Here is a 72,089-nt window from a genome sequence, read left to right on the forward strand (position 1 = left end):
ACACCACGTTATGAAGCAATCAGCCTGATTCCGCCAACTCGTAAGCATACCTTCGCCCTTGAAGTCGACCCGGCCGGGTTAATTGATGATGAAGCTCAATTTGAAGCCTTGAGTGGCATTGACTGGAAATCATCAACCTTCCAGGACATGGAAACAGCCGAAGGAGCGGAAAGGGATGAACCGGAAGCTTCAGCACAACAACACCTTTGAGCTCTCAGGCGGCTCATGGTTATGTCTTAAAAAACAATGCCTCGCCTTTTGGACTCGGGGAGTCATGTAATAGAGTAGGACAAATACTTAATTTTGTCGTGTCATTGCGCACGTGTGTAGCGCTCAACACTGTTTAAGCTGCCCTTTTATATGCTTCCGGGTTATGCTTGATCATCTGCTTTCCTTATGTTTAAAGAGCTGTCTTTAATTTTCCTGCATAGAAAACAAATCACAAGTCCCTTGGCGGCCTACCGCATGGAGAATCATATATTTTACATATAACCCGAAATATGAATCAAAATCATAATAAACCGGTTCTCGATTATATCTTCGAGATAACCATAACAGCATACCTGTGATCCTTCAAGTACACTCCCGGTTTATTTAACCCGAATAATGAGGTTGAGAACTCAACTCCGGTTCACCAGCACATACAATGTTTATTATGTGCTATCAACGTTTATTGATCAAAGTTAAACCGGTGGAATAAAAACCACCCTTGAATACTTTTGATGTGATCAAAAGAACTTGTTTGCAACAAAGAGACTTCAAAAATTTGGAGGCTTCTGATTCGAATACGACCAGAGAACCGTCCCAAAGGGGTTAAGCTAAGATTCAAATATGATCATATAGCCCCTAGTGGCTTTGGCGTTGCCGATCAAGAGGGTACCGACAGCTATGTTCTCTTTTGTTCGAATACGACCTATGTTTGAACAGGAAGCCCCCAAATGACCTTGAAAGTTGTTTAACGACACTGATTCGAATACGATCCACGTCGATTCCCAAAGGGGGTTGAGCTATGATTCAAATATGATCAAGAAACTCCCCAGTGAGCTCGGCAATATGCCAATCAAGTGGTATCGACAGCTATGTTCTCTTTGGTTCGAATACGACCTATGTTTGAACAGGAAGCCCCCAAGTGATATTGTGATATCATAGTGAAAATAACAATGACACTTTTACCTTTGGAGGGGAAAAAAGGACAGAGGTCCTGCTTTATTATTCATCATAATATATACATGGCTATAGAAATATGTACATTATGAGAGCCGTTGGCTCAAGTGTAATACGGACGAAGATGAGCAATATTCCACGGCCGGCGGGTCTCCTCCTCCGACTTACGTGAATATTTGTGCTCTCAAACATCGATGAGGTAGTATGACCCATTGTGCAAGTTCTTGCTGACCAAAAAGGGCCCTTCCCAAGGTGGGGATAGCTTGTGTGCATCTGTTTGATCCTGGATGAGCCGGAGCACCAAATCACCTTCCTGAAAGGTCCTGGACTTAACCCGGCGGCTGTGATAGCGGCACAGGTCTTGTTGGTAAATCGCCGAGCGAGCTGCTGCTACATCACGTTGTTCGTCCAACAAGTCAAGAGCATCTTGACGCGCTTGCTCATTGTCCGCCTCGACATAAGCCGCCACTCGAGGCGAGTCATGACGGATGTCGCTAGGGAGAACCGCCTCAGCTCCGTAGACTATGAAGAAAGGCGTGTAACCCGTAGACCTGTTAGGAGTAGTATTGATGCTCCATAACACAGAGGGTAACTCCTCCACCCAACAACCCGACGTCCGTTGCAAAGGGACCAAAAGCTAGGGCTTCATGCCTTTCAAGATTTCCTGATTGGCTCTCTCAGCTTGACCATTGGATTGGGGGTGAGCTACTGATGAAACATCAAGCTGAATATGCTCTCGTTGGCAAAATTCTTCCATGGCGCCTTTAGACAGATTGGTACCATTGTCAGTTATAATGCTGTGTGGAAAACCAAAGCAAAATATCACCTTTTTCATGAACTGAACCGCTGTGGCTGCGTCACACTTACTAACTGGCTCTGCCTCAACCCACTTTGTGAACTTGTCAACCGCCACCAAGAGGTGGGTCTTCTTATCCTTGGACCTTTTGAAAGGCCCAACCATATCAAGCCCCCAGACTGCAAACGGCCAAGTGATTGGAATCATCCTCAACTCTTGAGCCGGCACGTGAGCACGTCTTCAGAACTTCTGACAACCGTCACATTTACTGACTAAGTCCTCTGCGTCAGCGTGAGCCGTCAGCCAATAAAAACCATGACGAAAAGCTTTCGCCACAAGGGATTTTGAGTCGGCATGATGGCCACAATCCCCCTCGTGAACCTCTCGTAAAATTTCTTGACCCTCCTCAGGGGAAACACAACGCTGAAAAGCCCCAGTAACACTGCGATGATGCAGCTCGCCATTGATAATTATCATTGACTTAGACCGCCGGGTTATTTGTGTGGCCAAAGTTTCATCCTCAGGAAATTCTCCCCGGGTCATGTAAGACAAGTATGGCACTGTCCAATCTGGGATGACGTGAAGTGCCGCCACCAACTGTGCTTCGGGGTCAGGAATAGCCAAATCTTCCTCTGTAGGTAACTTGACAGAAGGGTTATGCAGAATATCTATGAAAATATTGGGCGGCACCGGCTTACGCTGAGAGCCCAGCCGGCTTAAGGCATCAGCCGCCTCGTTCTTTCTGCGGTCAATGTGCTCCACTTGATAACCCTGAAAATGCCCGGCGATGGCATCAACTTCTCGGCGATAAGCCGCCATGAGGGGGTCCTTGGAATCCCACTTGCCTGATACCTGTTGAGCCACCAAATCTGAGTCGCCAAAGCACCTCGCCCGGCTTAAGCTCATCTCCTTAGCCATCCGAAGACCATGGAGCAAGGCCTCGTACTCAGCTGCATTATTAGTACAGGGAAACATCAACCGTAGTACATAACAAAATTTGTCACCTCGAGGGGAAGCTAACAGGACTCCAGCCCCCGGGCCCTCCAATTGCCTGGATCCGTCGAAGTGAATAGTCCAGTATGTGTTATCCGGTTTCTCTTTAGGCATCTAGAGCTCTGTCCAATCGTTGATGAAATCTACCAATGCTTGTGATTTGATAGCTGTGCGTGGCACATACTTTAGATCATGAGGCCCAAGTTCAATGGCCCACTTAGCGACTCTTCCTGTGGCTTCTCTGTTTTGGATGATATCTCCTAAAGGAGTAGAACTAACCACAGTGATAGGGTGGCCCTGGAAATATTGCTTAAGCTTCCGGCTTGCCATGAACACCCCATAAATAAGCTTCTGCCAATGTGGATACCGTTGCTTGGACTCAGTGGGTACTTCGCTGCCGTTGTAAACCGGCCGCTGAACCGGATGTTCCTTACCCGCCTCCTTGCGCTCCACCACGACGGCCACACTGACGGCTCGTGTGTTAGTGGCTACATACAACAATAAGGGCTCCTTATCGACAGGAGCAGCAAGGACTGGCGGCTCAGCTAACTGTCTTTTCAAATCCTCAAAAGCAGCATTAGCAGCATCACTCCAGACAAAGTCATCTGTTTTCTTCATCATCTGATACAGTGGTATGGCCTTTTCGCCCAACCGGCTTATAAATCGACTCAAAGCAGCGATGCGACCCGCCAGACGCTGGACCTCATTTATGCACGCCGGCTTAGCCAGAGAGGTGATTTCCTTGATCTTCTCTGGGTTAGCTTCAATGCCTCTGTGAGAAACCAGAAAACCCAAGAGCTTGCCTGCAGGAACACCAAAAACACACTTGGCCAGGTTAAGCATCATCTTGTAAACCCGGAGATTATCAAAGGTCTCTCTTAGATCATCTATCAAGGTCTCCTTCTCTCTGGACTTGACCACAATATCATCCACATAGGCATGAACGTTGCACCCAATCTGATTATGAAGACTATTCTGCACGCAATGCTGGTAAGTCGCCTGTGCACTCTTGAGCCCAAAAGGCATAGACACATAACAGAAGGCTCCAAAGGGAGTAATGAACGCCGTCTTCTCTTGGTCCTTAACAGCCATTTCGATCGAATGGTAACCAGAGTACGCATCCAAAAAACTCAAACGCTCACAACCCGCCGTAGCATCAATAATTTGATCAATACGAGGGAGAGCAAAAGGATCAGCCGGACAAGCCTTGTTTAAATCCGTATAATCCACACACATACGCCAGGTGCCGTTCTTCTTGAGTACGAGCACCGGGTTAGCAAACCATTCTGGATGAAAGACTTCCACAATGAACCCGGCCGCCAAGAGCCGAGCTACTTCCTCACCAATGGCCTTCCGCCTCTCCTCATTAAACCACCGGAGGAATTGCCTGACTGGCTTAAATTTTGGATCAATATTAAGAGTGTGCTCAGCGAGTTCTCTCAGTACACCCGGCATGTCAGAAGGTTTCCATGCAAAGATGTCCCGGTTCTCACGGATGAACTCGATGAGCGCGCCTTCCTATTTAGGATCCACATTGGCGCTGATGCTGAACTGCTTAGATGAGTCACCTGGAACGAAGTCAACAAGCTTAGTCTCATCGGCCGACTTAAATTTCATTACCGGCTCATGCTCCGTGGTTGGCTTTTTCAGAGACGTCATATCTGCCGGGTCAACATTATCCTTATAAAACTTCAACTCCTCTATTGCACAAACAGATTCAGCGTAAGCAGCGTCACCTTCCTCGCACTCCAAAGCTACTTTTCGGCTGCCATGAACCGTAATGGTCCCGTTGTGACCCGGCATCTTGAGCTGCAAATATACGTAACACGGCCGTGCCATGAACTTGGCGTAAGCCGGCCGCCCAAATAAAGCATGGTACGGGCTTCTTATTTTGACCACCTCAAAAGTCAGTTTTTCCTCACTCTAGTTGTACTCATCTCCAAAGGCTACTTCCAGCTCGATCTTACCAACTGGATATGCCGACTTACTGGGCACCACCCCATGGAAAACAGTGTTGGACTGGTTGAGGTTTTTATCAGTTAATCCCATACGACGAAAGGTCTCATAATAGAGGATGTTGATGCTACTGCCTCCGTCCATGAGCACCTTAGTGAATTTGTACCCACCAACTTGAGGAGCCACCACCAAGGCCAGGTGACCTGGATTATCAACCCGGGGAGGGTGATCTTCCCTACTCCATAAAATCGGCTGCTCAGACCATCGCAAGTAACGTGGAACTGCCGGCTCAACAGCGTTCACAGCCCTCTTATGAAGCTTCTGGTCTCGCTTGCACAAACTGGTAGTAAATACATGATACTGTCCACTGTTAGCTGCTTTGGATGGGTCTGGTAACCCCCCTGCTGCTGCTGATTACCCTGGCCAGATTGCTGGTTAAAACCACCTTGATTACCTTGAGAATTCTGAAAATTGGAATTTGAACCGCCGCCCGGGCCATGAAAGCCGCCGCCACCTGAGCCGCCACCCTGCCCATTGTTACCATTGAACATGTTGGAATTCTTGAAAGCTTTCATGATCACATATCTTTCCATAGATGAGTGGCCGCCTTCTCCCTGGAGCCATGCCTTGGGCCGGGCTCATTTAACAATTGCTCAAGCGTCGGGCCTGACCCGCCAGACCGGGGAGGCTGTCTCCCCATACGTCGGTGATTGTTATCCTGCGTGTTGGTGTTGGCCACAAACTCCATACCATCATCGGCCTTACGCTTGTTACCTCCCTGACTCGCCGGGTTATGCTGAGGGCCCTTGCCGTTGCCATTCTTCTTTCCCTTCCCTGTCTTTTCCTCATCAGACGCGGGATCCTTGGTACTATCAGAGTCGGCGTACTTGACCAGAGCCGCCATCAGCGTACCCATATCGTTGCAATCGCGTTTGAGCCCCCCAAGCTTCATCTTCAGGGGCGCAAAATGACAATTTTTCTCCAACATCAAGACCGCAGAGCCGGCATCCATCTTATCAGACGAATGTATTATCTCTTTGACCCGGCGTACCCAATGGGTTGTAGACTCGCCTTCTTGCTGCTTGCAGTTAGTCAAATCCACAATTGACATAGATTGCCTACATGTATCTTTGAAGTTTTGGATGAACCGGGCTTTTAGCTCTGCCCATGACCCGATGGAATTGGGTGGCAGTCCCTTCAACCAAGTGCGGGCAGTCCCATCCAACATCATGGTGAAGTATTTGGCCATTGCCGCTTCGCTGACCTCCAGCAAACTCCATAGCCATCTCGTAGCTCTCAATCCATGCTCCGGGCTGTAAATCAGCCGTGTAATTAGGTACCTTCGTAGGTCCTTTGAAATCCTTGGGCAGACGTTCGTTACGGAGAGCCGGCACCAGACAAGGGACACCTCCGGTCCTCGTAGCTATGCCCGCCTCGATAGACGCTGTCGGATAAACCGGGAGGGGTTGCTAAGCTGTCAGCTGAGCCGCCTGTTCTGCCTCTTGACGTGCTCTGTCTTGGTCTACCGCGTTAAAGGCTCCATTATGCGCCGGGCCGTGGCCAGCTGGCAAGTCACGGCGCCGGACGTTGCTTGAGCCGGTCGCTGAAACCATGTGTCTGCTATAACTTGGGCTCTAGTTTGGATGAGGAGTTGAATGAATCCTGTCCCAGCTATATGAATATGCCTCCTATTGTGCCAGAGTCGTCTGAAGAAGTTCTCTGACCCTGCGGGTTTCGACCGCCGTTGGAGAGTCACCCTCGACTGGGAGAGCCGCCAGTCGCGCCGCTGCAGCGATCATGTTTTCCAACGGATTAGGATAATGACCCGGTGGTATTGGCACGTATTGAGGTAGGGCAGTATTCACACGGAGAGGCCCCATCACTTGCGGCTGAACCGGCGTTCCAGCCCCGGGGGCTGTGATTTCTGGCGGGTTACTGGGCCCTGCACCGGGCGTGTTGAAGATGTTTCAAGGATCATAAACCGGAGGGAGCCGAGATTGAGCCTTCTGATGCCTCCTTCTCATGATCTCATTGGATGCGTTCTGATCCATCGTGAGCCGGAAAGACTGCGCCTTAATCAGTTGAGTCTTGGCGTCCAGAGCCGCCCGTTCTGCAGCCATCCTGATTCCTTCCGCTGCCAGATCTTCCTTGGCTCGTGCTATATCCAGCTTTAACTGTGCCACCTCCGCATCATGTTGAGCCTGCTCCGCTGGGACGACCGTGGCGGTTACCAGGGCAGTCATCTTATCCGTGAGATCCATCAGCACCTGAGCCGGTGAGTGCGCAGGGCCTCCTGCCCCAGCGGCAGAGTTTTGAACAGGTTGCGTGCTGGCCATGAAGATTCCAACCCGGCTTGGCAGCTCAAAAGGGGCCGGAATACTGTTGCCATCGGAACAACCCCCGAGCCTGCCATCTTGAAGTTGATACAATGAGTCCGTCTCACCTGTGGATGATTCATCATCAGAGCAGATGGCCGTCTCGTCGCTAGATCTAGATCCTTCAGAGAGTCCTCCGTGGATGCATCCCACGAAAGCACGTTTCAAGGCGGGCAGAGTCCGGGCGGGTCTCGCACGCTGAGCTGTCTCGATGAGGTCGCTGCCGATGTCCGGCTCAGGGCCCGGCTCGCCGATCTTGCCAATGAAAACGTGGATTCCACCGAAGGGGACCCGGTACCCGTACTCGATTGAGCTGGCGTCGGGGCCCCAGCCTGCGTCGTTGATGTAGAGCTTGCCGCGACGACTCTTGGTCATCTGGCCCACAGCGTATCCCTTGAGCCCTTCGAAGCTGCCCTTCAAGAACTCAAATCCACCGTGCGCTGGCCCCACGGTGGGTGCCAACTGTCGTGGAATAGTCACGGCAGATGTGCTCGTGCAAGGACTTAGTCGTGGAGCCATCGCAACTAGGAAGCTTAAAGGGGTTAAACGGGACAAAGGACACGAGGATTATACTGGTCCGGCCCCTTACAGTGAAGGTAAAAGCCTACTCCAGTTGAGGTGGAATTACTTTGGGTTTCGATGACCAGGGAGCTAAACCGCTATGCCTGGCTATCGATCTGATCTTCCTTTTCCTGAACCGCCGCTGGGTCGTCCCTTTATATAGAGAGGTTAACGCCCAGCGGCTCTCAGAGTCCCGGCCGGCTTATAAACAGTGTCCGGCTCGGACTCTTAACTATTCTTGCCTTACACTACAAGTCATGCCTTAACGACGGTTTATCACTACGGGTCTTAAGCCGCCTCTAGGCCTTAGGCCCTTTACTGAACCGCCATCCTCAAGCTTGATATTGGGCTTCATGTGATGATCGTCATGACATAACCCGACCCCTCCTGGGCGGGTGACTCCAGTAGTTATATCCCCAACAGGGACCGAAGGTTGACTTTCCCCCCTCTGATTTCTGCTGTCCCGTAATCCTCACAATATGTTGCCCTGTTCATCACATCATATCTCCTTGCATACTGCTCCATTTTTCGTGCATGATATATAGAAATGTTAATCTCGAGATGCTTTTCATTTTGTTCCATTGTGCCATGCTCGTTTGAGTTCATCTTGGTGCCCAAATCTCTGGTGCAAGAGTGCTATATGATGTTTACTGCTGTTACTTAATAGAACTTGGTGAGTTGTTATTTTGGTTGCAATTGATGTGTGCATCTTATGGGCATGAGCTCTATAGGTGTTTTGATCTATGCCATGCCATCTTACAGAGGTGTATTCCATGTATTTTTGTGATCCATGTGGTGACTAGCACAAGCATGCAAACTAGGCTTCGTGATATTTGTGTTTTCAGGGACTTGGGATTTTTGCTGTCTGTTACTGCTGTTATTTTGTTGCCATGTATACATGTGTCTACAGAGAGATCCATACTTTTTTGGGCATGTTCAGTAAGTATGTTTTGTAGATATAGTTGTGCTCTATCCATCCATGCCCCTGTTTGCAATTATGGTGTGCCCTAGCATGTCTTAATCTCTACGTTTGCTATAAAATATTCCTGGCAGATTGTTAACATGATATTCAATTTTGGAAAGGTTGTTGTAGTTTATCCATAGATGCTATGAACTTGATCTTGCCATGGCTAGCTTCACAAACATGCTATCTTGCTGTAGGTATGCTAGTTCTGTCATGCATTTCTTTGTGATGAGTGAATCGAGCTCACAAAGATGCCTTCATAATGCTGTTAATGCCATGCTCTGTTTTCTGCAAAGTCTGAAACTTGTTAACGAAACTTGCTATGTTTACATGGGTGCCATCATATCTTCTGATCCTTTTTAGCTCATGGTTAGTAAGGGACTTTTTTTCTATGTATTTAGTAGATTCCTGCCATGTCTTGTTTTGGTATGTTAAGTTCTAATAGCATGTTGATTGCTTGCTCTGAACATTGCTACCTGATGCTGTTTCAGCCATGTCCAGTATTTTCTCCAAGTCTGTGAAGCTGATATCTTTTGCATTTTTGCCATGCTTGTTTGAACCTGTTATATTGTGATCTAGCCGTAGCTCAGTGTTCATATTTTGTCAAGCATCTCCTGTAAATTACTGTCATAGGCTTTTTTGCTATGTTGGGGTGTTCTAGCATAGTTACTTGATATATTCTATGTGCTATCATGCTGTTAATCGCAGAATCGTGTCATTCTTGTTTTGCTTGCCATTTGCAAACCGTGCATCCGTTTCCGGTGATCTTTATATCGATTTCGACCGAAATCATCTCATCTTTCCAGTGGCATACTTGGTTTGCCAAGTTACTGCCTTGTTCATCGTTTTTCTTATGGAGCACGCATATGCATTGCTTATCATGTCTCGCTTATCATGCATGTAGTGCATCATGTTGCTTGTGCGTTTGCACGTGATTGATTGTGGTTCCATTGCTTGTGTTCTTGCTATGGGTAGAGCTGGGAGATGAGTTCGTGAACGAGGAACCTCTTGAGTACGCTTACGGGGATCAAGCTTTCGACAACTCTGAGAACCTTGCAGGCAAGATGACCATACCCTCGAAATCACTTCTATCTTTGCTTTGCTAGTTGTTCGTTCTACTGCCATGCTGCGCTACCTACCACTTGTTATATCATGCCTCCCATATTGCCATGTCAAGCCTCTAACCATCCGTTCCTAGCAAACCGTTGTTTGGCTAAGTTACCGCTTTTGCTCAGCCCTTCTTATAGCGTTGCTAGTTGCAGGGGAAGTTGAAGTTGGTTCCATGTTGGAACATGGATATTTTGGAATATCACAATATCTCTTATTTAATTAATGCATATATATATATGGTAAAGGGTGGAAGGCTCGGCCTTATGCCTGGTGTTTTGTTCCACTCTTGCCGCCCTAGTTTCCGTCATACCGGGATTATGTTCCTTGAGTTTGCGTTCCTTACGCGGTTGGGTGATTTATGGGACCCCCTTGACAGTTCAACTTGAATAAAGCTCCTCCAGCAAGGCCCAACCTTGGTTTTACATTTGCCTACCTAAGCCTTTTTCCCTTGGGTTTTCGCGAGCCCGAGGGTCATCTTAATTTAAACCCCCGGACCAGTGCTCCTTCGAGTCCTGGCCCAAACTGGGCGATGTCCGGCGCCCCCTGGGCAACCAGGGTCTATGCCAACCCGACGTCTTGCCTATCCGGTGTGCCCTGAGAACGAGCTATGTGCAGCTCTTATCGGGATTTGTCGGCACATTCGGGTGGCTTTGCTGGTCTTGTTTTACCATTGTCGAAATGTCTTGTAAACCGGGATTCCGACACTGATCGGGTCTTCCGGGGAGAAGGTTTATCCTTCGTTGACCGTGAGAGCTTATAATGGGCTAAGTTGGGACACCCCTGCAGGGTATTATCTTTCGAAAGTCGTGCCCGCGGTTATGAGGCAGATGGAAATTTGTTAATGTCCGGTTGTAGAGAAGTTGTCACTTGACTTAATTAAAATACATCAACCGTGTGTGTAGTCGTGATGGTCTCTTCTCGGCGGAGTCCGGGAAGTGAACATGGTTTGAGTTATGCATGAACGTAAGTAGTTTTCAGGATCACTTCTTGATCATTTCTAGCTTCGCGACCGTTGCGTTGCTTCTCTTCTCGCTCTCTTTTGCATATGTTAGCCACCATATATGCTTAGTGCCTGCTGCAGCTCCACCTCATTACACCATCCTTTCCTATAAGCTTAAATAGTCTTGATCTCGCGGGTGTGAGATTGCTGAGTCCTCGTGACTCACAGATTCTACCAAAACAGTTGCAGGTGCCGACGATGCCAATGCAGATGACGCAACTGAGCTCAAGTGGGAGTTCGACGAGGAACGTGATCATTACTATGTTTCTTTTCCTGATGATCAGTAGTGGAGCCCAGTTGGGACGATCGCGGATCTAGCATTTGGGGTTATATTATTTTCATTTTGTTTTGACCGTAGTCGGTCTATGTGTGCATTTTGGATGATGTATGAATTAATTTATGTATTGTGTGAAGTGGCGATTGTAAGCCAACTCTCGTTATCCCATTCTTGTTCATTACATGGGATTGTGTGAAGATAACCCTTCTTGCGACAATACCACAATGTGGTTATGCCTCTAAGTCGTGCCTCGACACGTGGGAGATATAGCCGCATTGTGGGCGTTACAGCCAACCGGCTGGGTTGGAACGGAATGCGTGGTCGTGTTCATCAGGAGGGCTTGGACGGAACAGGCGATGGAAACGAGGCCTGGCATACCGCACAACGGAGGAAACGGACCTCCTACATTCGGAACGGGGTCCTCTTGATCGGGTGGGGTCTGGCGTACCGCAAAACGGAGGAAACGGACCTCCTAAGGTCGAAATGGGGGTCCTGTTGATCGGGAGGGGTGTGGCATACCGCAAAACGGAGGAAACGGACCTCCTACGGTCGAAACGGGGGTCCTGTTGATTGGGAGGGGTGTGGCGTACCGCAAAACGGACGAAACGGACTTGTGTTGGAGCGCTACGGTCGAAACAAGGGTCCTGTTCATCGGGAGGGGTGTGGCGTACCGCAAAACAGAACTCCACGGGATATTGTTCATCTCCACCGTCGACCTCCTCCAGCCTCCACGAGCTCCTGTTCATCCAGCCTCCACCGCGCGCTACTCCACCGGCTACTGTTCAACCACCTCTCCACGGGCACCCCTCCACCGTCTACTGTTCATCCAGCCATCGACACCACGGGGGTCCTGTTCAACCACCCCTCCACAGGCACCCCTCCACCATCTACTGTTCTTCCAGCCCTCCACACCACGGGGTCCTATTCATCCAGAGGCAATGCCACCGCTCACTGTTCATCCAACCCCCCCCCCCACCACAACGCTCACTGTTCATCCAATCGACCGGCTTCAGTTAGCAGCAGTAGCGAAGAAATCGCTCGATCGGGTTCAGTTAACAGCCATCGATCGATCGCTCGGGTTTAGTAACGCGTAGCCTGCAGTGCAATCGCTAGGGATCAGCTAGAGCCCAACGCCTCGCTCGGGTTCAGTTAGAGCCAACGCCTCGCACACACGCACGTACGTGTATGAGAGAAACGCGCATCGCTCGGCCCCCGACCTCCCGCCGTAACCGGGAACTCCCCGAAATTTTCCTCCCCCTTGCTTCTACCATGGTTTTTTCCGTCATGGACGGCCCAAAGAATGTCATGCAGCTGCGTCTCCGGCCCGCCCAGGACGAAAAGCCCATTTTCTGTCATGATTTTTTGTCATACAAGTAGGAGCTCACCACATCTATGATGATACCGGGTTTTGTCACAATTATCGTCATAGAAGTGTCATATGTATGACAGAAAAAAATTCGTTCGGCCCAAAATGTCACGGATGTGTCTTTTTTTGTAGTGTAAGTCACTGAAGCAGCGTCCGCATTCACGCCCGACGAACCTACTCCGGCGCCAGCCGTCCATCCGTATGTCGCGGCTCATTGCCATTCGCCCGCTATATTAACTTGAGCCCCAGCTCCCAGCCATAGCCAAAGACCCACACTTATTCTCCTCCGGTTCCTTCCTTCTGTCGGCACCATTCCAACCATGGCCTCCTGATGCTCCGAAGCTCTCTTGGACGTACTGTCGCAGGAGCAGACGAGGGACATCAGCGGCTCCGCTCTGGGCACGCTCCAAAGCTCTCTTCGACGTATTGTCACAGGAGCAAACAAAGGAGATCGCCGGCACCCCCCTGGCCGCCCTCCGTCTCCACGACCACGAAGCCGGCGCGCGTGCACGGGCGCAGCCGGCAGCGAGGAACAGTAGTACACGGTAGGTCGCCGCCACTCTGGTCCCAGGAAGGCCACCGCTACTCCACTCAGTCGACGCCAATCTTGGTGGGGTAAACATCGGCGGCCAATTAGCCGCTTGACGGTGACGTGGAGGCGGAAATCTTCAGAACCTTGTGCTCCGGAGGAGGAGGTTATCGAGGCGGATGAGGAGGAGGCAAAGGCAATGGCCGGCTTTCTCGGGTTCATGGCCGGACATGGTGGTCGGGCGCTGGCGATTGTTTAGATTCGGTTTACAATAGGTTTTAGTACGGTTCGTGCGAAATATGTAATGAATTTCGTCCAGTTTGTAGGAAAAGTTTTCGAAATGTAATGAATTTCATCTGGTTAATTTGAAATTTGCTTTGTTTGCATGAATTTTGTCCGGTTAGTTCATATAGTTGTCGAAAGGTATGCGGGCAGCATCGGATGGCATCCATCAGTGTCCTCGGACAGATGCCGGTGTAAATTTGTGGGCCAGTGCTGGAGATGCCCTAACTATCATGCTATAATCGCTAACAGTGCTCCATTATTTGGCAGGGAACAGTTATCCCTCGATCAAAATCAGATCCATGGTGTTTCGCACTCCACCCGCGTAAGAGTGTAAACTCTTGCTTACATAAAAATGGAGCAAGTGGACGGCACTGTAGCACATCATATCACTCAAACTAGCCCGCCTAACGAGCGGGAAAGCACCTCCCTCGTCATTTTGTTCTGGATTTCTATCGATCGATCGCGCAAAAATGTTACGCTTCACAAGTTCTAAAGGAAAAGGCGGCACAGTTACGACTCATACGCGTCGCACCCCCGACAGTCCGGCTCGCACGCCGCTCACCAGAGGGGACACGTTGTCTTGCAATTTCACTGACATGTGGGACTGTAATTGAATAAACCGTCGATAGCCGAAATCTAATCGCTCGGCTGAGAAGAGAGAAACGGGGGAGGGAGAAGAGATCGCCCGCCGGCCGCGCACGGACTCCAAGAAATATATGGTGATAATGTGAGGTGGGCCATGCTGGAGTCCGGACCGCTTCCGGATCCCGCTCTGACCGCCCTGACCCCTCAAGACGCTCGCTGCCCGCCGCATGCATGCATTGCAAGTAGTACCAGTAAAACACTAGGCTATAAGCCCGCTTATGTGGAGGAGAGAGAGGCATTGACAAAGTCAAGGAGTGGGATCTGCAAGAGCCCATCTCTACACGTGCTCCTAGATATAAAAAAATTCTTAAAAAGGCATAAAAAACAATTGTGTCTAAAAAAATAAAGGTAAAAAACATTTGAGAGGAAATAGATAGAGAGAAAGTGAGAAAAAGTTATAACCTTATAGCCAACCTTATAGTCAACAGTATGGTAGCATTACATGAGGAAGGAGGGAGTGGTGCACACGCCAAGTTCACTGGGCTGCCGTTTTTCACACTCCTCCATCGTAACAGTGTAGACAATAGCTTTCATCAAAAATAAACAATGAATACTCATTGCTCGTCCTCTATATCGGAAAGAATACTTTCATTCGCCGACATGTGGGACGTCGACCATCCTGGTCCACCTACCATGCAAAAAATTATCCTGGTCTACCCCGGTCGTATCGCAGGCCCAACCTTTCCCACTGTAAGTTGTTCGGGCGAAGGAACCATCATGACTTTGTTGAATTCCGCTTCTTCAAGAAAACTTACTGTACCCGCAATACTACTACCACACGCGAAGACTGGACAGCACTGTACCACGTCATATCACTGAAACCCACTAGGCCAAACTAGCCCGCCTAGGTCATCTATTTTGGAACGGAGGGAGTACGTCTCTACACTGCTAGGATTTTGTGTTGTACGTCTCTGTACTTTTGCTACGATTTTCCTACCCTATGAACCAAATGAGGCTTGAATGTATCCGTGTCGACTATTGTCTGATCGATAGCTAAGCCTACAATTTTAGGAGCTAGGGCTATTGGTCGATCGACGACGGATATGTATAAGCGTACCACGAGCTCATCAGCCCCAACGTTTCTCTTCGGTGAGTGTTTTGCAAGTATTATAGCTCGCACAGTAGCTAGCCTACTAACATCAAGAATCATCAAACAAGCCCAACTGATATGATAAACTGTTCAAACTTACATCTAAGCATGCCATATTACATCAAAAGCTGGTGAGGATACATCTGTTTCCATAACTCGGAGAGGGTTCGCATGATTCACTATCAAACAAATGTAGCAAGTACCGCCCACACAAGACAGTGCACTAGCCCTAAGATGGTTTGATAACACGCATCGTTCTGGTAATTAAACACAAGGCAATGCAAACTACCCTGAAGGATTAGCGCAACCAACTATTTCTTGTCATCGATCTCTCAGGCAGTGACCACAGCACAGACAGCGGCATGGGAATTGATCTCTAGGGCGATGTCCACAGGACTAACTGCGACATCGGAATCAATCTCTGGGGCGATGTCCACAGGATGGACAGCGGCATCGGAATCGATCTCCGGGGCGATGCCAACAGGATGGACCGCGACATAGAAAACGATCTCTGGGGCGCTGTCCACAGGACGGGCCGCGACATCGGAATCGTCAAGGACGTCCACCGGCACCTGCACAACCCTAACATATTAGCAAGCACATTGCAAATAATTAAAAACCACAACTATGGTAATAATCCATTATTTTTTACCTTGTGCAGCTCACCGAGGGATCTCATCCCTCCGGGGGCCATCTCCTTGTCCTCAATGGGGGCCATCACCTTGCCAGGGGAATACTGCTTCTCAACGGCGACTATCTCCTCAAACTCGGCCTTGGGCCTCGCATAGGTGGCCATCAGAGTTTCTGGGGTAGGCACGGTGGGGCCCTTGCTGTTCTTCCAACTTTCTTTGAGGAGTTCGTCTGCCAACGTCGTCAACTCTTTGGCCAGTGCTTGTTTCTTGGAGTTCTTCGTCCCCATGGGTTGGCCCGCCAACATGGCCAACTCGTTGGTCGGTGCTCGCTTCCTGGAGATCGCTGTCTCCAGTGGGTTGTCCGCCGGAAACTCTTTGCCTAGTGCTCCAGGATCCATCAATGAACTGACAAACAAAAAGCAATCGAAAGGAAAACACAATCGCAATGAAAACGGGAAAAGAATAGGCTGTGAGAATCGGTCGGTGCTTCGCAAAAAGAAGATTCTTGGAATGAAAATATAGCAGCATAAATGATTCGCCCACCTTTCCTTCGTCGGTACAGAAGAAAAATGGCAGAAGTGAGTAGCCAGGAGTGAGGTTTTGTTCAAGAAAGGGAAGAAAGGGCTTCAACGAGCGTTCCAGTGAAATGATGGTTGCTTCTTCCAGTCCAACTTGGAGGCCACTTTACCACTGCTGGTAAAGGTGTGGGTTTTGTGATATGACGGGTCATGACGGCCACACCGGGGTGACAGGTGAGTCTCAACTGTAGCACCTCGCTGTGATTTGGTGGATGGCACGCGGGCCCGGATGCTTTGATGTCCCGCATGTAGATAGAGCGGCTAGTCATATAGGAATGCTCAATATTGTGCATCGCGACCAAGGCGGAGAGGAAAACGAGAGAACTACGTATTTAATGCATGAGTTTAATTAGGGTAGTTTTGTAAAGTAAAAGATACATTCCTCCAATCGCAAAATGCCTTGGTTCATGAGATTTGAGCCCTATAAACCGGAAGGGAGGGAGTACTGCACGCGGTGTAGTCTAGTCACTTGTTGAAATCTCTAGAAAGGCAAATACTCCTTTCTGTTTAAAGGGCTATACTAGTCCCTTCGTCTAGGTGTGTAAGTCATCTTACGAAAACCAAATAATCCCAAAACACTTAGGCGCGGTGCATTAATTTCTACCTTGTTTATTGTTTCTTGACATATCAACCAATAAGAGATGAGAGGTGTGCATGCTTTTAATGACTTGAGACTACCAAACACGACATGCAGTGGCTAGTTCACTGCATGCAATGCTATTAATTAGCAAATAAACATTGGTGACCCCAGGAGGAAATGGTGCTAAGCGCGTGGACCTATGCAGAATGATTATCAACCAATGGATGATGGAGTTTAATTGTTAAACAATTCAATGAGGGAAGATTAGCTACAAATTCAATGACCTACTCACCAAGATGGAGGGAGTAAGTACTAGTACTACTACAATAGTGGGCTCAAATAGCAATTTTGTCTCATGCAAGAGCCTGGCTAGTATATGCGTGCTCCAAGGCACCGCACCACGCGAGCGTTCGCAACTGCCACATTTGGGTTGCGCTTGGCTCTTCGCCTCTTTGAGAAGAGGAACAATGATGTTACTCCTACTTCTACAGTATCGAATCCACTGCTGCATATCCGTCCACCTCGTGCGGGAGGGATAGCGTGTAGCGAAAGCTTCTACTAGTCCTGCCAGACACCACGCTCATGTGCGAGGGAGGGACGCAGCTTCATTGACTTACTGCTCCTGCCTTTGTGTCTATGACAGGTGGGCCCAACAGGTGGTTGGCCCACCTGTCATGCAGCCAAAGGCAGGTGCAGTTAAGGCACCGGAGCTTAGTCCGCGAGGGAGAGGGCGTTGAAGTAATCAAACTTCTCGGTCTTGTACGAGTTGACGCGACACATGAAAGCACTTCACTCGATATAAGTCTTTTTACACATTTCAAATGGACTACAACATACGGATGTATGTAGACATATTCTACTTCGTATGTAGTCACTTGTTGCAATCTCTAAAAGACTTATATTTGGAAATGGAGGGAGTACAATGCATGCATGCATGTCGTGACTTTCCTTCTGATACTTGCATGTGTTGATTTGATGCACCTTGCCAAATTTTGACTATAAATTTAACTAACCAAATTTTCATGCATGTCACAAAAAATTACGGGGCTGTTTGGATTGTGACTATGTTTGTCTTATGTTGGCACATTATTTTTCCCACACTTGCCACACTTGCCTAACTTGAATTGCTCAAATTGTTAGACACACTTTGGCTTGCCTAAGGGAATCTTGCCACAATTTTTGTGTCTATGACATGTGGGGTTCACTGCTAATAAAAAAATTCTTCTCTTAGGTGTGGCTAATAAAAAAGACTTATATTTAGGAACGGAGGGAGTACAAAATATAAATAATAATGCATGTTGGGGCAACCCACGTTTCCGCTAATTTTAGTCGTGGGCTTGTTCACAATTTTTACGAGGGGTGGTTGTTCATTTAATGGAGGGACTTGTACCAGACTTGAACGATACAAAGTGCGACCTGGCACACCGTAACACCACTTGGAACAAGCGGGTAACTATCTCAAAAAACAATCAACAACTAAAAAACCCGCGACCTGGCATGTAGTACACAATTTTAAACGATTGTTTTGATGGAGTGAAAAAGGAAAACTACCCCACTATGTATATATAGGCCGGAGCATCCGCGCATGCTTGCTAGGGTTGCTCTATTCACACACTCTCATCCTCTCCAGATCTAAACAAGATAGGGGTGGTAACACTGTCTTTCTCCCTTCAAAAAACATTGTCTTTCTATCCTCACCGCTGGTTACAGATCCGGACGTATCCCCCTCCGCCGGTGAAGGGGAGGAGGGGCAGCGTTTAGGCCGTCATCGACAGCGAGGGCGGAGACCCACTGCCGGCTGCACCGTTATCTCTGGCCGAGCGCCGGCGCGGGAGGTCCTCCGATCCCTTCGTCGTTACCTGTAGGCGGATCCGGCCTCCCGCCGCCCACCTATCCACATCCCAACGACCTTCAGGTATATCTTCGTTCGAAACCGCCTTAGCTCTACTTCCCCAGCTCGCTACGTCGCTGCATGTGCATCATTTTCTACCACTCAACCCCTCTCAATCAGATGGTCCAACGTCACCTATTTTTTTTCTTTTGTTAGAGGTAAAGCTACTTCATGGAGTCGAATCTTGTACTCCCTCCGTCTGGAAATACTTGTCATTGAAATGGATGTATCTAGATGTATTTTAGTTCTAGACACATCCATTTTGATGACAAGTAATTCCGGATAGAGGGAGTACTTCGTTCAAACAAGAAATAAAGTGGGGGTGGGGGAATTTGGTATGTGCATCGGACTTGGTACAAACAAGAAGGGAAGGGGTGAAAGTAGTACAGACTGGTCATCCAACCGGTCTCTTGGTCGAAAAGGGAAATATAGGGGTAACGCTGTACACAGTGGTATGACCAGGACTAGATTTGCTATCCACACATAGGAGTAGGTGGCTAGAGTGAACAAAAATGGGACCAACCCAGATATGTTTCTTGGATGTTTGTTTCTCGGGGCAACAAACTATGAATCACAACTTTATGCCCATGTTTATGTACATGGTGCTGGACTGCTGGTGCACCCACTGTCCCATGCCCTTATACCAAATATTTAGCTGTTCTTAATCTAATGTCCCTAGTAAAAATGAAGCCATGCCACTGTTATAAGCCATGACAAGTTTAGCCAAATGTTTTTGCCTGTAGTTGTTTGAGACTCTGACTGTTTCCTCTGTAGATTTTTGTGCAAACAGGGATATCCAATTCACCTGGTTGCTGTTGTGACCTTTTGGTGCACTACACAAAACTCTTCTTAAAAGAAATGACTTTTGTGCTGTTTAACTAGAATGTTAGAATGGAACAGTTGGTTCATTTCGGTGGAACTGCACAAAGGGAGATCTGTGTTCCAATCCTCATCATCCATATTGGGGCCATAACCTTCCTTTAGGTAAGAATGGTATTTAATGCATGTGTTCATCTCTATTTTCCAACTACCATGAGAAAATAATGCTATTTTTTACTAGTACACTTGTACTCCCTCACTTACAAAACCAATTCTGAAATAGAAGGCCAATCATGTACTTGGTTTCACCAACTGGTGAGGAGAAAGAGAAACAGAGCATGAAGAGGAAGAAGAAGAAGAATAAACAGTGCCAAGGCGATCTTGCTGAAGCCAGAGGCCTCAGTCGAGGCCATTCAAGGGCTCTGGCAACGACTACCTTACATGTGAGACGATCCTCCCGGGAGCCCTTACACTTCTGCTGTCTCACTTAATTAATTAGGAGTACTTAAGTACCACTAATTTATTGCTGCCTAATTTTCCTGTCGGAGTTAAACAAATCTTTAGTAGGACCCTATGTTGAATCATGTACGTGTGTATGTTTGTCTATGGAGGTGAATCATGTGGTGGAGCAGGGAGGGAATATTATTAGTGTCATGACATAATAGTGCTATTTTTTTGCATGTCAATTTATTGTCATTGGTTCAATGAGGCAATGTTTTGTGTATTGTCCATCATGAACTTGATGCTACTGTTAGAGTAATATGCTAATGTCTTCCTATCCTTTCTCACTAAGCTAATGAAGGTTTCACCTTGTTCCTACTTGTGCAAAAAGGGATCATGTTGTGCCAATCATACATTTTCGTGGAACTACACAAGACAATACAATGAACTGTATCCCAGCCAATGCTTTAACTATGCTGGAAGTTCTTGATAATCTTTCGATATAATCTCAGCACTGGTAAACAAGAGTGATTTCAACCATACATTTGAAGTGCACAAAAATATATACTATTGGGTGATTCCAGTGAGTGCTTTATCATCTCTTATGGGACTACATGAATAAGCTTTTTTTCTCAGGTTGATATAGGCCTAAGGCCTTCATCCTTATTAGTTTGCTGTCATCTCTATTTGTATCGTGCTACTGTCATGAGAAACTCCTTTATCTTTGCATGTTAAGTTTTGGAACCTATGATAAATGGCAATGCTTTGAGTGTTGATCTAATTGGCACTGATTAAATAAACTAATACCTTTCTTTAAGCAAGACTACTATGTTGCTAACTTTACCCGTTAAGATAATGAGGGTGCTTCTATTTGTTAGTGTATGTTTCATCAACTAGTCCCACTATTACAGTAATCTCACTCTCTCAATATATGTGCCAACAGGGATGCTCAATTTTGGTGGAACTGCACAAAAACTTTGGGTGCTTCATTGCCTCGACAGCTTCCGTCCTTTCCTGTCAGTCGCTAATCGGCTTGCTTTCTTCCTTTGCTGTTAGTCGCTTCGCTTATCTCGGCTTCCAGTCAATGGAAATAGTAATTGATATGCTACCTCACAGAGGTTGGTACTGGTCTTTATCCTGATTATTGTGCTTGTCATGTATTGGTAATTTGGTATTGTGCTACTGTTTGCCAATTTTATAAAGGAGTAACTTGGAGCCTAAACTCGCAGGCAAATCATTGCATTAGGTGATTTCAGTAGAACTGCACAAAATGATCAGATGGACAGATACTTATGTTGCTGCTATGTACTCCAAAGTTCACTCAGACAAGCATCGATGTTGACAAGAAGTGCCTATATTCATTCGAGTATCAACCGGCGTCAACCAGTTGTCAAACTCCAAGTATTAGGAGAGTGAACGCCAAAAATATTGCTTGGCGCATAGCCCAGAAGAACACAGTCCAGTCTTTGGTCCCAACTTGTGCCTTTTGGTTATCGGCAGATATGGTAGCGAACTGTATGGCATGGAGTCCAAAGATTCCAGACAAGTTGGTTGACGCGTATATTCATCTGGCTCTTAATCAGTCTGCACGCTAGGGATGCTCCATTTCAGTTGAACTGCACAAAAAATTTGGGTGGTTCATTTTCTCAACTGCCTCCTTTCTCGTCTGCAATGTAGAATTTTGGCGAGCTACAGGACCAAGATGAGCCAGTAAACTAGATGGATGAAAGTAGTGGCCAAGTTGCTCAAACCTCGCTCGGCACGAGGCCAGTATTTGAGGATAAACCTACAAGCAAAGTTCAGATTGTCTGTGCTGCCTCTTATGTACTCGAAAGTTTACTCGTACAAGAATTAATTTTAGCAAGAACTACCTTCGACTGAACACCATTTACCAGTTTGTACCCTAGGTAATTAAAGTTCGTCCATGGATCATATTAGTTGTGATCTCAATCATTTGGATGCATAAACATACTGAACATGTGTATATCTGAATCTTTTTGTGAATTATGTATGAATATTGTCGTGTGATCTATCAATCATTTGGATGCATAGATATGCTGAACTTGTGTATATATGAATATTTTGAGTTGTTGATAGTGAATGTTGGCTATGAATATGAACGTGTCCTGTGAACCTGAGTTTGATACGAATGTTTACCTTTTCTGTTGTATTTGTGTGTGAACTTGTTAGTATGCCTACTGTGGGGTATGTGACGTGTGGGTGTCAACGGCACACCTTCTTCCCGAGAAGAATTGCACCTGCTTTGTTAGGGTCGCAACGGCGCATCAGCTCTTTTTAATCTTTTTATTACTCTGTCTTCCCCTCTCCCCCGCTCAACCCCTACCGTAATGTTTTCAGCCTCAAAACAAACATAGTACCGTGTTGTTTTGGGGGCTTGATGAAAAATCGAGTGCTGGTTTCTTTAGGTTGGCCCGCCCAGCAAATGGGCTGCTGGTCCACCACGACGGACCGGGAGGCTAAAAATACAAGTTGTATGGTGCAGAGGCAAGTAAAAAAATGCTATCGAGAGCCATCCACTGAAGAAAAAAAATCGCTCCTGATGTGCTTCTTCAGTCGTGCCGCTGGCCCCCTCTTTAGTCCAGTTCGCTCGGGGATCTGGTATCATTTTTTTCCAGAGGGCGAACAAGTATCAACTAGGCCTATAACATGCGTAGCCCACGACATACGGAGACAGTGGTTTCAACTTATTTTTTGAGGTCCATACCGGCCTATGGACTTTTTCTTAAAGATCGGCAGCCCAATGTATTTTTTTAATAAAACGCAGGTCTCTATTCTATTTATCTATATATAAGAATAATAATGCCATGTCCAATTTATGTTTTCCCTTCTAAACACATTATATATATTTATATTATTACTATTATCGTATATTTTATAGAGACTTATATATACATTATAAAAACATCCCACGTGTTATTAACTTATAAAAGTAAATGTTTAACAGAAGTTGGCAAGGAAAATACTGGTTGTTTTTGACTCACAGCCAAGGAAAATCCTGGTGATTGCGTACAAAAGCTTGCAAAGATTTTAAGGACCAATTTAATAATAACACGCTCATTTTTATTTTGAGCAATAACTCGCCAATTTGTTAATTATATATATACATAATGTGCCTCTCTGGTTTATTTTTTGATATTAATTGCTCCTTCTAACATAACATTATATATATAATGAGCCCAGCTAATTCATGTATTTCAAGGAAGTGCAAATGGGCTGGGATTTCTTAGAAAATATAAATGGGCCTGATTGATGCGGAATTATTTGTTCACCCAGCCCAACAAATGGACTGTACATTCTAGAAAACATGGGTTAAATATATGCCACATTTTTGCAGGCTGACATGTGGGCCAATAGGTCGAAGCCTACGTAGGGCGTTGTCAACTTGGTCATTGGATTTATATCCAACGGCCGGCATGCACCTTCAATCTCTCGTCTTCTTCCTCCAGCGTCGCCGGGACCGCCTGGTCCGGCCTCCGGCGGCTAGCGGCTCTGCTTAGCATGCATCACTGCGAAGCGCTACCCCACCGCCGGCCAGGCTATCCCTCCACCCCTCCACACCTCCTGTTATTCTCCATCGACTGCAGCCCCACGTCGCACCAGAACCAAGTATAACCCTTCTCCTCCTCTCAATCTGCGACTCCACTGCCGCGTCTTCCCATCTCCGAGTCGTTCCCGTCCGGGGCCTCGCCGTTTTCCACCGCCTCGCTGCACTTGGTGCGGCGTGGTCAACAAAAGAGAGTCATCGGAAGAGGACTGTACGTGGAGAGCTTGACGGCTGGGACCCACGAGGTCCATGGTCGCACACACGGAAAGTTCCTCCTTATTAAGCTGACAAAAATGTTTCCTCCACCTGACAGGTGGGACCCACCGGCTGTATCTTCGCACGGAAGGAAGTGCCTCCTTGTTATGCGAAAAAAATTATTCCTCCCGTTGACAGCTGGGACCCGTCAGATTTGGTGGCTGACTTGTGGGCCTACTAAGCGGACGTGTACGCAGGGCTTTATCAACTTAATCAACAAATGATTCTAGCAGCTGGACCGTTGGATGTTAATCCAATAGCCGTGCTCCTTCTTCAACCTCTATTCTTGCTCCTATCTCCCGTGGGCGGCACCTCGGCAGTGCTGCCGCGCACCCGAACCAATCAAGCTTCCCACTCCTCTCCATCTGCGACTCCAATGCTCCGTCTTCCCCATCTCTGGGTCGTTCCAGTCTGGGGCCTCGCTGTCGTCCACCGGCTTTGGTGCGCTCGGCACGGTGTGGTCAACATGGTCAACAACCGAGAGTCATCGGAAGATGACTGTATGTGAGAGACTGACAGTGGGGACGCACCACGCCCATGGACGCATGCATCCAACGGAACGCGACGTGGTCAACGTGGTCAAGGAACGACTTCCATCGGAAGTGTACTGTACGTGGAGAGGCAGACAGATAGGTCCATGGCCGCAGCAAGGAAGTGCCTCCTTATTACGCGGAAAATAAGGATTCCTCCACATGACAGCAGGGACCCACTAGACGGGCCACCGTATTTTGCGAAAAAACGTTTCCCCCTGACTGCTGGGACCCACCTGACGGGCCACCGTATTTCGCGAAAAAAACGTTCCCCCCGCTGTCAGCTCGGACCCACCGGAAGTGCCTCCTTATTACACAGAAAAAAATGAATACTCCCCCTGCTAGCTGGGACCCACCTTGGTGGGAGGCTGACTTGTGGGACTACTAAGTTCACGGGGACGGAGGGCTTTGTCAACTTAGTCAATATGAACGATTCTAGCTCCAGTGAACGTACGATGTCCATCCAACGGTCGTAGTGCTTCTTCAACCTCTGGTCTTCTTGCTTCAGCCGCCCAAAGTAGCGCCAATCGTGCCGCGTGCTCCTGCCTCCCATGGCCGGCTGTGATGCCGCGGCGGCCTCACCGCCTAGTGCTACTACCGCTGCTGGCCAGGCCATCCCTCTACTCACCCACACCCCCTGTTATTCTGCGGCGATGGCAGCCTCACACCGCAGCCGAACGAGTGAACCCTCATACTCCTCTACGCGTGGGCATCCACTGCCGCATCTTCCCCGGCTCCGCGTCGTCCCCTTCCTAGGCCTCGCCGTCGTCCACCGCCCTGGTGCTCTCCGCGCGGCGTGGTCAACATGGTAAAGGAACGACTTCCATCGAAAGAGTATTGTACATGGAGAGGCTAACAGCTGGGTCCACGGTGGCCGCATGGAAGTGCCTCCTTATTACGCGCAAAATAATTATTCCTCCACCTGACAGCAGGGACCCATCGGACGGGCCACCTTATTTCGCGAAAAAAATGTTTCCCCCCTGACTGCTGGGACCCACCAGCTACATCTTCGCATGCAAGGAAGTGGGTCCGGGGAAAAAACGATTCGCCCCCCTGACTGCTGGGACCAACTAGCTACATCTTCGCACGCAAGGAAGTGCGTCCGGGCAAAAAAAACGATTCGCCCCCCTGACTGCTGGGATCCACCATCTACATCTTCGCACGCAAGGAAGTGCCTGACAGTCGAGACCCACATGGTCGAAGCGTACATAGCGTTGTCAGTCTGGTCGCGAACGTGTACGTACATACTGGTCGATGTAGAGGCGCGCACGTGTCGTAGTAGAGGCGCGCACATAGCATGTACACGTACGTACATACGGGCGGGGTCTCGAACGCCTACTCGCGCATACGTACGGCTAGGGCTCGTGTACATGGCTGGGTCGGAACGGAGAAACAGCGTCGTCGTCGTGTTCATGGGGAGCCAACCGGCTGGGTCGGAACGGAATGCGTCGTCGTGTTCATCAGGAGGGCTTGGACGGAACAGGCAATGGAAACGAGGCCTGGCATACCGCAGAACGATGGAAACGGCCTTGTGTTCGACCGGCCACGTTCGAAACAGGATCCTGTTCATCGAGAGGGGTCTGGCGTACCGCAAAACGGAGGAAACGGACTTGTGTTGGACCTCCTACGGTCGAAACGGGGTCTTTTTGATCGGGAGGGGTGTGGCATACCGCAAAATAGAGGAAACGGACTTGTGTTGGAGCGCTATGGTCGAAACGGGGGTCCTGTTCATCGGGAGGGGTGTGGCGTACCGCAAAACGGGACTCCACGGGATATTGTTCATCTCCACCGTCGACCTCCTCCAGCCTCCACGGGCTACTATTCATCCACCGTCGACCTCCTCAGCCTCCACCCACTAGTAGAAAACAGGGCATAGGTCACAGGGCAGTTTTCACATTAGCCCCGGTTCAGTCACGAACTGGGACCCATGGGGGCATTCGTCCCGGTTCGTGAGCCCAGGGGGCCGGCCGGGGCCTCGTGGGCATTGGTCCCGGTTCGTATGGAACCATTTGTCCCGGTTCGAGCCACGAACCGGGACTAATGGTCCTCGCTCCTGGCCCACAACCATTTGTCCCGGTTCTTGGCATGAACCGGGACAGAAGGCCCGGATTTAGTATCTGTTCATGCCATGAACCGGGACCAATGAGGTGCCTATATATACCCCTCGCCCGCGAGCAGAGCACTCCAGTGCTCTGTTTTTCTCTGGCCGGCGAGGGGAGGGCTTTGCGGTGCTCTAGCTCACCTCCTATGCACATGAGGTGTTCGATGAAATGCCCAAGCCACACTAGTTAAGCTTTGTCCTCTCGAAGCTCGACCTCAAAGCTCCATTTTCCGCGAGATTTGTCTAGGTTTAGCGGCCCGTCACGTCCCATTCCCGTCTTCACCGCCGTCGACCGCCCGCGCCGATCTCGTTGCCGGCACTACCGTGGTGAGCCTCTTGTTCTTATCTTCTTTTTGAAAGAAAAAAATTCTTACTTTAGACAGATACTTGTCTAATTTTCTTACTATTTTATTCCTTCTTATTACATACTGCGATGGTTTTGGTATCCGCCCCCGTCGGCACTCGTCCTGTCTATGATTCGGATGTGGTATATATTATCTTTTTATAACTATTTGATTCATTTATTGTTTATGACAAATATACCGACCAGCGTGACATAGATTTTATTTATCTAGAAGGTGGTTGAACCGGAAATTCTAACCGACCCTATTGTCGAGAGGTTAAATTTAGTTGAAGAAGAAAACAATTACTTGAAGGAAAAAATAAAAAAAATTGAGGAGGAGAAGATGATATTGGAGTTGCATGTTGCGGATGTCGTTGATGATCACAAGATCAAGATGGATGCAATGCGCTTGAAGATTAGAAAGATTAGAAAATATGCCATTCATACCGAGGCTTGGTATCATTATGCCGTTGGATCAATTGTTACCTTGGTTGCGATTATGATCGCATTTGTTTTCACATTGAAATGTTTTACATAGTTTCAATGTATGGTTTAATTAATTAGATGCTCTGGAGAGCTATATATATGTTGTTAGATGAGAACTATGTATGTACTTTGGTTCTAATGTGATGATGAACTTCTATTAATTTGGTCACTTAATTATTTATTCATGATGTTCTGTAATGGTTTTTGACACACTTAATTATATATAATGCACGCAGATGAACCGGCAATGGATGTACGGTGACAGACACACCTCGGAGTACATTAAGGGCATGCATGATTTTCTCGAAGTGGCTGAGGCAAACAAGCATAATGGTTTTATGTGTTGTCCATGCCCTACATGTGGGAATACGAAGTCTTACTCTAACCGGAAAATCCTTCACGCCCACCTGCTTTACAAGGGTTTCATGCCACACTATAATGTTTGGACGAAGCACGGAGAAATGGGGGTTATGATGGAAGACGGCGAAGAAGAAGAGGACGATGACAACTATGTACCCCCTGAATACGGTGATGCTACAACGGGGGAAGCTGCTGAAGATCAAGAGGAACCAGACGATGTGCCCAATGATGCTGCAAGGGGGGAAGCTGCTCAAGATCAAGAGGAACCAGTGCCCGATCACTACAACAGGACCCCTCCTATAGCAATGCTTTTTTCCGTATCTAAGAGTCTATATATGCGTTGCTAGTGCCTTTACCAACGGTTTTGGATGCGTAGCCAAGTGCAACACATAAAACCAACTATTACTACTCTTTTATACGTTGGTGCTGAATGTACAAGAATCCAAATCTCATTGCTTGGCAACAAAGAGTTTCCAACACTTCATGTCTTGGTACATATATAATGTGAATATTATTATGATTATATATATTGCCATCAATTAAATTAATGCTCCAAACATAGGAAAAAATAAGAAAATACTCAGGAGGGGAAGAAATCATATATTGGATAAAACTTTTGGATTACAGTAGTGGATATTACATGAGGAACATCATCCAAATATGCTGCATAATCTCAATATTTTCTTCACAGCGAAGCGAAACTTTAACTGAAAGAATCCATCAACATCCCTACAACTAAACTAAAACGTAACTGAGGAACATCATCTAGCAACATCAACAATGTCCCTAGTACTTAACAAAATCAAAAGCATCCATCATCATGAACTGGAACTTCATCATCATTGCAGTATACTTGCCACGCACCCATATAATCATCCATATATCTTTTGAATCTACAAAAAAAATAACAAATTGAATTGTTAATACACAATGCAAGTAGTGATGAGGCAAGGTATTAGACGCATACAAAGGTTGAAAGTATACAAACACTAAAAATACTAAGTCGTGTTATCTCTATGTAGCAGCAAAGTCTCTAGAGAATGCCCACTTAGATGTCTTGTTGTTTAGCCTATTAGCTTGAACAAAATAGTTTTAAAAGGAGGTTTGATAGTGGGAGATACACTTGTGTAAATGAGAAAAGTATGGCACCTCCGCCCAGATGTTGGAAGTTACGCGACATTTATCATAATTTGCAAAATAAATATGTATCTATAAACCTTTATTATTTAAACTTTCGAGTGGCTATTTTCTAAAGGTGTTGATTACATTAGTAGTATTTTCTTGAACCATCAATTGCAAATGTCACAATATTTTATCCAGGGTGTAGATTTTCTACAGTGATATATTTACCAAGAAGATATCTGCAAGAAAAACTATTATAAATCTCCAAGCACGGATATCTTAATGGCCATAACATCTTAATTAATAAATTGTTGAGCTAATCAAAGGAATGAATATTTAAATCACTTATTGTGAAATATATATTGCACTAATACGAAATCAAGCTCAAACTAAATTCTACTCCCTCCGTCCCATCATTTAAGACGTTTTTTGACACTAGAGTAGTGTCCAAAAACGTCTTACATTAATTATGGGAAGGAGGGAGTAGAATATATGTTAGCAGGAAACCTTAAAGTACCTACCGTTTCGTTGAAAGGTATCAAATTCCGTTAGTAATTATGCTGAACTGTCCACCTTCACATTATACACTACATGTAGCAATACAGAAAGGATTAGTAACTGCAGTAGTATTAGTTTACTCAAGGAAGGGCTTCTCCATTATATCGTCACAACAAACAATGAAAAACATAGGGAGGGAGCCTAGCAAGCTGATACTCAGATTCTTTTTATCTTTTGATGGAATGCCTTTTTCAATTAACGTTGCATCTATGATTTCAGGTTGATGCTGATGTGTGGAAATTTCAGGTTAGGCTCATACATTACCAACCAACATTAGAAAGGAAGGAGTCATGCATTGCATTAAATTACAGGGGGGGAAAGAAAGCAAATGACCTTAGAATGTGGTGATGCAAACCATGTTCCAGCAATACACAAAGAAATGCCGACATATGCATCTCCTCAAGCCATGGTACATCATGGCGCTTCTCTGTTTTGGAGCTCATTAGGAACCGGCCAACAGATCTACGCGCAATGTGAGGCATGAATTGAATTTCAACAGAACAATTACTTGTGTATTTGAGAAAACAAATTAGTTTCAAAGCTCAGGAAATTATTTGCAATCAAATCAGGGATATCCATCAAAAAAGTACCATAGAATTGATCAGTATATTACTTGGTAGCATTAGTTAGATCCATTCGCACCTTACTGCCACCATGCTTGTGAACATCATGTGCGTTTTATGCCTCCAGGACCGCATCCAAGCGACCAAGCCTCATAGCGCTGCATCAACCTGCACTTCTCAAATTAATTCATATATACAATTAGTTGCAGGAAGTGGAGACAGGGCAACGTGCGTCGATGCATCATGAGGATAGAGGCAGCCAAAGCGTTAGGCAATCAAAATCCACCAAAACAGACCTGTAGGCTGCACTTTCTCACTACAGCCTACATCTCAAATTGCAGGAGCACAACATAAAAATTCTCAAAACGGAAACCAACAGCCTTCTTTGTTCATTGGATACCTGCAATAAGTCTGCCCTACTTCATCGAATCTATGGTGGTAGCACTAGGGGTTTATCTTGCAGTTCAATCGAAGCATCAATTAACACCGTAGTAGCACAACAAGATCAAATTGACCACAAGCAGCAGGCACTTGGGCCCAAACAGTGGAAAATCCTAACACCACCAGAACAAAAATGGCTCCTGATGTGCCACCAAACAGAGCAGAGAGGAGTGGAACGACTCACCTGGCTCCATGTTTGCTTCATCCCGAGCAGCAGCAAGGTTGTCCACTGGCCGTTCCTCCCTCCACATCTACATGAGAAGAGAAGATGTTATAGACAGGGGTAGAGAGATGACGAAGCCAGGGGAGGGGTGCACTCACCGGACGAGAGGAGGAGGACATGGCAACCGGCGCCGTCGCCTATGCCCGAAACCCTAGCCATGGGGGGTGGGGGTCGCGGGTGGGATTTGGTGGCTTCGAGCGTCGGATCTAGCCGGATGGGAGGGCGCCGCGGTGCGAGGAGAGCTCGGGTTGTGCTTCGCGGTGGCGGGATTCGCCGAGCGTCGCCTGAATCAGCCGTCGCCGGTGGCGCAGCGAGGAGCAGCGTGAAGAGAGAGATGGGAGGCGAGAGGGATGGGCGGGTAGGAGATGCTACGGATACTGCAGCCTCCGGAGCTGCGAGGTGGGTGGAGAGGAGGGGGAGAGCCGCCGGCGAGGTGGGTCGGAGAAGGAAGAGGAGGTGGTGGGTGGCGGTGAGGTGGGAGGGATAAAGGACGAGGTGGGAGAGATAAGGGGAATCGGCAAGATCTGTTTCTCATCCCTCTGTCCTTTCTGTTTTTTTTCATATATGTACAGGGATAGGGCCGTGAGGTGCATCTCTACAACGTATTATGCTGCACCGCTTATATACGTATCTACTATAAATTTTGCAACGTATAGTCAAATTGTTGTAGAATTTGTGTTGCTTTATATAGGGTATCCTTGTAGTGGATGATGATGATCTCCGCCGGGTCATTGTAGATGCAAGGACGCCATGCGAAAGTCAAAAGGAGAAGCTGAAGTTCGATCGCATGTTAGAGGATCATAAAAAAGGGTTGTACCCCAATTGCGAAGATTGCAACACAAAGCTCGGTACCGTACTGGAATTGCTGCAGTAGAAGGCAGAGAATGCTGTGCCTGACAAAGGATTTGAGAAGCTATTGAAAATATTGAAGAAGAAGCTTCCAAAAGATAACGAATTGCCCGACAGTACATACCAAGCAAAGAAGGTCGTATGCCCTCTAGGATTGGAGGTGCGGAAGATACATGCATGCCCTAATGACTGCATCCTCTACCGCGGTGCGTACAAGGATCTGAACGCATGCCCGGTATGCTGTGCATTGTGGTATAAGATCAGACGAGATGACCTTGGTGATGTTGACGGCGAGCCCCCCAGGAAGAGGGTTCCTGCGAAGGTGATGTGGTATGCTCCTATAATACCACGGTTGAAACGTCTGTTCAGAAACGAAGAGCATGCCAAGTTGATGCGATGGCACAGTGAGGACCGTAAGAAAGACGGGAAGTTGAGAGCACCCGCTGACGGGTCGCAGTGGAGAAAAATCGAGAGAAAGTACTGGGCTGAGTTTGCAGCTGACCCAAGGAACGTATGGTTTGGTTTAAGCGCGGATGGCATTAATCCTTTCGGGGAGCAGAGCAGCAATCACAGCACCTGGCCCGTGACTCTATGTATGTATAACCTTCCTCCTTGGATGTGCATGAAGCGGAAGTTCATTATGATGCCAGTTCTCATCCAAGGCCCTAAGCAACCTGGCAACGACATTGATGTGTACCTAAGGCCATTAGTTGAAGAACTTTTACAGCTGTGGAATGGAAACGTTGTACGTCAGGAGGAATTTAACCTGCACGCGTTGCTGTTTGTAACCATCAACGATTGGCCCGCTCTTAGTAACCTTTCAGGACAGAAAAACAAGGGATACCACGCATGCACGCACTGTTTAGATGACACTGAAAGTATATTCCTGGACAAAAGCAGGAAGAATGTGTACCTGGGCCATCGTCGATTTCTTCCGACCAACCATCAATGTCGAAAGAAAGGCAAGCATTTCAAAGGCGAGGCAGATCACCGGAAGAAGCCCGCCATGCGTACCGGTGATCACATACTTGCTATGGTCAATGATTTACACGTAATCTTTGGAAAGGGTCCCGGCGGACTAGCTGTTCCGAATGACGCTGAGGGACACGCACCCATGTGGAAGAAGAAATCTATATTTTGGGACCTACCCTATTGGAAAGAGCTAGAGGTCCGCTCTTCAATCGACGTGATGCACGTGACGAAGAACCTTTGCGTGAACCTGCTAGGCTTCTTCGGCGTGTATGGGAAGACAAAAGATACACCTGAGGCACGGGAGGACCTGCAACGTTTGCACGAAAAAGACGGCATGCCTCCGAAGCAGTATGAAGGTCCTGCCAGCTACGCTCTTACGAAAGAAGAGAAAGAAATCTTCTTTGAATGCCTGCTCAGTATGAAGGTCCCGACTGGCTTCTCGTCGAATATAAAGGGAATAATAAATATGCCAGAGAAAAAGTTCCAGAACCTAAAGTCTCATGACTGCCACGTGATTATGACGCAACTGCTTCCGGTTGCATTGAAGGGGCTTCTACCGGAAAACGTCCGATTAGCCATTGTGAAGCTATGTGCATTCCTCAATGCAATCTCTCAGAAGGTGATCGATCCAGAAATCATACCAAGGCTAAGGAGTGATGTGGCGCAATGTCTTGTCAGTTTCGAGCTGGTGTTCCCACCATCCTTCTTCAATATCATGACGCACATCCTAGTTCATCTAGTCGACGAGATTGTCATTCTGGGGCCCGTATTTCTACACAATATGTTCCCCTTTGAGAGGTTCATGGGAGTCCTAAAGAAATATGTCTGTAACCGCGCTAGGCCAGAAGGAAGCATCTCCATGGGCCATCAAACAGAGGATGTCATTGGGTTTTGTGTTGACTTCATTCCTGGCCTTAAGAAGATAGGTCTCCCTAAATCGCGGTATGAGGGGAGACTGACTGGAAAAGGCACGCTTGGAGGGGGAACTCAATAATATGCAGGGACAGATATTCTTGGTCTGAAGCACACTACACAGTTCTACAGAACTCTACCTTGGTGACCCCGTATGTCGATGAACACAAGAATAGTCTGCGCTCCAAACACCCGGAGCAGTGTGACGACTGGATTACATGTGAACACATCAGGACTTTCAGCAGTTGGTTGGAAACACGTCTCAGAGGTGACACCACTGTTTTTGATGAGTTGTACTCGTTGTCCAGGGGACCATCTTCGACTGTATTAACTTACAAAGGATACGAGATAAATGGGAATACATTTTACACGATCGCCCAAGATCAAAAGAGCACCTACCAAAACAGCGGTGTCCGCTTTGATGCAGCAACCGAGAGGGGAAAGGACACATACTATGGTTACATAATGGACATATGGGAACTTGACTACGGACATGATTTTAAGGTCCCTTTGTTTAAGTGCAAATGGGTCAATCTGTCAGGAGGCAGGGTATAGGTAGACCCACAGTACGGAATGACAACAGTGGATCTGAACAATCTTGGGTACACCGACGAACCGTTCGTCCTAGCCAATGATGTGGCACAAGTTATCTATGTGAAGGACATGTCTACCAGACCGAGGAAAAGAAAAGATAAGGAAGCGAATACATCATACGATGAGCCAAAGCGGCACATAGTTCTTTCAGGAAAAAGAGACATTGTGGGAGTGGAGGGCAAGACAGACATGTCTGAAGATTATGAAAAGTTTCATGAAATTCCTCCCTTCAAAGTCAAGCTGACCCAAGCATCCTGATAAACGATGAAGATTATCCATGGTTACGGCGCAATAAGCAAATGACACAAGCAAAGAAAAAGTGAAGACTTTCTCCCGCAACTATTATGATGATACCATGCCAACTTTGTAATAGACGAGTATGATACCATTGTCCGTTTTGTACAAGAAGTGCATCTAGTTTTTGCCGCAACCCTCTCAACTTTCTTGCACATGCTATGTGGATGAAATGATGATACCATGCCAACTTTCAGCCTTTTCAGAGTTCATTTGAAATGCTTTATAAGCCTTGAGTGCAGAGAGGTTAGGCCCGTAAGCCTGCTTTAGAGAGGAGCTCGACAGCTCAGGCGCACCGCACCTTATAAACAGGTGCGGCTCTCTCTTAGCTAGCGAGGTGGGACTAAACTCACCACCACGCCGCTGTGCAAGGCCATTGGTCCCGGTTGGTGGCACGAACCGGGACCAATTCCACCCTTTGGTCCCTGTTGGTGCCACGAACCGGTACTAATGAGGCTGTGGCCCCACGAGCACCTTTAGTACCTGTTCGTGGCACGAACCGGTACTAGAGTTTCTTACTGGCTAAGCAGTTTTTTAGTCCCACCTCGCTAGCTGAGAGGCACTAGGAGCGGTTTATAAGCCCTGAGTGCAGAGACGATGAAGAAGAGGCACAATGCTCACGTTGCTTAGCTTCAAGCCTTGAGGAATAAGGTAGACTGCATCGAGCTATGTGCAGTGCAGTCTACACTATTCCGAAAGGCTTGAAGCAAATCAACGCGCATTGTGCCTCTTTTTTATTTTTAATCATTAAAAGCAAAAAGAATTTTCATAAAGAACTTTTTTTGATAGAAACTTTAATAGCAGAAAGAATTATCATAAAGTAAAATAAATAAGTAATTAGAAACAAAATAAAATAAAATAAATAAGTTTTTTGTTGTAAGTAGAAACAAAACAAAATAAATATAGCAAAAAAGAAAACAAAAAAACTAAATACAGCAAAAAGAATTTTCATAAAGAACTAATGGCACTAATAGAAAGTTTATATGTTTTCTAAAACTAATGGCACTAACAGACAGTTTATAATTTTGCTGACCTAAAAGCAAAAAGAATTAAAAAATAAAGCAAAAACAAAAGAAAATAAATAATGCAAAAAACAGAACCAAAAAACTGGAAAAAAAATTAATAAACTGCCACCTATTGGGCCACCACGGCCTGAATACGACTAGAAACCCAACCTGGGCCAGGATTCAGGCCCGCAGAAGGCCCAATAGGCCAACAGACAGCACAGTGTGACATTAGGCCCGTAAGCCTGCATTTGAGAGGAGCTCGAGAGGGCAGCCGCAGTGGGGCTTATAAACCACTCCGAGCCCCTCTCGACTAGTGATGTGGGACTAAACTTTTGGCCGCGGGCAGCGCAAGGCCTTTGGTCCCGGTTGGTGGCACCAAACGGGACCAATGCCCCCCCTTTAGTCCCGATTGGTGCCACCAACCGGGACCAAAGGCCGCCGCTTCCCGCCCTTTGGGCTGCTGAAAAGAGGCCTTTGGTCCCGGTTGGTGGCACCAACCGGGACTAATGCCCACCTTTAGTCCCGGTTGGTGCCACGAACCGGGACTAAAGACTTTGCTATATAAGTCCACACTTAGGAAATTTTCGACATACCTCGCCAGTTGCTCCCGACGCCGCCAGGCTGCCCGTGCTCGCCGACGCCGCCCGCTCCTCATCGCCGTCGCCCCGCGCCCTTGCCTCGACGGGTCGCCGCCCGGTGCTCGTCGCCGTCGCCCTGCCCCCACGCGCCGCCCCGCCTCGTGCTCCCCTGCTCGCGCGCGCCGCCTCGGCGTCCCGAGCCCCCCTGCCTGGCCCGCGCGTGCTCGCCGGCGCCCTGGCCGCCCCCGCCCCGTCCCGGCCCCGCGCGCCGGCGCCCTCGCCGCCCCCGCCCCCGCCGTCGCCATCGTCCTAGCCGCCCCCGCTGTGAGAGCCGCCGCCCCGGCTCTGTTTTTTTATTTTTATTAGTTTAATTTTTTTGTTCATATGTGATGTATATGTGTATGTGGCTATAATGTATATGTGAAAAAAAATTGTATGTATGTAGATGTTCAAAATGTATGAATATATATGTCAAAAATGTTTTTTTGTTCATAGAAAGTTTTTTGTTCATATATAGAAAGTTTTTATATATGACAATGGATATATATTCGATATATATGAGAAATAATGATCCACATGGAACAGTTTTATATATGCACAAGTTACAATTTTAGAAAAGTTTTATATATCTAGCTAGGAAGGGAAGAAGAAGAAAAAGAAGGATAGGAAAGAAGAAAATAAGAAGAGGAAAGAAAGAAGAAGAGGAGAGGAAGAAGAGGAGATATAAATAAGAAGAGGAAAAAAGAAGAAAAGGAATAAAAAAGGAAAATTCCTTTCTTCTTCTCCTCTTTTTCTTCTTCTTTTTTTTTCTTCTTTTTTTTTCTTCAATCCTCTCCTCTATTCCTTTCTTCTTCTCTCCTCTTTTTATTTCTTCTTCGTTTTCTTATGTTTTATCGGGTCTGTCGTCGTCGATATATACCCCTCCTGATAACTTCAACACGAGGGGGGATAACTTCAACACGAGGGGGGCTCGATATACCCCCTCCCCGATAACATTATTTTCCCGTGTATATATGTCGTCGTTGTCGATATAACCCCCTCCTGATAACTTCAACACGTGGGGGGGGGTCGATATACCCCCTCCCCGATAACATTATTTTCCCGTGTATGTATGTTGTCGTTGTCGATATTACCCCCTCACGATAACTTCAACACGAGGGGGGATAACTTCAACACGAGGGGGGGTCGATATACCCCCTCCTCGATAACATTATTTTCCCGTGTATGTATGTCGTCGTTGTCGATATAAAACCCCCTCCCGATAACTTCAACACGTGGGGGGGGGGGGTCGATATATACCCCCTCCCCGATAACATTATTTTCCCGTGTATGTATGTCGTCGTTGTCGATATATATAACTCCCTCCCAGATAACTTCGACATGATGGATGGTCGATATGTATACCCCCTCTCGACCGTGATAACTTATACCACGGGAGCACCCCCCGGCCCTCTCGCTCGACCAAAACTCTCGAGGACACCCAAACCCTAGAAAAAAACGATGTCGGTCTCCTACCCCCTCCCGTCACGCCCCTACCCTTGAAGCGTTGCCTAGGCCACCCCAAACCCGGAATAAGCTAGGTCTACGTTTGCACTAATATATCTACCTGCTGTCATGTTTGTGTAATAATTGCCATGTTGTAATATTTGCAGAAACAATGGAGCACGGACGAGATGAGCAAGCAGAAGATGTGTTGGGGGACATAATCTTAGCTGGAGGTGATATCTTGTCGTATCTTAACGACAATGACGGTTTGGAAGAACAGGGTGAAGAAGCAGGCTGCGGTGATCGAAGAGTGGAGGAGGAAAGACATGATTATGATGGCTCCGGTGACCCAATGTTGGTGCAAGAAGGAGCCCGTGGTGACGGCTCCGGTGACCGAACAGAGTCCGGCCAGGTAAATATATTAGTTAAGCCTGTGCTGACTAGCTAATTGATGCATTCATTGTTTTGGTATGTACACATATTAATTAACACTCCTCTTTCTTCTTTGTTCTAGCCCTCCGGATCGAGCACAACTGCGGTAAAGAGACGAGGCCCGAAGAGAAAGTTGCGCTCGGATGAAAGGTTTGAGATCACAGCAATCGCGCGCGACGGCCAACCGATTGAACCCCTCCGGACAAAGGATGCTTTTGCTGCTCAGTGCGGGGTTCTAGTTAGGGACAAGATCCCGATCAGCATCCACCAATGGTATAAGCCTAAGAAGGAAGACCCTGAGGTGTCTTATGTCAATGATATGCAGAAAGATGATCTTTGGACTGAGCTGAAGGCAAATTTCACCCTACCGCCAGAGGAGGATCCGGAGAAGCCAGTTATAGAGCAATTAATCAAGTCTCATGCTCTTAAGAAGATGGCAGACCTATTCAGGAGGTGGAAGAATGAGCTGAAAACTTTTGTCGACAAAGAAGAGACACCAGAATTCGTCGGCCGGTATGAGAAGATCAGAGATCACTGGCCCGCATTTGTGGCCCACAAGACATCGGAAAAGAGTAAGAAGATGTCAGCGACAAACAAGCAGAATGCTGCGAAGAAGAAGCTTCACCATCGCACGGGGTCAGGTGGCTACCTCAAAGCCCGGCCTAAGTGGGCCAAGTCTGAGAGGGATCTGCTTGATAAAGGGATCGAACCAGAGACAATGAACTGGCCAGACCGTTGTCGAACTTGGTTCTTCGGGGCTGGCAGAACCTTGGACCCTGTATCAGGGAGGTGTCGTTGGACGGACGAGCAACTTGCAATACCCTTCAAGAAGCTTAAGCACTATATCGATGCAGCGCAGCAAGGGACGTTCGTTCCAGACAGAGAGAACGACGAGCTCACAATGGCCCTCGGGAATCCTGAGCACCCTAGACGGACACGAGGCACGCCAGGCTCCGTTCCGTGGAAGGCTGGTTTTCCTGACGCGGGCGGTTACAAAACCCTGAAGAGGAGGGAAAAAGTGGAGCAGATCCAAATTCAGCGTCTGCACGAAAGGGTTCAAGTGCTAGAGCAACGAGACGGCAATAGAGATGCCGAAACTGCCCCCGAAGCTACACCGCCATCTCAGCGTAGAAGCAGCGAGGCTTCCACCGAGCTGCCTCAGCTGGAGCATGCGGCTACTCCTAGCTACCCCGTGGATGCTATCACGGAGTCTCAACATTGCCACCTTATGGCGGAATGGCAGAACTTGAAAGTCAAGGCGGCTGTTGGCTCTGTTTTACCTACTGAACCCGGCGCAACCTACCACTGCCGGCCGATTCCAGAAGGATATGCTAGGGTGATGGTGGATGAAATAACGGAGGGATTTGAGGACCTCCAGCTTGACCACCCTACCGGTGAAGGGGAGACTCGGCTGGGTTTAGCTCTGAAGACTCCATGCCTATGGCGGAAGGAGCTCATCAAGCTTCCGAACTGGACAGCTCCGGCGAGTAAGGGCACTCCGCCTCCTCCTCCGCCTCCTCCTCCGGCGAGTGATCAGGGCACTCAGCCTCCTTCTCCGGCGCGTGGCGGCACTCCGCCTCCTTCTCCGCCAGCGCCGGCGTGCCAGAGCAGCCAGCCTCCTCCTTCTCCGCCTCGTCAGCAAGGGCGGAAGAGACCCGCCGCCGCTGCGGCTGCTCCGGCGCGTCGTAGTCCTTCTCCTCCGCCTCGTAAGCATGGAAAGAAGACAGCCGCAGCCGCTCCGTCTGCTCTGCCGGCGTCTAGCAGTACAGCTGCCAGAGGCGGGAGGCAATACAGATTCGGTCCTTCTCTGAAGACTCCAGAGAAGTTACCATATGAGAGGACCGAGGAGGAGAACGCGAAGATCGTGCGAGCCGAAGTGATGAACTACTTTGAAGGGGTCAAAGCAAAGAAACATCCACCTCGGAGGAGAAGGTAGATCCGGTGAATGCAAAGCGCACTCTGGCTGCCCTGACAAAACCACCAAAGTCTCCGCCAAGAGGCAACTATGAGCGTGTTCTTGGAAAGGCATATGCCGAAGCGGAGCGGTCGGGAAGTACTGTCAGTGATAAAAGGATGAAAGAACGACGAGCTGGGAAAAAAATTGCCCAGCTTGGCGAACAAGCGAACCAATCGTGCCCCCCGCTCAAGGTGTCAAAAGACATCGTCACTAATGATCCCGGTATGGTGCCCGGTTATAGCAATCTTGGAGATTACCTGCCCGACGATGTACAATATGAAATCATGGAGGTGGACAACCACAAATACCATTACGGGAAGCCTCTCGTCAAAGATGTCAGATCTCCAAGCACGATGATGCAAAGACTACATGATTGGTACATGAAAACCTGCAGAGAGTCTGATGGGATGAGTACTTTGACGCTGAGAGTTAAACCGGAGCATGACCTCGTTGGAATTGAACTGCTGAATGTTCCATTTGAGGATTTCTTCTAGTTTTACAATCTAAAGTCCCTCGATAAAACAACGATCACTTGCTACTGTCTGTAAGTAGTACTACTTCTGTCATTAAGTCTCTCTATATAGGTCAGCTCTTTCATTGCATGTATTTATACTTATCCTCACTATATTATGCAGATTGAAGATCGCCGAATTGAAGAAAAGACAAATCGGTGATATTGGGTTCATCAACACAAATCTCATAAATGCATATACGGTTGAAAAACATCCCAAAGAAGCCGAGGCCAACTTACTACAATCGTTGGTATTAAATCAAAACAAACATATAATACTCTTTCCTTACAACTTCAAGTGAGTGTTACTGTCTTCTGCATATTCGGTTTCCCTTATTAGTCCAGGTTATGGTAATGTACTTGATGACTTATGCATGCATGCGCAGCTTCCACTATATTCTCCTAGAGATTAAGCTTGAGCCGGGAGTAGTAACCGTCTTAGACTCGAGACGAAAAGATCCCCAGGACTATGCAAACATGACTCAAATGCTCCAGAATTAAGTTAAATCGATCATTATCCACCATATCAGCAACTTTGTTCATTTCCTGATATCAAGTAATTGTTTTCTTTGTCTGGCAGGGTTTGGAGAAAATTCACCTCAAAAGCCCCGGGACTGCCGAACCAGCTGCAATTTAGACACCCGAAAGTAAGTACTATAGTAGCATGTTCCGCGCATTTCCTAGTGATTCAAGCACTAGTTTGATCAATACCACTTAGCATGCTTGCTTATCAGTTTGATTGACCTCTGTTTCTTGTAAAGTGGTTATGGCAGCAACCCGGGAATAATTACTGTGGATACTACGTTTGCGAGTCCATCCGCTACCATACCTGTGAGCGGGGCTCCACTGAAGAACAATATGAAGTGCGTAAGCAATAATATTCACAATTTTATTTTATTACCATCATTTGTGTTGAGTTTCATTTATTCATATATATATATATATATATATATGTATTGACCCCCTTCTTCAAATTAGATTTTTAGGAAGCGGGATCAACTCCTAGCAGAAGATCGTATGCTAGGAATTCAAGAGGAATTGGCGGCTTTCTTCCTTGACCACGTGATCGTTGAAAACGGAGAATACTATGTGGACCCTGTGTTCCTACAATATAATTAGGAGATTGTATTGTAAGAGATAATTATTGTATATATGTAGCCGGTAGTGTCGGATAGATATACGAGAACTTGTTGTTCGACCAATATCTCGGAGAAGGAGAGGTGGTCGATATCACTTCTCTCTATATGCATATGTTCATGACGATCTTCTGTTTCCTTCATTTGATTACTAGCTAGCGTGTCTACTCCTCTCCATACGTATATAGTACGTACCGTCGACCAAGCACGGAGATAAGAGAGGACACTTCTCTCTATTAATTAGCTAGCTAACACAATATATGAAACACCTAAATTAACCCCCCAAAACCCCTAAACCACCCCCTTTCAAAAAAACAAAAACGTCAGCTCCTGCAAGGTGCTGACGCGTGGATGCCTATTGGTCCCGGTTGGTGGCACCAACCGGGACCAAAGGCCCTCCTGCCTGGGCTCCCCGCACCGGCCACGTGGACGGCCTTTAGTCCCGGTTCGTGTAAGAACCGGGACTAAAGGGCTAGGGCATTAGTAACGACCCTTTAGTCCCGGTTCCTGAACCGAGACTAAAGGCCCTTATGAACCGGGGTAAAAGCCCCTTTTCCTACTAGTGACCTGTGACTGTTCATCCACGGGCTCCTGTTCATCCAGCCTCCATCGCGCGCTACTCCACCGGCTACTTTTCAACCACCCCTCTCCACGGGCTCCTGTTCAACCACCCCTCCACGGGCTACGGTTCATCCACCCCTCCATCATCTACTGTTCATCCAGCCCTCCACAGGGTCGTCCTGTTCACCAGCCCTCCACGGGGTCCTGTTCATCCAGCCCCAACCGTCTCGATCGATCGGGGTCCTGTTCATCACTAGTAGAAAAAGGGTCAAATGTGAAGTACATTAGTGCCGGTTCGATTTTGAGCCGGCACTAATGTGTCCATTAGTGCCGGTTCCTACGGCTAGCCGGCCGCTCTCATTAGTACCGGTTCGTGGCGAACCTTTATCACCGGTTCGTGCCACGAACCGGTAGTAAAGAGAGTGGTGTCAGGATGTTGTCAGTCTGGGGCCCCTCCAGCACCTTTAGTACCGGTCGTGGCACGAACCGGTACTAAAGGTCGTCGTACATAAACCCTTCGTCCACCCGAGCTCTCTCTGTTCTTCCCCTTTCCCCTCTCCTCCTCTGTTCTTCCCCTCTTCCTCTCGCGCTCATCACACATTTTGCCCAAAATTTGTCAAGATTTGAAGGCCCCCATCCATTCAAATGATCACAAAGGTTAGCAACTTTGTCCTTTCATCCCTCATTGCTAGACTAGCTCTTGCAATGCTTTGTATAGTATTTGGGAGGAATTATGCTAGTATTTGATTTATATGCAATTTGAGGTCAAAAATAACACTTAATTAGTTTGCATATGTAGGTGTGGTTTACTTAGTGCCTTCTAAATCTCCGTCGTAACCACCGTCGATCGCCCGCACCGTCCCGTCGCCGGCACCACCTGGCTTGTGGTGAGCCTCTTGTTCATGAATGTTTTACATTACCAAATTGATGTTTGTGTGATTTGGATATATAGTTACTCGTATAATTATCTTACCCGTACGTTGTTTGTTATACATAGTGCGATGGTTTTGATATCCGTCCCCGTCGGCCCTCATCCTTGTTATGATTTGGATGTGGTATATATTCTCTTTTAAAACTAGTTGTTGCATTTTTTGTTTATGACAAATTATGCCTATCAAGTTGACATAGATATTTTTATCTAGGAGGTATGTGAACCGGAAATTCCAACCGACCCTATTGTCGAGCGGCTAAATTTAGTTGAAAGAGAAAATGAGTATTTGAAAGAAAAATTGAAAAGAATTGAGGGGGAGAAGATGGAATTGGAGTTGCATGTTGCTGATGTCGTCGATGATCACAAGATCAAGATGGAGAAAATGCGCTTGAAGATTAGAAAGATTAGAAAATATGCCATTGATAGTGAGGCTTGGTATCATTATGCTGTTGGATCAATTGTTACCTTAGTTGCGATCTTGATCGCATTTGTTGTTGCATTTAAATGCTTTAGCTAGAGAGTTATTTGTTTGTTGCATTTAAGTGTTGTATGAACTATATATATGTATGAACTTGTATTAATTTGGTCTTTTCGGTGTTGTGTAATGAAGATGAGCCGACAATGGATGTATGATGACCGATGCTCTCCCGAGTTCATTAATGGCGTCCATACTTTTCTGCTTGCGGCTGAGGCAAACAAGCGGGCAGATGGTTTTATGCCTTGTCCATGTGTTGTCTGTAAGAATGGTCACAATTACCCTACGTCAAGAACCATTCACGTCCACCTGTTTAAGTCCGGTTTCATGCCCCACTATAATGTTTGGACCAAGCACGGAGAAAGAGGGGTTATGATGGATGAGAATGAAGAAGAAGAAGACGACGACAGCTATCCTGGCAATGGGTTCCCTGGATACGATGATACAACAATGCGGGAAGAAGCTGAGCCGGCAATGCGGGAAGAAGCTAAAGAAGAGGCATCAGATGAGCCCGCTGATGATCTAGGTCGGGCCATTGCCGATGCAAAGAGAAACTGTGTAAGTGATTTGGAGAAGAAGAAGTTGCAGCGCATGTTAGAGGATCACATGAAATTGTTGTACCCGAATTGCGAAGCTGACCAGAAAAAATTGGGCACCACACTGGAATTACTGCAATGGAAGGCAGAGAATGGTGTATGTGACAAGGGATTTCAAAAGTTGCTGGTAATGATAAAGAATATGCTTCCAAAGGACAACGAATTGCCCGAGAGTACGTATGAAGCAAAGAAGGCTGTCTGCCCTCTAGGGTTAGAGGTGCAGAAGATACATGCATGCCCTAGTGACTGCATCCTCTACCGTGGTGAGTACGAGGATTTGAACGCTTGCCCGGTATGCGGTGCATTGCGCTCTAAGATCAGCTGCGATGACCCTGGTGATGTCGAGGGTGAGCGCCCCAGGAAGAAGATTCCTGCCAATGTGATGTGGTATGCTCCTATAATACCACGGTTGAAACGTTTGTTCCAAAACAAAGAGCATGCCAAGGCGATGCGATGGCACAGAGAATACCGTAAGAAGGACGGAAAGTTGAGAGTACCCGCTAATGGGTCGCAGTGGAGAAAAATCGAGATAAAGTATGGGAAGGAGTTTGCAGATGACGCAAGGAACGTATGGTTTGGTCTAAGCGCAGATGGCATTAATCATTTTGGGGAGCAGAGCAGCAACCATAGCACCTGGCCTGTGACTCTATGTTTGTAAAACCTTCCTCCTTGGTTGTGCATGAAGCGGAAGTTCATTATGATGCCAGTGCTCATCCAAGGCCCTAAGCAACCCGGCAACAGCATTGATGTGTACCTAAGGCCATTAGTTGAAGAACTATTACAGCTGTGGAATGGAACAGGTGTACGTGCGTGGGATGAGCACAAACAGGAAGAATTTGACCTAAAGGCGTTGCTGTTCGTGACCATCAATGATTGGCCTCCTCTCAGTAACCTTTCATGACAGACAAACAAGGGATACCGCGGATGCATGCACTATTTTGATGATACCGACAGTATATATTTGGATAGTAGTAGGAAGATTGTGTACCTGGGACATCGTCGATTTCTTCCGAGCAGGAATCCCGTAAGAAAGAAAGGCAAGCATTTCAAAGGTGAGGCGGATCACCGGACGAAGCCTCGCCACCGTACTGGTGCTGATGTGCATGATATGGTGAAGGATTTGAAGCTAATCTTTGGAAAGGGTCCTGGCGGACAACCTGTTCCGAAGGACGCTGACGGACGCGCACCAATGTGGAAGAAGAAATCTATATTTTGGGACCTGCCATATTGGAAAGACCTAGAGGTCCGCTCCGCAATCGACGTGATGCACGTGACGAAGAATCTTTGTGTGACCCTGCTTGGCTTCTTGGGCGTGTATAGGAAGACAAAAGATACACCAGAGGTATGGGAGGACCAGCAACGTATGCACGGAATAGACGGCATACATCAGGGTCAGGCCGGCTACGCTCTTACCAAAGAAGAGAAGGAAATCTTCTTTGAATGCCTGCTCAGTATGAAGGTACCGTCTGGCTTCTCGTCGAATATAAAGGGAATAATAAATATGGCAGAGAAAAAGTTCCAGAACCTAAAGTCTCATGACTGCCACGTGATTATGACGCACCTACTTCCGGTTGCATTAAGGGGGCTTCTACCAGAAAACGTTCGATTAGCCATTGTGAAGCTATGTGCATTCCTCAATGCAATATCTCAGAAGGTAATCGATCCAGAAATCATACCAAGGTTACAAAATGATTTGGTGCAATGTCTTGTCAGTTTCGAGTTGGTGTTCCCACCATCCTTCTTCAACATCATGATGCGCGTCCTAGTTCACCTTTGCGAAAAGATTAACATTTTGGGTCCTGTATTTCTACACAATATTTTCCCCTTTGAGAGGTTCATGGGAGTCTTGAAGAAATATGTTCATAACCGTGCTAGGCCAGAAGGAAGCATCTCGAAGGGCCATGAAAATGAGGAGGTCATTGAGTTTTGTATTGACTTTATTCCTGACCTTAAGCCGATTGGTGTTCCTGAATCGCGGCATAAGGACAGACTGGATGGAAAAGGCACGCTAGGAGGGGATCAAAAAATATATATGGACGGGCATTCTCTCACTGAAGCACACTACACAGTTCTACAGAATTCCGCCTTGGTTGCTCCGTATAAGGAGGAACACAAGAATTTTCTACACTCCAAACACCCGGAGCAGTCTGACGACTGGATTACACGTGAAGAAACGAGGACTTTTGCCGGTTGGTTGCAGAAACGTGCCATGCATGATGGCGATATTGAAGATGACTTGTACTCGCTGTCCTAGTTACCATCGTCGAATATAATGACTTTCAAAGGGTACGAGATAAATGGGAATACATTTTACACGATCGCCCAAGATAAGAAGAGCACCAACCAAAACAGTGGTGTCCGCTTTGATGCAACAACCAACACGGAAAAGGAAACATATTATGGTTACATAGAGGACATATGGGAACTTAGCTATGGAGGTGGTTTGAAGGTCCCTATGTTTCAGTGCAAATGGGTCAATATGACACGAGGCGGGGAAACAGAAGACCCGCAGTACGGAATCACAATAGTGGATCTCAACAATCTTGCGTATGCAGACGAACCATTCGTCCTAGCCAATGATGTGGCGCAGGTTTTTTATGTGAAAGACATGTCTACCAGTCCGAGAAAAAGAAAAGATAAGGAAGCGAATGGATCATACGATGAGCCAAAGCGCCACATAGCTCTTTCAGGGAAAAGAAACATCGTGGGAGTGGATGACAAGACAGACATGTCAGAAGATTATGAAAAGTTTGATGAAATTGCTCCATTCACAGTGAATATTGACCCGAGCATCCAGTTAAATGATGAAGATTTTCCATGGCTACGGCGCAATGGGACACACGCGAAGAAAAGGTTTCACACCCAAAGATCTAGGATGTGATCGGCTTCACTATCATCACTTTCTTCTGTGTTTACCCAGGAGGGAATCTCTGTAATAGTTAGGGTAGTTATGTGTTTTGGCATTTGAAACGTGAAGAAATTTTATGTGCAAACAAATTCTTTCATGCATTTACTGATTTTTTCAGCTAAATGACCCTGAAATTGCAAAGCATTTCAAATGAACTCAGAAAAGGTTGAAAGTTGGCATGGTATCATAATTTCACCCAGATAACATGTGCAAAAAAGAAGAGAGGGTTACGGCAAAAACTGGATGCACTTCATGTACAAAATGGACAATCTCTTTCGAAGTATCTGGGTTTCGGACGAAAACTCATCTGTTACAAAGGCATTTCATTTTTTAAATAACCTAAGCATTACCAAATTGAATATAATGATAAAACACACTAATATTAAACATAAGAAAAAAGAATCATTGAAAAATCTATTTTCAAAGTTAAGTTATTCACAAACTAGTGATTCACACAAATTTCAAATAATTCAAAATTTAAACTATTCAAATTTGAAAACTACCGGCACTAACAGAAAGTTTGTAATTTTTTATACCTAAAGCAAAAATATTCACAAAGAAACTCTAAATACAGCAAAAAACAACTCAAAATAAATAAAACAAAAATAAATAAAGCAAAAAAAATTAAGAAAATAAAAAAGCCCGCCTACTGGGCCAGAGCGGCCTGCATACGACTAGAAGCACAATGTTTTGTTGGGCGAGAATGCAGGCCCGCAAAGGCCTAGTAGGCCCACAGGGCAGCAGAGAACAGGTAGGCCCAATAGGCCTGCTTTGGAGAGGAGCTCGAGAGAGCTACCGCACTGGGGCTTATAAACCAGTGCGGACGCCCCTCGGCTAGCGAGGTGGGACTAAACTTGCCGCACCGCACCTACGCCAGCGCACCCCTTTAGTACCGGGTCGTGGCTGCAACTGGTACTAAAGGGGGGGTCTTTAGTACCGGTTGGAGCCACCACCCGGTACTAAAGGCGGGGGCGCTTCCCGCCGCTTGGCCTGGCCAAAACAGACCTTTAGTACCGGTTGGTGGTTCCAACCGGTCCTAAAGGTCCATCCTATATATACAACACTTGAAAAAAATTCAGTTTCCCTCTGTTTCTTCCTCTCCATCAACGACACGCCGCCTGCCCCGATCGACGCTGTCGCCGCACCCGACGCGTCGCCGCCCCGGCCGTCCCCGCCCCTCGTCGCCGCCCCCATCGCCGTTGCCGCCCCGGCTGTCCCCGTCCCCGTCGCCCCGCCCCGTCGCCGCGCCCCGCCCCGTCGTCGCCGCCCCGTCCCGTCGCCTCACAGGTGAGCTAATGCCCCGGCCGCCATGTCCACACACACACACACACACACAGTAGTTTTTTTGTTATAAATTTTAGTTATAGAAATTTTCTGTTTTTTAGTTATAGAAATATCTATAGAAATGTTTCTGTTTTTTAGTTATAGAAATATTAGAAATGTTAGTTATATAGAAATGTTATAAATGTTTTCTGTTTTTTAGTTATAGAAATATTTAAGAAATGTTAGCAATTTTTTTGTTTTTTAGTTATAGAAATATTAGAAATGTTATAGAAATGTTAGTTATATAATCAGAAATAATGTTAGAAATTTTAGAATTAGTTTCAGTTAGATGAATTAGATTAATGTCAATTTGTTAGAATTTGCATATAGAATTTTAGTTATCACAATCCAATCATTTAAAAAATGTTACTTTTTGCGAGCATATAGTATTTGTTCTCAACGATATGCCCGGCCCGCATCCTTGTCGTCGACCCGTTCGCGACAACGTCCTGCTTCAGAGGACCCATGTCCAGGACTGGGCTCCGCCGGGCTGGCACTGGGAGGTGCTACCTGGAGGGGCGCGCCGCTTGGTGAGGAACCCGGCCTTGGGTCCCGTCGTCGATCCTGATCTCCTTTGGTGGCGTTCGCGTGGGCCACATTCGGTGCAGAGGGAGCCGGCCCCACCGGAGGTGGTGCGTCGCCATGTCAGGGAGGAGGACGAGCACGTCCATCGCTACATGGCTGCTATGGACGTCAGGTTCTCCAATACTTGGCAGGTTCTTTGGGCAGATGACCGGAGATATCATCCTGTGATGGTTCCTTCTCTTTGGGTGCCCACCGCCCGCGCCCCAGGAACCGCGAGTGGCCTAGATTCTTCTGTAGTACTCGATCTTTATTAGGTACCTAGCTAGTGATGTATTCGATATATAATATTAGAGACGATTTATTCAAGATTATATATATTATTCGAGACGATGATGTATTCGAGATTATATATTAATCGACACGATGCATATATTATGTACTATATGATTCAGTTTTTCCTTATTGATTGCATCCATGCTTTGTAATTTGAATACTAAATTCTTTTATATTTCTTCTGTATTAGTTAAGTAAAAGCTATGGCGGACAATACCGGCAGAGAGAGAAGATGAATTGTTCGACGTCATACGCAGCCCTCGCAGGCTAGATGATCTGAATGAAGGAGATGACAGCTCCCAATATCTGAAAAATACCGGAGAGGGTGATGAAAAGATATTCGATCTCGACGACCGAGCTGATGAAGTCATGAACTATGATTATGATTATGATGACACAGACAATGTTTATGATGACACAGACAATGTTTATGATGACACAGACAATGCTGATCTTCAAATAACTAAGACTACCGGCGAGGTATATTTATATAAGCATGCATCTGGTGATCATCACATGTTTTTTTATTTGAAGATATATTAACGAATCGATCTTTCTTCTTTCAGCCCTCCGGATCGAGCAAATCTGCTTCTACAGACAGCAGGACAAAGCGAGGCCCGGGCAGAAAGTTGAAGGAGGGTGTAAAGTACAACATCGAGTCCGTCAAACCTAGTGGCGAACCCCTCACGCCTAAGAACATTGCGAACAAGTGGACTCGTCAGTGCGGAGTTCTTGTGAAAGACCAACTCCCGATCTCCATTCAAGAATGGAAAGAGCCAAAAACTAAACGTCCAGGTGTTACTTGGGTCGACGACAGAGCAAAAAAAACCTTTGGGAATCTCTGATGGAACATTTCACCCTACCAGATTATTTCACTGAAGCAGATGTGGAAGTCAAGGGCGTTGCTCTTAAGAAGATGGCAATTGCATTCAACACCCACAAGAAAACTGTATGGGCCAACTACCTCGCTGCACAAAGGAAGACTCCAGAATTCACTGGAACACTGGAGAAGCAAAGAGAACACTGGGCCGATTTCGTGAAATTCAAGGAATCAGAATTATCTAAGGAACGGTCGATAAAAACAAGGCCAATGCCGCAAAAAAGACGCAGTTCCATAGGCTGGGTCCAGGTGGCTATGCGGTGGGAATGCCTAAGTGGGATAAGTCTGAGCAAGAGATGGAGGATGCAGGGGTCACTCCGGTTACTAGGAGCTGGCCCCTCAGGTGCAGAACTTGGTTCCATGCGCATGGGGGGCGTTGGACCCGAAGACAGGCCTGGTTTCGCAGAAGGCAAGTCTAAAAGGAGCCGAACAGAAGTTACTTGACGCAATATAAGATGCTCGAAAGGGGGTGTTCACGCCCAACAGAGAGAACGACAAGCTTACGCGCGCCCTGGGAAATCCTGAACACCCGGGAAGAACATGAGGGAAGGGCATTATTCCCTGGTATGAGGGCTTTTCGGAATGGAACGACGACTACAGGTCCCGTGCAAGAAAGAAAATGGAGGAGGAGGAGGAGAAGAGGAAGATGGAGGAGGAGTAGAGGAAGCACGACACAGAACGCCTTAAAGGCCTAGAAGCTTTGCATGCGGACTTGGCACTCAAATTCCAGCGGCAGCAATAGCAGATCGACTCACTTAGCCAGGAAAGGGGGTCTCAGCAGCGGCAGCAGCAAGCGGATGATCGTCCAGCATTGGATAGCACCGTCCCATCCATGCCGAGAAGCAGCGTTGGTTCCACCCCGGGCGACACACTGCTGGATAGATACCCTGTGGATGACATCACAGAGAACACTAACTGTGAGCTACACTACAAAATGAACAGCATATCCGTGAAGGTGGCGGACGCCATTGCTTTTACAAATCCCCCCGAATCAACCTTCCATTGCAACACGATTCCAGCGAGCTATGCTCGTGTCTTGGTTGATGACGTGGTGGACCACTATTCGGGGCTACAGCTTGATATTCCTGGAGGTGACGAAGAGCTTACACTGGGAGAGGCCATACATCGTATCATCCTATGGAGAAAGGATTGCATCATCTTTCGAAGTCCACCGACACCGCGTCGTCTGCCGACTCCTCCTCGAAGTCTGCCACCGAGTCAGCAGACTCCCGCTCCTCCAAGTCCACGAACGCGTGAGCCGACTCCTCCTCGAAGTCCGCCACCACCTCCAAGTCCCCGAACGCGTGAGCAGACTCCTGCTTCAAGTCCGGCACAGCGTCAGGCCACTCCTCCGGTTTCAAGTCCGACACAGCGTCAGGACACTCCTCCTCCTTCAAGTCTGGCACAGCGTTAGCCACGTCAGCCGTCTCCGCCGTCTCAGCAATCGCAGAAGAGACATGTGACAGCTATGGTGCGTAGCGGTACGAGTCGAGGCAGTACAGGAGGTACACGCGGAGACAAGCGATATAAATATGGTCCAAGCCTCGCTCCTCTTCCTCTGAGGCCTCACGACATGACCAAGGAGCAAAACGAAGCTGTAGTGCGGGCCGAAGTGGACGCCCATTTTGGACCGACACAGGCACCGCCGCCAAGGGAGAAAGTGTCTGACGAAGTTATTGACCACTTTATTCATATGGCAAGAAAACCAGCTCCCAAGCCTGTTGACTCAGACTATGAGCGCTAAATCAGGAAGGCACATCGAGCACGACTACAGAGAGAAGCGAGCTCGAGCTCGAGCCAACAAGCAGCTGTCAAAAAATGTGGGAAAACCGTTCCTCACCTGGGAGAACAGGCGGCGCAATCGATCCCCCCGCTTGTTGTGCCAACAACACATGAGCGTACGCGCGCCCTATATATATGTGGGCAAACCGTTAACGTTCCCTAGCTGGGCAATGTGGTAATAACCGAGGAGCATATAATGCAGGCTGAAATGCTCAATATCACTGTTGGACAACTCCTCAAAATCGAGCCCATGTCTCCGCTTAGAGAGGAGGAAATAAAACGGAAATCTATTCGGGGCCAACCTTTGGTCGAGCCAGACGAGGTCAAGAACCTCCCAACGAGAATGTATGAATAGCATCAGTGGTACATGAACATTACCAAGATTTCCAATCGAGAGTCCCTCATGGTGAATGTCAAGGAGGAGCATTACTTCCATGAGAAAGTTGTGTCCGTTGAGTATTCAGAACTATTTCAGTTATTCAATCAAGATGCACTCGACAAATCTATCGTCAGTTGCTATTGTCTGTAAGTGATTTATTTCTATAATTTAAGTCTCAAGCTAGCTGTAGTGATCATTTTGATCAATCTATCATTACCTGTCATTATCCTCACTATATTCTTTTCTGTGGTATTATGCAGGATGAAGATAAATGAAATGAAAAAATGTGGACGCTATGGCATTGGGTTCATTGACCCAAATACCATTAATGAATACACATGGAATCTTGAAAATTATCGAACAAGTTTAGAGGAAAGCATGCTAGAGTTCTTGAAGCGCCTCAATACCAATGAAGATATACTACTTCCTTACAACTTCCTGTGAGTCACACTGTCTTGTACTACAAATTCTGTTTTTGTTTACTGTGCACATGCCCGCTTAATTAAGTGTATCGGGTTTAGGGTAGTTGATTAGTGTTGTGCGCATGCCCGCTTAATTAAGACATGCAAACATGTGCGCATGCAGTTACCACTGGATCTTGGTAGACATTAAAGTTGAGGAAGGAAATGTTGAAGTACTGGACTCACTAATTAAAGAAGAAAGTGACTACTCCACCGTGAAGGGGATAGTCAACAGGTAATTTCAATCATTATTAACTATATCTCGGCTTATTTAGGTTCGTCATTTCCTGATATGAACTATTTAATAACCCCTTTATTAATTTTCTTTTCCGGCGGGTAGGGCTTGGGCAAAGTTCATCATGGTGACTCCAGGAAAATGGAGAAAAAAGCTGTTTTTGTATCGACCCAGGGTAAGTAATTAAGTAGTACCAGCTAGCTAGCTACCATCTCTTTAATTCTTGTTTCAATACCATTAATTAATTATCATGCTTGATTAATTATTACCTGATTAAATTCAATTCTCATAAAGGCAATGCAGTAGGCGCCGAGGCGTGATGTGTGTGCATTCTACGTTTGCGAGAACATTCGCATGATGGCGTCCGAAAGGAGCAAATCTGATAGACAGCAAGGGGTACGTTTCACAGAACACTATTCACGATTTTTACATGATTATCGATATTGATCTCCTTCTTAACAGTTCTGTGACGTGCGGGACAAGCTCCTACCAACGGAGCGCATGCGAGCACTTCAAAAGGAAATAGCGGGATTTTTGCTCGACCATGTGTACAATATGTAGTATCGTAAAATACCAGCAAAAAAAAGAATTAAATGGAAAACACAAAATTAATGGAAAATAAAAAATAAAACCAAAACACCCCCAAACATTTAGTACCGGTTGGTGTTACCAACCGGTACTAATGGTCTACCAGCACCTGGGCCTGGCTCGTGCCACGTGGTGGCTCTTTAGCGCCGGTTCATGCCGAACCGGTAGTAAAGGGGGGGCCTTTAGTCTCCACTCTTTAGTGCCGGTTGTAGTAGAACCGACACTAAAGGCCCTTACGAACCGGCGCTAAAGCCCGATTCTGCACTAGTGCATCCAGAGGCAATGCCACGGGGTCCTGTTCATCCACCCCCACCGCTCACTATGCATCCAACCCCCCCCCCCCCCAACGCTCATTGTTCATCCAGAGGCAGCCAACGGCTTCAGTTAGCAGCAGTAGCGAAGGAATCGATCGATCAGGTTCAGTTAACAGCAATAGCATGCAGTGCAATCGCTCGGGTTCAGTATAGGCGAATGCCTCGCTCGGGTTCAGTTAGAGCCCAACGCCTCGCACACGCGCGCGTACGTGTATGAGAAAAACGCGCATCGCTCAGCCCCCGACCACCCACCGTAACCAGCAATTCCTCGAAATTTTCCTCGCCCTTGCTTCTACCACAGTTTTTTCCGTCATGGACGGCCCAAAGAATGTCATGCAGCTGCGTCTCCGGCCCGCTCAGGACGAAAAGCCCATTTTCTGTCATGATTTTTTGTCATAGAAGTAGGAGACCACCACATCTATGATGATACCGGGTTTTGTCACAATTATCGTCATAGAAGTGTCATAAGTATGACAGAAAAAAATGCGTTCGGCCCAAAATGTCATGGATGTGTCTTTTTTTGTAGTGACTGTCGGGGGGATGAACCCCGGGCAGGCAACGGTATCCGGATCCTTTTCAAAAACATCAGGGCCGGCATCGCCCCTCAATCTGGCACGCACTTGGCCGGGTCGCTCAACCCGGCCAAGTCCCTCGACCCTGACCGCACCATCGTGGTAGGGTGTGTGCCATTGTTGGTCTCACCAACAATCCGCAACCTCAAGGTCACAAAGATGTTTGTTGATGTTAGGTAATGTAAATTTTTTTAAATAGCACATGGTTCACTCACGAAAGCAGTGTGTCCCCTAAACCGTGGCCGATGCCCCCCTGCCACGCGCGCGATCTGAGTCGTGCGTTCTAATTGGCCAGAACCCAAACCCCACGGATCATACGTCTGCACTGTTAGATTCTCCTTGATCGAACGGCGATCCTCATCCCTTTTGACAGCACATGCAGTTCCGGTTGTGATTTTATTTATATCCACAAATTGCATGTTAAATTCAAAAAATGCCTTAAATATAGCAAACGATTCCTGAAATGCATTAGAAATTCAAACCCGTGGTATAATGGTGAATGCGTACCGTGGAAATTTTTATGAGGCCAAACCATGAAGTCACCGACCACTGGAGTTTGAATTGACACGTCTCCTTTTGGAAACCATGGTCCTTCATGTGAGATTCTCTGGTTTGGAAGGAGCGATCATCAAAACCTGTGCCAAACTTTACCAAAAAAAATCCCCGGGGTTGTGAGAGCACGCCACGGGCACAGACCGGTTTTGATGAAGTCTGGACTCCATCTGAATTCCCAGTAATTAAAATACCAACTAGGCCTACGCTTGTGGCCGCACCTCGCGGCCGAAATGTTTGAAACTTCTCCCCGTTTCTCAGACAATGGATGAAAACTCGCAAAGCGACACAAAAATGATTTGTACACCTTCTTTGCTAACTAACACCCCAAATGTAGTTGTAGAATGGTTTTGAATTCAATTATATGCACTAAATGCAAGGTAAGTGCAAAAAATGACTTGAGTATAGCAACGAGACCTGAAATGGGCCGGAAAATCAATCCTAGGGTATATACGTGATTGTTTACCATGGAAATAATTCAAAGCGGAACGATGTAGTCACTGACGATTGGAGTCTGAAGTGTCGCATCTCCTTTTGGAAACTATGATCCTTCTTGTGAGATGCTCCCATTTGGAAGGTGTGAGCATCAAACCTCGTGCCATCTTTACCAAAAAATTCCATGTGATCCTGAGAACACGGCATGGTGACACACGGATTTTCGTTATTTTCGGACTCTATATGCATTTCCTGTAATTACAATACCAACAAGGCATACGCCTCTGGCCGCACCCTGCGGCCAAACTGTTTGAATTTTTTCCCATTTCTCGAACAATAAATGAAAACTCCCAAAGCGACACACAAATGATCTTGCTAGCTAGCTAGCACCCATGTGTAGTTGCGACTATAGCAAATGACTCAAATATAGCAAACGATACCTCAAATGCACGAGAAAATCGAACCGTAGGGTACAATGGTGATTTCTTACCGTGGAAACAATTTGGAGGCAAAACGATGAACTCTTGTTTTCATTCAAAAAAAATGTGATGTTAGTTCATGTAACTGTTTTCAAATAGCACCTCGCAAAAAAATGTTTTCAAATTGCACACGGTTCACTCACGAAAGCCATGTGCCTACCAAACCGTGGCCGATGCCCCCCTTGCTGCGCGCGTGATCTGACTCGTGCGTTCTGATTGGCCAGAACCCAAACCCCACGGATCATACGTCTGCATCGTTCAATGTTCCCAGATCGGACGGCAATCCTCATCCCTTTCGTCAGGAAATGCAGTCCGGATAGGAATTGATTTATATGCCAAAATGCACGGTAAATGCCAAAAAATGTCTTACATATAGCACACGAGACCTGAAATGCACCAGCAAATCAAACCCATGGTATAATGGTGATTGCTTAACGTGGGAAAAATTTAGACGTGACGATGAACTCACGTCTTAATTTCAAAATTAGTATGTCTTCATTTCAAATGGAAATATTCTCTTTGTGCACACGAGCGCTTAGAGGCAACCGTTTGCATAGGCCTTTCCGAGCGGCGACCGGGGATATTTTTCACCCTTTTCACCTAGGCCGCCAACACCCTCCCACCGCCCACCCACGTTTCACTCGACTAGTCCACCCAATCTCCATCGCCAGCTCCCCCCTCCCCCAGATCCACAACAGAACTCTCTCCGGTGCCACCGTGCTCACCCTGGTCGTGTGCCCGCTCTTCGGTGTCAAGCCTACCTCCATTGCCGTTCCTAACATGCGGCTGCCCACGCCTCGCCGTCTTTGTTTGCTCGCTAGCCACCCTCGAGCATATCGATGTTGTAACCCTCCCCTCTCCTTAGTCCGGCCGGGTTTGCATTAAGAAGCATGTTAGTTACTGCTCTCCATCGCGGTGAGGCATATTTCCTCGCAATCCCTCTTCCTATTTCATTCTGTATGTTCCCAAATTGGCTATAAAATAACGGAGAGCATATATATGTTCATTATCTACCTTCCTAACTACATATAAGTTGTATTTGTTCCAATAAGTTACTGCCTATTTACAGATCGCGGGCACCCGAGTCACACAAACTTAACAAATTAGCCGTACATTTTCTAAATTATTGCATGACATGTTTAGAAAGCTTGATACCAAGTTCTTACTTTATGCTTATCCTCCTTTCCTGAGTTTCACATGTGTCCTCTGTAGATGTCGAGTAGCAGCGACAACACTCATGCTTCAGGCGATGTATCTTCATCTGATTCTGACAACCCTAGGTCTTCAGCAGATTGTGAGGGATCAAGTAATCTTGAACGGGATAGAGCTGCAGCAATTACCCTTCCGGCCGGGACACGGAGGAACACTCTAAGGAAGCCCACACACCAGCCTAAAGTTGTATATGAAGTAACCGAGAATGATTTAAAGGCTTGGGCTCCAACTAAACCAGATAAAGCACGCATGAGGTTTAGGAGTGTGTGTGGATTTGTTGGCAGGGCAAGGCTCAACATTAATCTACCGGGGTTTCCGAAGGCTGACACAGAAACACGGTGAAGGATAGTTTGGGAGATCATGGATCACTTCAACGTTCCAGAGCAGTGGAGAATGCAGGTGGAACACGCTGCACTAAAGAAGGCTAGGGATGCTTGGAGAAACTGGAAGCACGTGTTGTACAAGAAGTACTTGAGTGAAGTCAAGGACCCAATCCCCGCATACCCCCAAATTACAAAGGCAGAATGGGCAGAATTCAAAACGGTCAGGGCAACTAAAGAGTTTGCTGAGAAGAGTTTCAAGCAATCGGAACTTCAGAAGAAGAACATACACCCCCACCGTATGGGTGTGGCAGGATACTACGGCATGAAACTGATATGGGAGCAGGAGGACAAACAAGCAGTAGCGGCGGGTGGGAATCCGGCCTTTAGTGAAATCAGGGGCCAATGCGCTAGAGACTACTTGCGGGAACGTGCAAGGAGGTGTGATGATGGAACTTATTACTTTAAAAACTCACATGACGAAGAACTATATCAAGTGATGTTAGAGGCTTCCAAGATCCCTGGAACGTTCTACAGGAACTCAGGGCCATGTGACATTCTGTCCGTTGCTCTAGAAACAAAAGAGCCCCCTGGTCGTGCAAGGGGTATAGGTGTTAATGTCCCGCACAAGAGGGCTTTCACACTCAACAAAGAAGAGAGGCTCAACATGAAAAAAGCGAGGAGTGAAATGAAGCAAAATGCATTGTATGAAAGGTTGAGGAAGGAGATGTATCCGGCTTTTCGAAAGGATGTTGAGGAGTCAATGATGATGCAGAAGACTCTAACACTACCAGATAGCCAGCAGATGGGAGGGGAGGCGGGCATGGAGGATGCTGCTTATTGCACGATAACACTGCACAAGAGTAGCTGTGCATCAGCTGACCCCAGCAACACTGAGACTGCAGCTGCTCGTGATGATGCTATATCTGATCTATCTGGAATGAAAGACATACTGAAGGGCATGCTTACAGATTATGAAGGTACATTAAAATGTGCAACAGCCTGGGTTTGCCCACCCTTGTTGGAAGATGGCCTCTTGTTGGACAATGTGCCATTGAAGCCGGGTTGTGTGAAGTGCTACGTGACTGAAGTAAAGCCTGGATTCAATGAATTTGCCCTGAAGAATGTCCTAGGAGACTTCAATGAGCAAAGGACCTTGGGAGAAACACTGTTACATCACATCCAGTGGCCACGAAAGGAAATAGAGTTCATCGATGAGATCCCTGAAGCCCCGCCAAGAGCAACCAATGTCGCCCCTCAACCAGTGACGCTCTCCTTGCCACAGCAGCTCTCGCGTGCTTCCCCCAAAGAACCTAATACTCGTAATCCGACGGCTTATGCATCAACCTGTGATCAGTTGGCTTGACTTTGTGGCGTACAGGCCATGTCATCCTCCGCCCCAAAGCAGCCAGTGGCAAGGCCTACAACTGCTGAACACGCACCACCGGTTAAGATGCCGGCCGCTGAAGCAGCGGGGGGAGACCCAGCTGCAGCACATGCTCAGCAGACCAGCCTGGTGTAACGGACTGCTAAGCAGTCTGATGCTTCAGAACCGCCTGCGAAGCAGTCTGTAGGTCTAGAACCGACTGCTCATCAGTCCGTCGGTCCGCAGTCGTGTGATCAGCATACCAATGTATTAGCACTTCCTGCTTAGCAAACCAACGCATTGGCATGGCCTCCTCAACACACCGACAAGTTGGCACCACCTATGCAGAAACTCGACATAGCTTCAACGCATGGTTAGCAGTCTGATGCCTCTGCTCCTATAGCCCAGCAGTCCATCACAGCAGCACCGCCAGCTCAGCGGTCCGGCATAGATAAACCATCTGCTAAGCAGTCCGTAGAAGCTTCACCGTCTGCTTGGCAGTCTACCTTGCAGCCAACCAGACGTTCTGCCAGAAATGCTTCAAGTACCAAGAAGGAATTGGCCAAAAAGGCTACACCCACGAGGAAGCGCATCGGGAGAGTGAAGAGGAAAGAGAACGATTGCCTCTTACTTAAAGCACTCATCGCCCAGAACCAAATTAACAGCAGCTTGTTCGAATCGGGAAGTAATATTATTTCTGACGGCATGGATGATGAAGAAGTACTTTTGTTGCTTGCTAAAAGTAAAGCAGACGTACTTAGAGCACGCAATTACGTCCATGGCCAGCCATTTCTTGTTGGCAAATACTTTGATGAGTGCAGCTCCAGTTGCCGAGAGTTACATGAATATTGCATGGATCAAATGTCAGCATGTCATCATGGTTTGCTAGTCCACTACAACACAGAACATTTCCGACACGATGCTGGTTCCATCAATGTGAGTTTCAAGGACATACATCTCTTCTTCAACTTCAACGAGCTCGATGCCACTCTTGTTAGATGCCTGATTTTGTAAGTACTTAACAAACTCTGGTCAACTTCTCCATACAAGGCTATAAATGATAAACAGCTAACTACATTTTATTCCTCTTAGGGGATTGAAGTATTGAACACATAGAGAAGAAAAAGGGAGAGTGTGTATTTCATAGATCCTGAATTAGCAAATGGCACAACAATACATGGTAAGGACCTATGGGACTGGGCCGTTAACACGGTCGTCCGTCTCTTCGAAAACATGTCCCATGCAGAATCATTTCTCTGGCCATATCATGAATGATAAGTCAAGTAAACAACCACGCATACACTGATTGTCTTTCAGATTTCGACATAATTCATAAGTTCATGGCTTTCTTAATATGTAGCAATCACTGGATATTGGTATTCATTGTTCCAACAAGAACACAGTTTACTACATCGATTCTCTCATAGAGTCAACAAACACTCAGGATCCGACGCGTCTTCAGCAATTCATGGATAGGTATTGAATTCTATGATGCTGAAATTAATTTGCATTCATATCTAGTTTAATAATTGATGTTGTCAAAAATCATCTTCATTTGTAGTGTGCTCTGATGTCTACTATGCAACTTTATTCTTGTAGACACGTGTTGGGCCTCCAAGCGCAGAGTTTTGTAGGACAGTAGCAATTTTCCCTCAAGTGGATGACCAAAGGTTTATCAATCCGTGGGAGGTGTAGTATGAAGATGGTCTCTCTCAAACAACCCTGCAACCGAATGCAAGAAATCTCTTGTGTCCCCAACACATCCAATACAATGGCAAATTGTATAGGTGCACTAGTTCGGCGAAGAGGTGGTGATAAAAGTGTAATATTAATGGTAGAAATATTATTTTATAATCTGAATAAATAAAAACAACAAGGTGGCAAATAGTAAACGGGCACAAAAATGGTATTGCAATGCTTGAAAATGAGGCCTAGGGTCCGTACTTTCGCTAGTGCAATCTCTCAACAGTGCTAATATAATTGGATCACATAACTGTCCCTCAAAGTGCGATGAAGAATCACTCCAAAGTTCCTATCTAGCGGAGAACATAAGACGGAATTGTTTGTAGAGTACGAAACCACCTCAAAGCTATTCTTTGTGATCAATCTATCCTAGAGTTCGTACTAAAATAACACCAAGCTATTCTTTTCGATCGATCTAACCAAGAGTTCGTACTAAAATAATACCAACGCAAATTCAGATTTATAATGTTCAATCCAACACAAAGAACTTCAAACAGTGCCCCAAGATTTCTACCGGAGAAACAAAGACAAGAACGTGCATCAACCCCTATGCATAGATTACCCCAATGTCACCTCGGGAATCCGCGAGTTGAGTGCCAAAACACATATCAAGTGAATCAATATGATACCCCATTGTCACCACGAATATTCATATGCAAGACATATATCAAGTGCTCTCAAATCCATAAAAGTATTCAATCAGATAACAACGAAATCTCAAAGGGAAAACTCTATTCATCACAACAAGATAGAGAGGGGAAAACACCATATGATCCGACTATATTAACAAAGCCCGCGATACATCAAGATCGTAACATCTCAAGAACACGAGAGAGAGAGAGAGAGATTAAACACATAGCTACTGGTACAAACCCTCAGCCCCGAGGGTGAACTACTCCCTCCTAATCGTAGTGGCTGCCGTGATGATGAAGATGGCCACCGGAGATGATTCCCCCCTCCGGCAGGGTGCCGGAACGGGGTCTAGATTGGTTTTCGGTGGCTACAGAGCCTTGCGGCGGCGGAACTTCTGATCTAGGTTTATTTCCGATGGTTTCTCTATTTATAGGATTTTTTGGCCTCGGTTTCACGTGAAGACGGGCCTCGAGGTGAGCATAACCCACCGGGGCACGCACAAGGGTCCAGGCACGCCCAGTGTCTTGTGCCCTACTCCTTCACCTTCTGGTCCTTCCACGAAGCTTCGGGGTTCTCTTTTGTTCGAAAAAATCATCAAAAAGTTTCAGCTCATTTGGAGAACTTTCATTTCTACACAAAAAACAACACCACGGTAGTTCTGCTGAAAACAGCATCACTCCGGGTTAGTTCCAAGCAAATCATACCAAAACCATATAAAATTGTTGTAAACATGGCATGAATACTTCAGAAATTTTAGATACTTTGGAGACGTATCAGCATCCCCAAGCTTAATTCCTACTCGCCCCGAGTAGGTAAATGATAAAATAAATAATTTATGAAGTGTGAATGCTAGCAAAGTGCATAAGTTTGATCAATGATAATTTCAATCACTTTTCCTAGCATCATAACAACAAATATTTCTCATAAAACTTATCATGATAAACTAGCAATTGAAAATGGAATTTTTGTTGTGGAATGCTACCTATCATATTCATCATAAACTCTTTTTCTTTTGTAGCATGGACATTTGGACTTTTATATGGTTCAAAGCAATAGTCTAGTTTTGACATAAGGACTTTAATACTCAAGCATACCAACAAGCAACCATGCCTTTCAAAATATCAATGCTAAAATAAGTTATCCCTAGCCCATCAAGCTCAATCATTGATCCATTCATGAAACACACTCGCATATTAGCTACACCCAATGATCAAGTACGATCATAGTGCCTCCTAGTTGGTGCTTTATAAGAGAAGATGGAGACTCAAATTAAAAATAGAAATTGCATAAAGTAAAAGAAAGGCCCTTCGCAGAGGGAAGTAGGGATTTGTAGAGGTGCCAGAGCTCAAAGCAAAAATTGAGAGATAAAAAACATTTTGAGAGGCATACTTCTCCAACCAACGAAAACGACTTAGAGCTCCCAACAGTTTCCATGCTAGATATATCATAGGCGGTTCCAAACAGAAAATAAAGTGTATGCCTTTTTCCACCATACTTTCACTTTCCATGGCTAATTATATCCACGGGTGCCCTCCATACCAACACTTTCCAAGGAATTTATTATTTGACAACATAAAGTAAATTCATTTTTCATTTCGGGACTGGACATCCCTAATAACTTTGCCTTACTCCTGTGCACTGACAAGTGAATAAACACTCATCATGAGAATAACACATCTAGCATGGAAAATATTGGCCACCCCTCACCGCCTCACGAGCGGTACGAGCACACAAAAGAGAAATTTATTTTGAAAATTAGAGATGGCACATACAAATTTGCTTAGAACGGCAAAAGAATACCGCATATAGGTAGGTATAGTGGACTCATGTGGCAAAACTGGTTTAAAGGATTTTGGATGCACAAGTAGTGATCATACTTAGTGCAAAATGAAGGCTAGCAAAAGATTGAGAAGCGACCAACCTAGAAACAAATAATCTCATAAGCGAGCATTGAGAATAATTAATACCGAATAATGCACCACAAGTAGTGTCGTGGAATTGTTACGGCAGATGTCCTCGAGTTAGGACTTAGTCGTGGAGCCATCGCAGCTAGGAAGCTTGAAGGGGTTAAACGGGACAAGGAACACGAGGGTTATACTGGTTCGGCCCCTTACGGTGAAGGTAAAAGCCTACGTCCAGTTGAGGTGGTATTTATTAGGGTTTCGATGACCAGGGAGCTTAACTGCTATGCCTGGCTCTCGACGAGATCTTACTTGTCCTGAACCGCCGCCGGGTCGCCCCTTTATATAGAGAGGTTGACGCCCAGCGGCTCTCAGAGTCCCGGCCGGCTCATAACAGTGCCCGGCTCGGACTCTTATCTATTCTTGCCTTACACTACAAGTTTACCCTAACGGCGGCTAATGCTACGGGCCTTAAGCCATCTCCGGGTCTTGGGCCCGTTATTGACCCGCCGTCTTCATCTTTAATACTGGGCTTCGCATAGTAACCATCATGGGTAACCCAGCCCCTCCTGGGCGGGTGACTCCAACGGTTATATCCTCAACATTAGGCCCCAGATTGATTTGAGCCGGCTCATGTCAATCTTCAATCCTTTCGATAGAAAATCTCCGGCTTACAATTGTGTGAAGGCTATAACCCGTCGTGACGTCATCTTCTGGGTTCCGGGTAACCCGCCGTGACGTCATCTTCCATTAAGTTAATTTTTATATTCTGTCGCATCTCCAACGGATCTTTCTTTAATGGTCATCCCGAAAATCGAGGCGCCTTTGTGGTGAGATAATCACGCCGTGGCCTCCTCGTTTCTCGCGCCCACTTAAGAGCCTCACCTTATAAATAGCCCGGCCCGATAAGCCTCCAGTCACTCGTCTTCCTCCTCTCGCCACTGTTCTCCCGCTCGAGCTCCATCGCCGCCGCCGCCGCGGGTCTTCCTGTCTTCTCCAACTCAGGCCGCTGCATCAACCTGACGTGACTAGATAAACGGCGACGACCTCCGCAACTCTCCAGCACCCGTAAGCCCTTGTTACATAGAATAGATCCGCGTTAGGGTTCTTGCTGTTCTTCCCGTGTTCGTCGCCGTTCATCGCGAGCTCTTGGTAGATTTCATTATTACCACCCCTTCTTGATCTATAGACTGGATAGAACTGTAGTTGTTTCACACCCGTTTCCAATGTATATAGATCTCTTTTCCCTGCATAAAGGCTCCGTTCGAACCTATGAACTTCTTCTGCGTCTGTTTTAGGTCTAGAAACTTTCCTCTTTAGCCGACCATTTTGATCCAAAATAATTACTGCGATCTGTGAAACTTGTTTTCACCAAACTTAGTAAAAAACTGCATCTGCTGAGCTATGGCGGCTTACATTTCCGGCTTAAAAGAAGCCACGCGCCGTAAAATTTTCCGGCTCATTTATGATAAAGCTGTAGACAATTTGAATTACTCTCGATACCTGCAGCGTCTTAGATAACCCGATGCATTTAGCCATATGTCATTAGGCCCCTTCATAAGCCGCCAGGTTAAACATTAAACTGTAAACTTCCGCCGGCTTATTAATTGAACCGGACATTTCCTTTTATCACAGGCTTCCGTCTTTCACCATGCCTCCCAAAGCTCCCAAAGCACCCATCACGTGCAACTGGATGAGGTCCAACGTCACCGACGAAACCTTAACGGACTTTGTGAAGACGGGTTACCTGCCCAAGAAGGATGTCATGTCTTACCGCGCCCCTGACCCGTCAGAGGAGAGACCACAACCAAGGGACGGGGAGGTGGTAATATTTGCGGATCACATGAGCCGGGGCTTCGCACCGCCCGGCTCAAAGTTCTTTAGAGATGTGCTGAATTTCTTTGATCTGCGGCCACAAGACATAGGACCCAATTCCGTGTCAAATATATGCAACTTCCAAGTATTCTGCGAAGTCTACCTTGGAGAAGAGCCCAGCCTTCTGCTCTTTAGAGAGCTATTCTATTTGAACCGCCAGAATGAGTGCGCCAACGGACCGAGCCTGGAACTTGGTGGAATCTCCATTCAACGCCGGAGAGACTGCCTCTTTCCCTACGCTGAGCCGCCCAGCCATCCAAAGGACTGGAACCAGACGTGGTTTTATTGTCAAGACATTTCTCCGGCTAACGAGAGCCCTCTGCCCGGCTTTTGTGCCGTGTGTCTGGAACCAAACCACCCTCTACGAGACAAACTATCTCAGGCGGAGCGTCAACCTCTGATCCCCACCATCAACAAGATCAAGGCTCTCCTGGGAAACGGCCTCAATGGCATTGATCTGGTCCGGGTTTGGATCTCCTTGCGGGTGATCCCCTTAAGCCGCCGCCCCGGCTTAATGTGTGATTACACGAGCCGGAAAGATGACCCTCTGCGACACAGCCGCAACGATCTACCTGAAGACGTTGTTGACGACATGACCAAGGCCCTCTTAAATGAGAGCTTGACAGACTGCGGGAGGACCGGCTTAAGCCCCTTCTGCAAGACTAACCCGGCCCCGGCGGTAAGCCACTGATCTGAACATCTTATTTCCTCCTTAGATAGTCTTCATTTGAACCTTAAGAAGTCTTCATTGTATTTTTCAGGCTGATGATAAATTCTGGAAGGTCAAGTACGACCATGAGGCGGCTAAAAAATCCAGAAAGGCTAAGAAAGCCGCCAGGAGAGCCGCTCCCCGCAAGAAAGGAAGCAGGCCTACTGCCTCAGAGCTGCTTCAACTAAGTGACAGCTCCGAGTCAGAGGTAACCCCTGAATCTGTAAGCTCTTGTCTTGTTTCTTGTTTATTCCTATCCACCTATTGATACTGATCATCAGCAGGATGACACCGGATCAAGTAACCCGGTAACTGAAGAGGTAATGACACTTTCCTCCGACTCGGAGCCCTTGCCAAGGCTGAAAGTCCGAAGAGTAATCCGGAAAGTAAGATTTTCACATCCTTTAGCTTATCAAGATCCTCAATTTCTTTTGAAGCAACAGATTCATGAGAGCCGGCGGCACACCCGGACCAACAAAGATGCAGACCTCTCCTCCGGCTTACCTGAAGCGTCGAGTAAGCGCCGGCCCAAGGTTATCTCCCACTTATATCCTTTTCATCCTTTGGCGGGTGTTATACGTCAACCGCTCAATTCTTCTGATTCAAACTATTAGGAAACTTCACCTTCCTCTGGTGACTCGATGCAACCGAACCTGCCGGCCTTCAAGACCGTACCCGGGTAATGATGATCATCTCTTGTTGTGCTTATCTTTACTCATACTTTTGTATTAACCTTTTTTGTCCTTTCAGTGCCCAGGCAAAGCTCAGCAAGAGGGCAAAGAAGAATAAGCCGGTCGAAGAGCCGGTCTTGCCTGAGCCGGAAGTTTCAGCTCAAGAGCCGCCGGCTGCCTCTGCTCCTGAAGCCACCACTCCAACCGACGAACCAGCCATGGAGACTTCCACCAACCCGGACATCTCCAGCCCGGCTCAGCCGGCCAATGACCCGGACGGAGTTTGTCGAGCCGGGGAGACCCACTGCGCTGGCTAAGTGCTCTGCGAAGGAAGAGTTGCTAGAGCGCCGCCGGGTCAAGCTGGACATCACCAACTACGCCAACCTGAGCATTGGAGAGATCATCTCCGGCTATGTCAATCAGGTGCACAGCAGCCGAGACTTGGAGATTGACATGGTAAAGCAGATACAGCAGAAGTCTGAGGTACCACTCTACTTTTTGCCACATAGTCATCTTTACCATACTCTAGCCCCCAAGTCTACCACTTATGATAGAGTATGTTGTAGACATAACTTCCGTCTTACTTTCATGAACCGGTAACTTTGTAGATAGAAACTTTCGACATGCATTAGCCCCCAAGTGCCAAGTGTCTTTGCTTGGAAAGTGCTTAGGACTTCAAAGTTGTATAATAATTGTTCATACTATAACCCGGAAATTGTACAGGCTGGTTGCAAGAAGTTTGAGACTGATATTTCTGAGCTGAAGAACCGCCTGAAGACTCAGGAAACTGAGACCCGGAAGGCCAACGCTAAATTTGAGTCCAGTATTGCTGCTCAAGAGAAGCTGAAGAAGAAGTTTGAGGCTGAAAGGAAAACTTGGGTCGAAGAGAAAGCTGCTCTGGTAAGCCGGGCCGAACAGGCGGAGAAGACTCTGATGGAGAGAACCGCCGAAATCTCCGGCTTAAAGCACCACATGTCACAGATGGTCGCCGCAATCTTCGGTAAGTCATTCCGCCGACTCCGACAAGTTTATAATCCTTATGTCTCATAACTCCCATCATTGCCAGCGGCTTATCTTACTTTGTTAAATAGGTCCCAGAAGCGCCAACCTCAATCAAAATGTGCTGACCAAGTTGAAGGCCGTGTACACTCTGGTGGAGCAACTCTACACCGGGTCACGGCGCGCCTTGGCCGTGGTGGCTCTATCCAATGAGGTTCCGACACACCTGGCAGACGTGCTTCGCAGGCTTGCCGTTCTTCCTCAGCGTTTCCAGGAGCTGCGGCGAGCTTCTGCAAGAGCCGGAGCCATAGCTGCTTTGAGCCGGGCCAAGGCTTTCCTTCCAGAGCTAGACCCGGCTGACATTGCACTTGGTTACCCCAGCTTGAAGGAAGACGGCACCCCCTTCGACCAAAAGGACTTTGCTACCTGTGTGAAGATCGTGCGCCCGGTGGCCACCCTGATTGGGAATGACACCGATCTGACCAAGTACCAGCCGGGCTACGACGCAGAGAATCAGAGGATCCCCACTCCGCGTTATGAAGCCATCAGCTTAGTCCCGCCGACTCGTAAGCACACCTTTGCCCCGGAAATTGACCCGGCCGGGTTAATTGACGAGGAAGCTCAAATTGAAGCTTTGAGCGGCATTGACTGGCAATCGTCAACCTTCCAGGTCTTGGGAACAGCCGGAGGAGCGGAGAGGGATGAGCCGGAAGCTTCGACCCGGCAAGCATCTTGACTCTTTAGGCGGCTTGTTAAACAATGCTTCACCCTTTTGGACTCGGGGAGTCTTGTAATAGAATAGGACCAACATTTTAACTTTGTCGTGCCATCGTGCATGTGTTGAATGCTTAATTCCATTGAAGTTGCTTCCTTATGTTCTTCCGGGTCATAATTGATCATTCATTTTCCTTAAGCTCAAATAGCTGTCCTTAACTATCCTGCATAGAAAAACAAGTCACAGGCCTCTAGGCGGCTTACCGCACTGATGATCATAGTCTCATACATATAACCCGGAATATGAATCTAAGTCACCAAAGACTGGTCCTCAATTATGTCCTTGATATAACCGTAATAACATACTTACAGGCCTTCAAGTACACTTCCGGTTTATATAACCCGGATAATAAGGTTAGTACCTCAACTCCGGTTTACCAGTCTTGATAATGTTGATTGTGTGCGACTAGCACTGTGAATCAAAGTTAAGCCGGCGGAATAAGAACCGCCGTGTACACTGTCGATACAACCAGAAGAACTTGTTGTAAATCAGAAAATCAAAACTTAGGGGCTTCCGGTTCGAATACGACCAGAGACCCGTCCCAAAGGGGTTAAGCCAAGATTCGAATGCGATCATATAGCCCCCAGTGGGTTTGGCGATGCCGATCAAGAGGGTACCGACAGCTATGTTCTCTTTGGTTTGAATACGACCCATGTTTGAACAGGAAGCCCCCAAATGACCTTAAGAGTTGTTTAACGACGCTGAATCGAATACGATCCACGTCGGTTCCCAAAGGGGGTTGAGCTATGATTCAAATATGATCAAAGAAAAAACTCCCCAATGAGCTCGGCACTTTGCCAATCAAATGGGTATCGACAGCTATGTTCTCTTTGGTTCGAATACAACCTATGTTTGAACAGGAAGCCCCCAAGTGATAGTACGACTAGATTCGAATACGATCATAAGCCGGATCCTCCTTCAAGTCATCATGTGATCTTGTAATGGAAACAACACATTTACCTTTGTAGGAGAAAAAAGGACAGAGGTCCTGCTTTATTGCTTATCATAATATATACATGGCTTATAGAAATATGTACATTATGAGAGCCGGTGACTCAAGTGTAATAAGGCCGAAGCTGAGCTATGTTCCACGGCCGACGGGTCTCCTCCTCTGACTTGCGTGAATCTTTGTGCTTCCGAATGTCAATGAGGTAATATGACCCGTTGTGCAAGTTCTTGCTGACCACAAAAGGTCCTTCCCAAGGCGGGGATAGCTTGTGCGCATCTGTTTGATCTTGGATGAGCCGGAGCACCAGATCACCTTCCTGGAAGACCCGGGACTTAACCCGGCGACTGTGATAACGACGCAGGTCTTGTTGGTAAATTGCTGAGCGAGCCGCTGCCAAGTCACGCTGCTCGTCCAACAAATCAAGAGCATCTTGGCGCGCCTGTTCATTATCCGCCTCAACATAAGCCGCCACTCGAGGCGAGTCATGACGGATGTCACTGGGGAGGACTGCTTCTGCTCCATAAATCATGAAGAAAGGCGTGTAACCCGTAGACCTGTTAGGAGTAGTATTGATGCTCCATAACACGGAGGGTAACTCCTCCACCCAACAACCCGGCGTCCGTTGCAAAGGGACTAAAAGCCGGGGCTTGATGCCTTTCAGAATCTCCTGATTAGCTCTCTCAGCTTGACCATTGGATTGAGGATGAGCCACTGATGAAACATCAAGTCGAATATGCTCTCGTTGACAAAACTCCTCCATAGCACCCTTAGATAGATTGGTGCCGTTGTCACTTATAATGCTGTGTGGAAAGCCAAAGCGAAATATCATCTTTTTCATGAACTGAACTGCCGTGGCTGCGTCACACTTACTAACTGGCTCTGCTTCAACCCACTTTGTGAACTTGTCAACTGCCACCAAAAGGTGAGTCTTCTTATCCTTGGACCTTTTAAAAGGCCCAACCATATCAAGCCCCCAGACCGCAAATGGCCAAGTGATTGGTATCATCCTTAGCTCCTGAGCCGGCACATGAGCCCGTCGCGAGAACCTCTGGCAACCATCACATTTACTGACCAAGTCCTCCGCATCAGCATGAGCCATCAGCCAATAAAAACCATGACAAAAAGCCTTGGCAACAAGGGATTTTGAGCCGGCATGATGGCCACAATCTCCTTCATGAATCTCACGCAAGATTTCTTGACCTTCCTCAGGGGAGACACAACGCTGGAACGCTCCCGTAACACTGCGGCGATGCAGCTCACCATTGATAACAACCATTGACTTAGACCGCCGGGTTATTTGTCTGGCCAAAGTTTCATCCTCAGGCAAATCTCCCCGGGTCATGTAAGCCAGATAGGGCACTGTCCAGTCCGGGATGATGTGGAGAGCCGCCACCAATTGTGCCTCCGGGTCAGGGACAGCCAAGTCTTCCTCTGTAGGCAACTTCACAGAAGGGTTATGCAAGACGTCCAGGAAAGTATTAGGCGGCACCGGTTTTCGCCAAGAGCCCAGCCGGCTTAAAGCATCAGCCGCCTCGTTCTTCCTGCGATCGATGTGCTCTACTTGGTAACCCTGAAAGTGTCCAGCAATGGCATCAACCTCACGGCGATAAGCCGCCATGAGAGGGTCCTTGGAATCCCACTTGCTTGATACTTGTTGAGCCACTAAGTCTGAGTCGCCGAAGCACCTTACCCGGCTCAAGCTCATCTCCTTAGCCATCCGAAGACCATGAAGCAAGGCCTCGTACTCAGCCGCATTGTTAGTGCAAGGAAACATCAACCGTAGCACATAATGAAACTTGTCACCTTTAGGGGAAGCCAATACAACTCCAGCCCCCGAGCCCTCCAATTGCCTGGACCCATCGAAGTGAATAGTCCAATATCAATATGTATTATCCGGCTTTTCTTCGGGCACTTGTAGCTCTGTCCAATCGTTGATGAAATCCACCAAGGCTTGAGATTTAACAGCAGTGCGTGGTACGTACTTCAAGCCATGCGGCCCGAGCTCTATAGCCCACTTAGCCACTCTTCCCGTGGCTTCTCTGTTTTGGATGATATCTCCAAGGGGAGCAGAACTGACCACATTGATAGGGTGACCCTGGAAATAATGCTTAAGCTTCCGGCTTGCCATGAACACACCATAAACAAGCTTCTGCCAATGAGGATACCGCTGTTTGGACTCGATGAGCACTTCACTGACGTAGTAAACCGGCCGCTGAACCGGATGCTCCTTACCCTCTTCCTTGCGCTCCACCACCACAGCCACACTGACGGCCTGTGTGTTAGCAGCTACATACAGTAATAAAGGCTCCTTGTCAACCGGAGCAGCAACGACTGGGGGCTCTGCCAGCTGTCTCTTCAAATCCTCAAAAGCAGTATTAGCAGCATCATTCCAGACAAAGTCATCAGTTTTCTTCATCAACTGGTACAATGGCATGGCCTTCTCACCCAAACGGCTTATAAACCGGCTTAAAGCAGCAATACGACCCGCCAGGCGCTGGACGTCATTTATACACGCCGGCTTAGCCAGAGAAGTGATTGCCTTGATCTTCTCCGGGTTAGCTTCAATGCCTCTGTTAGAAACCAAGAAACCCAAGAGCTTGCCTGCAGGAACACCAAAAACACACTTGGCCGGGTTAAGCATCATCTTGTAGACCCGGAGATTATCAAAGATTTCCCTCAGATCATCTATCAAGGTTTCCTTCTCCCTGGACTTAACCACAATATCATCCACATAGGCATGAACATTACGCCCAATCTGGTTATGAAGACAATTCTGTACGCAACGCTGATAAATCGCCTGTGCACTCTTGAGTCCAAAAGGCATAGACACATAACAGAAGGCTCCAAAGGGAGTGATAAACGCCGTCTTCTCTTGGTCCTTAACTGCCATTTTAATCTGATGGTATCCAGAATAAGCATCCAAGAAACTTAAGCGCTCGCAACCCGCCGTAGCATCAATGATTTGATCAATACGGGGAAGGGTAAAAGGATCAGCCGGACATGCCTTGTTTAAGTCCGTGTAGTCCACACACATCCGCCAGGTGCCATTCTTCTTGAGCACGAGCACCGGGTTAGCTAACCACTCTGGGTGAAAGACTTCAACAATAAACCCGGCCGCCAAGAGCCGGGCCACCTCTTCCCCAAGGGCTTTCCGCCTCTCTTCATTAAACCGCCGAAGGAATTGCCTGACCAGCTTAAATTTTGGATCAACATTGAGAGTGTGCTCAGCGAGTTCTCTAGGTACACCTGGCATGTCAGAAGGCTTCCATGCAAAGATGTCC

At 47.1% G+C, this 72,089-nt stretch overlaps 1 long non-coding RNA gene across 3 annotated transcripts; it reads right to left on the reverse strand.

Moving 5' to 3' along the window:
* Window positions 1-28,275: 28,275 nt before the first annotated feature.
* Window positions 28,276-31,137, reverse strand: LOC141041727 (uncharacterized). Of its 3 annotated transcripts, none has more exons than XR_012203073.1 (6): window positions 30,698-31,137; window positions 30,561-30,627; window positions 30,015-30,103; window positions 29,706-29,834; window positions 29,336-29,401; window positions 28,276-28,585 (listed from the first exon to the last, which is right to left on the reverse strand). It is a non-coding gene; the product is annotated as an uncharacterized lncRNA (long non-coding RNA). The 3 variants fall into 3 exon arrangements; XR_012203075.1 differs by having other exon boundaries at window positions 29,986-30,103; XR_012203074.1 differs by having other exon boundaries at window positions 30,015-30,108.
* Window positions 31,138-72,089: the final 40,952 nt, after the last annotated feature.

This window comes from Aegilops tauschii, chromosome 2 (genome assembly GCF_002575655.3).
Source record: "Aegilops tauschii subsp. strangulata cultivar AL8/78 chromosome 2, Aet v6.0, whole genome shotgun sequence".
NCBI classification, from domain to species: Eukaryota; Viridiplantae; Streptophyta; class Magnoliopsida; order Poales; family Poaceae; genus Aegilops; species Aegilops tauschii.